Source organism: Apus apus, chromosome 2 (assembly GCF_020740795.1).
Source record: "Apus apus isolate bApuApu2 chromosome 2, bApuApu2.pri.cur, whole genome shotgun sequence".
NCBI classification, from domain to species: Eukaryota; Metazoa; Chordata; class Aves; order Apodiformes; family Apodidae; genus Apus; species Apus apus.
This window is the reverse complement of record NC_067283.1, coordinates 34,225,716-34,290,417: the sequence shown is the minus strand read 5'-3', so window position 1 is coordinate 34,290,417 and position 64,702 is coordinate 34,225,716. Positions and strand designations below refer to the sequence as shown.

Genomic DNA, 64,702 nt, shown 5'->3' with positions numbered 1-64,702 from the left:
ATTGTTAATTTGACCCCAATCCTTAGTTTTCCAGTAGGCTGTAAATTGCATCCTATGGGGCAATCAAAGGGTGTATCATTGGAGCATACCACCCTGGCTATGAATTATTTGCAGTTATGTGTGAGAAACCAAACATCACCTCCCAGGCATCTGCAGCTCTTTGAAAGGTGAGGAACAGACTGTGGCAATCTGCTGTTAAAATACAACAGCCTGGGGGCCCTTTACCATTAAAACTCTTGGAAGATCCAACAGGAGGATGGCAGACTGACTCCCCCCAAGATCAAGGCACCATTCATAACTTGCACAGCCAGGTGTGCTTAGAATTGTCCTGTGGTTCTCCACAATTTTCTCCTATTAGGTGCCTGCTCAGCCGGGGCTGGTACAGACACTCCACCTGCTGGGGCTGACAGGGCCTTCGTGCAGGCCACGACATGGGTCTCAGGTTGGAGTGCCATCTACTGAATCACCACCACTGTTGCCTATGGCAATTTGGTTAGGCTTTGTAGGTTTAGCCACAGCATTTGAAATCAAAGGTGTACACATCAGGTGTTTTAATTATGTGTTATATCTAATGACAGGTTTACATGCTTACACCTAGCAACTGTGTCTTCAACTGCTCCTGAAGGAGTAAAACCAGCTGTAGGTCAACAACTGATTAAAAAGAGAGATCTTTAACTTTTTTTTTTTTTTCTAAATTGTGGGAGCAACATACATTTTCTAAGCAGTGATGTGCAGATACTGACAGGCCTGGCACCTGTGAGTCTGTGGCAATGAAGAACAACAGAGTTTCAAGGGGAAGCCCATGAATTCTGCTTTTTATCTGAGGACTACTATGTATTTACTCTGTAAAAGCAAAAGCTTTAAGTGCCTCCACCTGGATCATTAACACTGTGTTTATTAGCACTGGAATGACATAAGCATTTCTCAAGTGACTGGAATCGTGCTGCCTGCACACTGTTTCACCTGGCTTTTTTTCAACAGAAATGTTGCCTCTTGTCCAGGCTTTTTGTGGTGCCCGGTGATGAAAGGTGCAAATGGGTTTCCAGTTCTTAACTTTCCCAATATTGCAGTTCTTGGAAAACCAAAATCACAATTAATTGCTTGCCTTTTGATTGGTATTTTAAAAGGTTGGGGGAAGAAGCTCAAGTAGCCTTTGAATTTCAGACAGTAGAATAATAAAAAATGAAAATTCAGCAGTCCTGAGTTGTCCAAGTTGTCCAAACCTACCGGTTCCTTTATAGTAGTCCCTGTAACCATATTTACCTTGATTGGTGGAATTCTCTTGGCTTCTTTTGAAATGAATTGTCCACAAAAATGAGATCTATTTTTAGCTTGCTGACCATAGCATTTTCACACTAAGGAGAAATTCTTATTGCCCATAGGATAGCAAAAGACAATACAAATCAATACTGTAGTGTTGCCTGTACTTCAGAACTGCACTTAGGTATTTCTCAGTATTTTTCTGTTCTGTGTGGATTTAACTGTAGTTATCTAGTGTGAATTAGCCTTTGGATGTCATTAGTGGAAGAGAAAAACACTGACTTTCTAGCATCAGTTACAGAATAGTTAGAAATCTGCAGCTTAGTCTATGAGGGCAGACATCACAGAGAATTTTATTGAAAATCAAGCTTTGTAATTCCTAATTTCTTAGGGAAACAAGCCATCATTATTCACCTCTATGTACGTCTCAGGTATATCTTTGTAGTATCTTTTCCTTAATTTTTTCTCATCTGTAGAGCTGCATTGACCCATTTCTTTGTCAGATTTTATATTGCAGTCGGAGCAATGAGTAAATACAAAAAGCCAAATACAAAATCCTGAATTCAGAGAGATGCACTAACCAGAAATCAACCATGCTGTGACTTACCAAAATCAAGAAGTGTTCACCAATAACATCCACAGCTTCAGAGTAATCCCATACAACAGATGGAATCATACACAATAATCAGAAATGTAGCTCAGTAAAAGCCAGTGATGCTCCTGCAACAACTGCAGAATGTCTGTGACACCAAGGTGGGATGCTGTTTCTCCTTTGAATGTCTGATTTTACTGGCTTAACAGAATTTATAGCCTAGTACAACACTTGGAGTATTGAGTTTAAAGGTTCAGCATATAATGTGATTGCTTTCCTTGCCCTGGTGAACAATTTCTTCTTTCTAGTTCTACAGATGTTTGTCTGTTTATTTCTATTAATCAAAGCAACTAAAATTAACTGAAAACCCAGACTGCAACTCTGTTCATACAATCCAAAGCAAATTACTTAAGAAAAGTACTATTTCTTAGTTATGCAAAGAAGCTTCCTTTCTGTAACTATGATTTCACCAGTATATACTTTTCTGAAATATGAAGATTTAATGCTTATCTGCAGAGGTTGTTTGTTTGTTTGTTTCAGGTCAATAGCTTCAAATGATGGTAAACAGTCCACTGAACATGAAGCCCTGAATTACAGTGCAGTGATCCGTGGGGTCTGTTAGAATCATTAGACATCACCTAATTTGTTGTAACCGCTCCTTTACTGTGGAGATGTAGAACTGGTGTGCAAATCTTTGTGCAAAACTGATCCAGTACCTGGAAAAATTATGGAGAAGGTCATGCTGGCTGCTCTTGAAAGGCATTTAAAGAACAATGCAATCACCAGGCACAGTCGACCTGGGTTCACGAAGTCTTGTTTAACTCATTTGTTATCCTTCTATGGTAAGGTCACTCGTGGTGGTTTCAGTAAGACATCTGGCACTGTCCCTCACAACATTCTTCTGGATACATTGTTCAGCTGTGAGATGAGCAGGTAGAGGGTGTGCTGAGTGAGGAACTGGCTAAAGGGCAGAGCTCAAAGGGTTGTGCTGAATGAGGCTCCATCTGGCTGGCACCCAGTCACCAGCAGTGTTCATCAGGGATCAATTCTAGGGCCAGATCTTTTCAACCTTTTTATCAACAATCTGGATGCAGGAGTTGAATGCACCATGAGCAGATTTGCTGATGATACTGAACTGGGAGGTGCTGTTGACTCTCTTGAGAGAGAAGAGGACTTTCAGAGGAATCTAGATAGACTGGAGCATTGGGCAAGCATTGATGGCATGAAATTGAACAAAACCAAATGCAGAATTCTGTACCCAGGATGGAGTAACACTAGCACAAGAATAAACTGGGAGAGGAGTGTCCAGAGAGCAGTCCTGCAGAAAGGGATCTGGAGGTTCTTGTTGACAGCAGGCTCAGCAGGAGCCAGCAGTGTGCCCTGGCAGCCAAGAGGGGAAACCACATCCTGGGGGGCATCAAACACACCATGACTGACCAGTCAGAGAGGTGACTGTCCCGCTGTATTCAGCGTTGGTGCAGCCTCACCTGGAGGGCTCTGTGCAGTTCTGGGCTCCACCATTTAAGAAGGATGTGAAGGTCCTTGAATGCATCCAGAGGAGGGCAACAAAGCTGGTGAAAGGGCTGGAAGAAATGTTCTATGAAGAGCAGCTGAGGACATGGGGTTTGTCCAGTTTGGAGAGGAGGATGCAGAGGGGGCGACCTCATCACCCTCTGGTGCTTCCTGAGGAGGGGAAGTGTGGAGTGAGGTGCTGATCTCTTCTCCCTTGGGATCCAGTGATAGATTGCACACCAGAACTAATGAAGCCCAGATTCTTACAGGTTTGTGTCTTGTACTGATGCTAAGGAGCAGTAAGCTCCAGCCAAAGCATTTATCACAGTCAAGCATTAGGGTCTGTCTTTGACTTCCCTTCTCCTTCCTTTTTTTTCCCTTCCCCTTTCCCTTTCCCTTCTCTCCCCTTCCCTGCCCCTGCCCCTTCCCTTTCCTTTCTCTCTCCCTTTCCCTCCTCTCATACTGCAAGCAAAGAGAGCTGGACAGTGACAGCTCCTGATGGTGCAGCAAGCCTGGAGCCCTTTTGCACAATCCAGAACACCTGGGGAACTGGAGCCAAGAGAAGAGCAAAGCTCAATCCCACTAGAAACCTGCAATGGGAAAGAGCCTGAAAGGACTAGGGCAGTGATTGACTCCCTGTACTCGGCACTGGTGAGGCTGCAACTTGAATACTGTGTTTTAATTTGGGGCCCTCGCTACAGGAAATACACTGAGGTCCTGGCATGTATCCAAAGAGGGTCAACAAAGCAGGTGAACGGTCTAGAGGACAAGTCTTATGAGGGAACTGGGGTTGCTCAGGCTGGAGAAAAGAAGGCTGAGAGAACCTTATTGTTCTCTACAACTGTCTGAAAGGAGGTGTATCAAGTGATATGACAAGAAGAAATGGCCTCAAGTTGTGCCAGGGGAGGTTTAGACTAGATATTAGGAAAAATTTGTTAACTTAAATAGTTGTTAAGCACTGGAACAGGCTGCCCAGAGAAGTGGTGGTCACCATCCCTGGAGGTATTTAACATATGTGTAGATGTGGTGCTTAGGAACATGGTTTAGTGGTGGACTTGGCAGTCTTAGGTTTATGGTTGGACTTGATGATCTTAATGGTCTTTCCAACCTAAATTATTCTTAGATTCTATTATTTCCAATTTCTTACTGTGCTGGTTTGGTTTGGTGGGTTTTTTTGGTAGTGGGGGAGGGGCTCCACGAGTGGCTCCTGTAAGAAGCTGAAGAGCTCCCCCAGCTTCAAAACCAGCCAAGGAGCCATTAGAGAGACACTAGATGCGCTTCTGTGATTAACACACGAAAGAACTAATGCAAGACCTCAGCAGAGCAAGCAGGGGGAGAAGAGCTGTGCTGGAGAAGTGAAAGCAGTGCCAGGGTGAAGATCCCGAGGTTGGTGAGGAAGGAGGGGGAAGAAGGCGCCCAAGCAGAAGTTTTCCTGCAACCTGTGGCAAGATCGCAGGCTGTCCCCCTGCACTCATGGAGGAACATAGTGAAACATTTCCTGAAGGCGCCAGGAGGGATGAACTTGGATTTGCTGCCAGTGGACTCGGATTATGCAGCTGTGGAAGACCCCAACACCAGGGGATTTGGCTGTTCCTGAAGGAGCCCGTGAAATGGATTCAAGCCTACCGGGACCTGTTGTTCTGGTTTGGTTTGGTAGGTTTTTTTGGTAGCAGGGGAAGGGCCACAGGAGTGACTCTGGTAAGAAGCTGAGAAGCTCCACCTGCTCCAAACCCATCCAAGGAGCAATTAGAGGGACAATAGATGCATCTCAGCGATTAACATATGAAAGAACAGCCGTAACAGCTGTAACACCCAAGCAGAGAAGCACTTAAAGGTGCTGGAGGAGAGTAGTGCTGGTTGTTGGTGAGGAAGAAGGGGATGAAGGTGCCCAAGCAGAAGTTTCCCTGCAACCCATGGCGAGATAGCAGCTGTCCCCTGCACTCATGGAGGAAGGTGGTGGAACATTCCCTGAAGGCGCCAGGAGGGGTGAACTTGGCCACTGGACTTGGATGTTGTGGCCAGAGGATTTGCTGCCAGTGGACTCTGCGCAGCTTTGAAAGACCCCGGCACCAGGGGAGGTGGCTGTTCCGAAGCAGCCCATGACTCTGTGGGAAGCCCAGGCTGGAGCAGCTCGGGACCTCGTGGGAAGGACTCATGAAGGAGAGATTCGTGGAGGACTCTCTCCCATTGGAGGGACCCTGTGGGGAAGCAGGGAAGGCCTGTAAGGAATCCTTCTTCCTGAGGAGGAAGGAGCAGCAGGAACCACCAGCCTGTGAACTGACTCTAAACCCCATCCCCTGTCCCCCTGTGCCGCTGGGGGGAAGGAGGGAGAGAAACTGGGAACAAAGTGATTTGGGCCTGGGAAGAAGGGAGGGGTGGGGTAACATATGCAAGCCCTGCTCTGCGTGTTGTCTGTGTCCTGTGTGTGTTTGATTAGCGTGAAATTAATTTATTATTTTTCCCCAAGTCTGTTTGGCCTGTGATCATAATCAGTGAAGAACCCTCCTTGAACTTTGTCTCGATCCATGAGCTTCTAGTTGGCCTTTGTCCTCCCCATCCCACAGTGTGTGTGTGTTTGGGGAGAGGGAGTTGAGAAGCCACATGGCTGTTTTGTTGTCGTATTAGGCCCAAACCAAGACACTTTAATATGCCTTTTCTTCCTGAAGACAGAACTTCCTGATTGTTGACCCTGCTTATAAAGTCAGGCAACAAGGCCTAGTGGTTTTGTCAAAGATTCTGAAGCAAAAATACATACAAATATCAAATGGGAACTCTGCAGAGCGGTGTGTCTAAATAAGAAAACCATTTTGGGAGGAGGAATCAGATCTAGAAGCCAATGATTTCTCTGCTGATCTAGCAAATCTGAGAGATTTGTACATTCAGCCAAGGAAACAAACCAAACCCCGCTATCCAATACCATACTCAGAAGGGCTGTATTTTTACCAGACTAAAGTAATTTTGCAGACACTTGACCATTTACTGAAACCATTATCTAGTGAGAAAACCCATCACAGAATGTTATTGCATTCTCAAACACCATGCCATCAATGCCAGCATCTTTAGACACAGAAATATGAGCTCCCATCTGGCAGGTGCCATCTGGAGCCCTGGGAACCATACCCAGTTCTCTCACCATGTTAATAAATCCCACAGCACTTTTCAAGGAAGAAAAGCGCCACTCCTGCTTGCATGGGGGTGGATCAATTGCAGGCCCTTTCTCTGGGACAAGTGCTTCAATTCTGTTTGGCTTTTTTTTTTTTTCCTTTTTTTTTCCTCTCTATCATTTATTTGGAGTCCCTGAAAGGGATTTTGGGAGATGGAAATTTTCCATTTGAACTTCAAAACAATCTGCTGTTACCCATGCTGATGGCTGGGATTGTCCCAACAGGAAAGGACAGCAGCAAATCTCAAAGCTTCTGCAGCTCCTTCCAGTTCCTGCTGAGATGAAGGTAGTACCAAGCACTTTTACCTCAGCTGCTGCACACCCTCTCAAGTGTTACACAACTAAAGGCAGGGACTGCAGCATAACACTCTCAGGCAGAAACTGCCTATGAACAGTGTACAGGTGAGGCAGATAAACCCCACAATGGCTAGTCAACAGTTGCTCTGCAAAACAAGGCACAACTCCTTGAGCTATTGGAGACACAGCTTTACAAACAGGGTAAAAACGTGGCTCTGCTTGACCCTGCAACCTTTTTTTGTCCAGGAACCATAAAGCCGTATTTCCACAGCACTGCATTTCAGCTTGTAAGGTGCAGAGTCTGTGCAGTAAGACTTAACATTTGGGGGAGGGCACCTGAGAAACACATTTTGGGGCATCTGGCTTGGCTGCTAGTACAGATTGAGAGGCCTGTCAGCAGAGTAGGGGCATCTTAACATAAACAGCTAGGTTGAATAAAAGGTGGCATTTTGAGAAGAAATTCGGAAGAGGACATGAAAAGTAAGGAAAATGCTGAGTACGTTGGAGAAAGTTCTTAGAACAGAAAAGGAGGATAATCTTCTGTAGTGCAAGAGCCTAATTCAGGCAAGTAATAAGATAAATAATAATTTGTAATTAGAGGGGAAAATGTACTTCTAGTTGCATTTGAGATTATGGCAACAAATGTTGAGTCCTAAATGTACTATCATCAAATGTCATTAAAGAGAACTGGACCGTAAATCTAGAATCACCACGAAGCATGTCAATTCCGTTTGTGCTGAACTGATAAAATTCACTTGCCATGCTTATAACTTTTTTTGCAAGTACTAAAGGTATTCCTTCTATTCCACTTAACATCAACTGCTCTTTAAATAATTTGCAATTAATTTAATATTGATTAACAAGTTAGGAGTTTTATTCTTGTGAGAGAATGATGCCACAACTGATGATGACTTGAATTTTGCATAACTCAGCATTACCTGGTTATGTTTAACCCAAGAGTATTTTCTTCAGCCAGAGTGAGGAGTAAAATTGGAGCAAACACAACTGGTTTGTTTTTGTTTGTCTGTTAGTTTGTTTTTCTCAGGACAGCAGCACCAACAGAGTGACCATGAAATGACAGCCTGAAACTTGTTTGGTGTAAGAAAGGACAACAACCAGAAATCTCCGCACAACTCACTAACTACAGAAGATACTTCATTTATTTAATCAGTTAATTTTAAATTAATAACATTTGTTAACTTTTTGCATATGTATGCAGCACATTCAGCATAATTTTACATAACTTGTAACTTTTGAAGTGTTGCGTTTCATTACTATCAAAATGCAGCTTGACACAAAGTGAGAAAAAAAAGGAAACAAATACCAGTCAGAATTTCTACTGTCATAATGTAAAAAACCATGAATCTAAATAACTTCTTAACAACCTGCAAAGTTGTTTAAATGTGAATACAGTGCATTTTTATGGATAGTCAGAAGGAAGAACAAAATAGAATGTAAAAGCTGTAGCTAGTTGCACATCTGTATATGAAGGGTTACAAACTGAGAAGAATCAACCTTTCAACAAATATCTCTATGTCTACTACTTACAATAACCGGTAATTTAAATTAACTGTTTAACCTGTATCGCTTCAAATCAGCAAATTCATATAAACTCGATACCCACACTTGAAACAAAGTATAGAAACTGCAAAACTTCAGACGAAAAAATGCTAACTGTAGAATAAGTTTTAAGACTCTTTAAAAAGCACTCCATACTCAAGAAACAGGCAGAACTAAAGCTGCTTTGGAATTCTTGTTTAGCCCATATATTTCTGAAGCTACTGTGTAAAAAAAGAAAGGATTTCAGAATCCTATATACTAGGAGTATAAATATTCCTATTATAGGCCCCAAAAAATTAAGCCATGAACTCTGTAGAAGACTTACACGTCACAAAGTCAGGGTAATCTAAGGAACAGGTAAGACAAGCCAGCTAAGCTCTGAAATTATCGTTACCTGGTGCAAGGGAACCCCCACCCTAACAGGGTTATCAGATTTTTATATCAGATTTTCCACAAATAGACGGTGACTGAATTTTGCCCAAACCCAGCAGTAAAAAATCTTGACAAGACAAAGCAGTTACACATAAAAAGTTTAGCCACTGTGGTATTTAATTGTTTTACAAAGTCAAGTTTTGATTCAGAATGTAAATGCCTTTTGAAACTATGTGTGGACAATTAGTTATAGTAATGACTTGTGAAACAATATCAAAAGAACATGGCAGCACAGCCTAAATTCCTTCATTCACTCCTCAACACACTGTATGAAGGTTTCCAGGAATATCCATTATTTTAACCTTCTAAGAAAAGCTGGCTGGGCAACCTTGCTTTTCTCACCCACGAGGCTGACAGTAGCCCATTACAGGATTATTTTGTTCAGTCATGACTAAATTAAGGGGAATTCTGAAACCAGCTTGGCCGTTAACATAGGAACGGGCACAGCTCAAGGCAAACTATACTATGGTAGTCAAAACACAAAGTGTCTAGATGACAGTAAGTGAAAAGAGGAATGGCAGCTGGAAAAAGAACAGAAAGAGGCAACTTTATTCCTCAAGTTCCCCATCCTTACTTCTGCCCTTCTAAAGGCATTCTCCACGCAGCTGATTATAGAATTTTAAAATTATCTCTGAAATAAAACCAAAGTATTTTGTATATAGAAGATGACTTAAGTATCTTCATTAAAATATTCCGCTTTAAAGGCAGGGCTATGCACGTATTCTTCAGATGATGGCCTGAAAAATAATTCCATACAAACCACCACTAATTACACTATAGCCTTGTATTAAGACCTGTAATTAAAGCAAAGGCTGATACTGTCAACACGTCAAATATTTCCTAGTACCCTGGCTGAGGCCACTTGGCTTTGTGACTAGCAGCCATACCCAAGCAGTATGGTTGCTATCTGTGACTGAAACAAGTATCCAAAGCACATGCAGTTCACACAGGCCCTTTCTGACTGAAAAAAAACCTCACTATGCCTCAGGCATGTTCACTGAAAAATGCAAAGAATCAAAGCCTGGTATTTGTCTGATACTGTGATTACAGAGTAGCAATGGGGTATATCAATTAATCAATCTACCCTCCAAAAAAAACAACTTACAGTTAAATATATTACGAATTGAGAGCTTAACATATCAAAAGTTCAGAAATATCATACCGCTTCAAAAGAGTCACAGCCTATCAGTATAAAGGAAGAATATAAAACTATTTTATTGACCACTGTTCACCAGTATTTACAATAAACAATATACAGTCTGATAACATTCAAATTACTACAAAGTTAGTTTTCACTTGGTCTTCTCGCGACCAAGTGTTCCCAAATACTAAAAAGAATGATTCTACAGCTTTAAAGGGCTAGGTTTGGGTAAAGAAGATACATGCACATCAACAGTATAGAAGACTACAAAACATCTGTGAGTTTGTTTAGACATTCATTATGATTCTGTAATAACTATGGAAGTTTATGTATGTTTTATAAAAGCTTTTACCTAATATGGAGGAAGTAGTAGTATCAAATGCTCTCTTGTGATAAATGAAACAAGTTGCAGAAAGCTTTTATTTCCTTGCTCTTGATGCAAAACATACTACTTCAAAAAAATACCAAATTTGATTCTTGTTAGAATGTATGCTTCTCACATTGCTAATAAATCAAATGTCAGGTTTTAATATTCATATATATAAAAAAGCAATGCAAACAATTATTGTGCTTCATCTTCTGGGCATGAATGCCAAGTTAGTCGCTCTTCATAAAAAGCAATTACGATCTGAGGACACTTCACATTAGCTTCTTTGGCCAGCACCAGATCTGCCTCATCAGAGTCTTTCCTGATGTAGAAGAAAGTGGGATTTAAGAAAATACATAATCGTTAATTCAGTAAATTTAGCAGCTCTTGATAGGTCCTAAGTTCTGAAAAGAATGTCAGCTAGATACCAGTTTTCAGTATACCTTTCAATATAGCTACCAAGAATTTCCATGCTAATTAATGGCAAAGTTTCACAGCTGCATCTTCCCTCCCTTTCTGTATTTTTTTCTGTTTGAAAGGAAAACGGAACCATTTCTACAGTTAACTACTCCAGTATGTAATAAAAAAAGGAAAAGTTTGCTAATTTTGTCTTTAAAACATAATCAAAACTTCCAGCTGTGAATTTTAAAAATCAATAGCATTAATCTTAACATGTGGTGCTTACACTAAAATTATATATCCTGTTAATGCAAGTAACTTGCTGTATTTCATACCTCTATTCTTCATGCTGTCTTGGGGTAATATGGTGGTTTTGGCTGGGACAGAGCTAATTTTCTTCTTAGTAGCTAGAACAGCACTGTGGTTTGGATTTAGTATGGGATTTGATGTGACAAGATTATTGGTAATATAGTGATGTTTTTAGTTGCTGCTAAGAAATCAAGGACTTCTCAACTTCCCATGCTTTGCTAGTGTGCAGGTGCACAAGAAGCTGGGAGGGAGCACAGCAGGAGCAATGGATCCAAACTGGTCAACAGGATATCCCTGGGGTTAATATTCTCTCCTGGGATTGCAGTTTTGGAGTTTCTCTCCTTTGGGATTGGTAGCCAGGGACAGGCTGGGGACTGGTCAGCAGGTGCTGAGCAGCTGCACTGCACACCACTTGTGTATTCTATTATTTTATTTAAATTATTACATTGCTTTTATCTCAACCCATGAGAGGGCAAGGAGAAAGTGAGTGAGCAGCTGGGTAGTATTTAGCTGCCTGCTGGGTTAAACTATGACTGGTAATAAAACAAACTTTCCCGTCTGACATGCTGCCTTTACAAGCTGGTTTTGTAAAAGCGTACTCATATCTATGTTTGTTGCCTACAATCAGTTATGAAAAAGTAGTCAACTGCAACTGAACTAAAGGAAAAAAAAAGCTCATTTTTCTACATTTCTTTTGTGTTTCATTTTTACAATTATAAGTATGGAAATTCAAACAGTCACCAGCTGTATTCTGCACCTCTTTTAAGTTTCAGGTAAAGTTTATAAAGAGTTTGAAAAGGCATAAAGGAGACAGAATCTTCCAAAGCACTAATCTTCCAGTCCAGGCTAATGTACTTGACTAACGTAACTGACATCACATTTTTCTGAAAATCACTCAGTTGAACTCAATTCAGAAAATGCTGCCCTTTTCAAAGGCTGTGGAAAGCTATCATTCTTCTCTCATCCCATCACTGCAAGAAATCTGCCCCCCAGCAAACATTAATTCAACCTCTTGTACTTGCAACACTGCAAAAAGAAATTTATTTGATCCTACCTGTTCACTGAGAAGAGACAAGAAGTCTTCTGTCAACACTGTAGAGCTAATGAAGCTGGTCTCCCTCTATCTTCCCAACAATGCAAACTCCCATTGCTCTCCCCCCCTTACTAGCCCATAAGGATAAAGCTCCCCTTCATACTGTTTCTTCTTCATCTCAACCTCAGCTTCCCCCCAGCCAGTTCCTTCCAATTCTCTACCCGCTCGGTTGCATGCAGAACAACTGGCACTATGGTTGGTTAAAATGCTGGCTACCCTGCAGCTGGTTCTGCTCATTGAAACATGTGAAGCTGGAGTCCTGCCTGCTGTTGCCTCAGCAAGAACATGACCAACATCCAAGTTTTACATACAAATGACAATTTTTCTGTACTTGATCAAAAATTACCTTTCAAATTTCTACGTCCATAAAACTGAACCAATAAAACTTAAAAATTATCTTGGTTTCAGAAGAAAAAGGCAGTAAGTAGTAATTGATCATACAAGCTTTGTTTTTCTAAGAGTACAAGGTTAGTAAGGAGATCACCAGCTGCCTTATTCCTGAAATGAAGTCTCATTAGCCTAAGTGCAACTGCCTGCTCTCCCGTAACACGGACAAGAAGTGTGGATGTAAGACTTACCATTTCATGAGGAACATAAGCTCTCCACTGCTATCTGTAGCCCCAATTATCCGCTCAGGATCAAGACCCCTTGCAAACCCTCTTGGTTTATCAACCTATCGAGTAAGTTAGAAGATTGTTATCTAGTTTAAGGTAAAATTTTGTTTCAGCATTAGAGATAGATATACATATTCTTTTGTGAGGGTGTATATCTATATGCATCAGAACAAAAACCATACCCTTACATAATTATACAAGCTGTAACTACATATAATTGTCTGAAGATTACACTAATTTTATTTTTTCATGTCAGGCCAAATAATTTAGATGTAGAGGAGTAACAGTGAAGGAATGTTACATCAATGTTTCTAGCATTTATTTCTGAAAACTCAACAGATGAAGCAAGTAACGTAAAAATTCTTATGGTAGGTAAACAAACATGCATGGCCAGTAAAAGCAACAAGAGAGGCAAAGCAAAAATGCACTCCTGGAAGTCAAAAGAATACATCATTTTTAGCGTAACAACAGACTTGGGTTGGTCTAAGCCAGCTGTGAAACTGCACCCTTGGGGAATATCTCAGCCCTTCTCAACTCAATGAGATAGCACTAGTAGTAAGGAATATCACGACTACTTCCTGTATTAGTTCCTGTAATTTCACAATAACCTTTTTGAGACAGTGGCCGCTATTGTACCAGATTCAGACAAACAACTGACTTTATAGAGAAACCAAAATATTCTTTGTATTATTCACCAACTGCTCCTTCTGATGCCTTCCAATTTTTTTTATAGTAAACACACATACAACAACTGTCTTCAGTAAATCACTGACACTGCCAACCAGATTAATTTCAAATTGCTAGTTTGAAAGTTTACTGAGAAAAAGGTGACCTATTGAGCACATAATTATATGTGCATTATTTTGTACTCATCAGCACTTAATTTGTCATGTTGTATTTTTCATTTAAATTGTAGGAGAAGCCCAAACCATTAAGAAAAGGGAGGCTTTCTTCAGTCACACATTCCACTCCCTCTCCATCATCATGCCTGGTCTTCACATTTTGCCATCTTGCCACTCATCTATTTAAAATCTTATACTAACTATGAAAACTGAAACGGAACTTTACCTTTGTTCCATTAATTAATGTTTTGCTCTAATGCAAACTAACCACTTATTATCTTCCAATTACTCAGCATCATGGGACAATGCAAAGAAACTGCAGTCACCATGTCAATCAATCATCTTTTACCTATCACTTGGACAGTCTCATTAACTGCCATGAATGATTAACCTTTTCAAACGACATATCCAGATGCTGTACAATTTTCACAGTTTCAAATGAACACTTGGTGTCTTTCTCGAAGTCAGAACAGAATGTTGCTGGGATGGGAATGGAGAGGTTAGGAAAAGACAGGAAAAACAAAATTTAGCACATGCATTATAATATACTTACAGAATCACGCTTTTTCTTTGATTTACTATCATCAGATTCACTGTCTGACAAAGATTTTCTTTTGGCACCATCTGTTTTTTCTTTACCAGCTTTTTGAGAGTTCAGAAAAGCTTCGATAAGCTCTGGACAATCTAAGTTTTCTTCAGGTTCCCATGTGTTGTCAGCACTGAAACGTACACACATTCATGTAAAACTAAGAAAAAACCTTAAAGCTAGCCACATGGCTCACCTTAAGCAAGTTGATTTTTTTTTCATGATGTAAGGCAAGTTTCTTATACCTAAGGATGCTTATCTTGCTCTCTTTAGTAACCTTCATGTACTGTATTTTCTGAATGAAAGAAGTATGCTCTGCTAGTGTTGGAAAACAATGTTCTTAAACTGAAGATGCAGAATAAGTAACTCTACTAACTCCTATGATCCAGGTGGGATCACAGGAGTTAAAAAAAGCAATCCTCACCCTACCAAAACAGACCTGTCAATTTACACTGACTCCCCTCCCTGGTTCCTGTGAAGACTGCCCATGTTAACAAACCAATATGATATGAGCACTAGGACTTACAGAGAACAAAATGTACACAATGCTCACTACAAACAGCGCAACTATCCATATCTAAGCTTCTGCAAACAAGGAAAGCTCTCAAAAGCTGTCTCCAAGCATCAAGCCAACTGTACCTACAACTATCTCCCTCCTTCAGCTGACTACAGGAGACAACACAGGTTCTGTGTCCAGAACCGGACAGTGGAAATGTTCCAGTGAGTGTGTATTTTGTTAACAAAAAATTTAAGTCCATGAATGTTCCCTACAACCAAGCACGTTATCAGAAGTCCTCATGATTAAATACTGCCAATAGCAATACTGCACAAGCAGGATGCCTACAAATCATTTTCAGTTACTAAACTGTATTTTTACAACTTCAAATCAGACCCTTGAATACTAAACACAGATTTACGTTTTTGCACTTACCACTACACAAACATGCAAACACTTTGGGAGGAATGCAACAATAATGTGACTGCATATATAACTACTTATGCTCAAATGCTAGGTACATCACCTCTTTTCAGCTAGTAGTCTGTCACAATGTATCACAGGAGGGAGGAGGTAGAACTATTTGCCTTTTTCAACAATCAAATTTTTAAGTCCACTGTAAGGTTTTCTTGTCTTTCCGTAAGTCCTGGGAAAGAGACTCAACTGATACCTTTCAGGTATGCCTAATGAAGGCAACCATGCCACAGAATTCTTTATGTAAATTAATATGAGAGTTTAGAAACATGAATAATAAGCAAACAGTCTGCTTCACATTCATTGCTTCAGAGCTGCCTACAGTTTAAATCCCTGCAAAATTTCTTACTCAGAAGTAACATTCATTCCACCACACATAAAAATAGAACAACTATCATTCTAGCTTACCCTGATATAGATACTGATATAAGCTAAAGCAAAGAACAGTAGTAAAAGATTGATCACTAAGGACTTGGTAAAAGTCTTGGAATATTTTATGTAACACAAACAATAAGCTACATACATTCCTTTTTGTTGTAATACTTGACTACCCCACTTGATCAGGCCTTTACAGGATGTCCTTTCCTTAAGGTTCTTTAAAACGTATCCCTGTCATCCAATCCCTTCTGTGCAGTTATTTCAAGTAAAAGGTTAGTATTTAGCATTCTAACAGAAAACAAGTAATAGGTACAGCCTTACTCTGTAAATCCTTTCCACTTCAAGTAGTATTCCACCTTTCCATTTACAACACGTCTGTCCAGGACTTTCTCCACAACAAATTCTTCAGGCTCTGCCTCTTCAACTTTTTTACCTTTGCCGTTCTGTTTCTTTCCCATTTTGTGCTACAAAAGAAATGCAGAATTACATTATTCATTCTTTTGCTTTACATGGTTACTTTACTGGCCAAATCCAGCTTTGCTCAGTAAACAGCAAAGAATCATGTACTTATTCACACTAAAGCCAGAAGCTCAGACTCCTTTTACGTTAGTGCATGTGGTCAGGTAACCTGAGCAAGACATGTTAATGTTTTTTTTTCAGTTGCTTAATAAGATACCCAACACTAGCTTCTAAAAAGCTGATTTTTTTTTTGTCCATACATTCAGTGCCTCCATTCCCCTGACAAATTGAACTCTCAAGAGTGCTACATGCTTAAAAACGTATGAAGCTTCCAAAAGTTAACTTTATGCCTATGAAAAGGCAGAGAGGGTGAGAAACAGCATCAGGCAGAAGAAAAGTAATAAGGGAATTGTGAAAACGCGTAACATAGAAAAGGAATGTTACTCAAAAAAAAGGTGGGTACTACCTTTTCCAAAAAAAGGAGAAGCTGATGGGAGCAAGGTTTATGACGTATTGCTATGATAAGCAAAATACTCAACAATAATGTGTAACTGTGGGACAGGACACATGCCAGCAGCATTCCATTACTGCAGTCCCTCCTCATTCTTAGCCACGCACCGATGTAACTTACATTCAGATGTCACAAAGGTGCAAAAATGTAAGACAGTTACACTTAAGTACAGCACTTAACACATAAATAAAATTTTGCTAACTTAAAAAAACCTTAATTGTGTTGTAAGTTTACATTTGATACTTCAAATAATATTAAGCTCTTAAAATAAATATTACATCCACATCATCCTCAAGGCATTCCCAGTTTAATAAGGCACAATTAAATAGTAATAGAAGGACACATTTCAGAATTTCCTTGTTTTTAATCTTAAAAAGGTTAGAACTAGACTATCATGTTGTCATATCACGTTTCTGGAGCACCAGCAGACCAAAAGCAGTCTGCTTGCCATTTTGGACCACACCTTGTAAGGAAATTGTTAAAGTGGCAGCCATAAATTAATGGGTGCAGCATTATGCTCATAAAACACATAGCCATACAGCACCCTACATCAAAGTGGGCAGAATAATTCCTCACTAATGCACTTCCTGAAAACAGACAAGCAAAAATCATAGATCACCTCTACTTGCTTGATGGCCTTAATGTGGGTTAGTTTGAGAATACTGTGAAGCAATTTTGAAACTGTCAAATTTTTAGATTTTTTAGAATTTTGTCTTGATGTTGTGAATCATAAAAAAAAAAAAAATAATAAAATCTGTGAGACACAAGAAAAATTGTCTTCTTTTTTGTAAACTGAAGATTTGAAGCCAATTCTTTGTTTACAAAGCCCTGCTCCTTTTTTTCATAATTTTTCCCTCCATCCCCAAAATAGCTTTACTCTAGTTAGCAACCCAGAAATTGAAGGTGCAAACAACAAAGATCAGGAAGTTTCAAGTTTCTCCTTCAAACAGCAAATTTCTGTGTATGATTACATCTCAAGAGACATTTGTTTTTATTTATAAGCATAGAAGAGAGATTATCTGAAACAGAACATATATTTCCAATTAGATTTTAACTGCCTGCATATCCCAGGTGTATTTTTGACCACAGCATTCATGTCTGAAAAGCATCATCTTTGGCACACTGGCTTATTTTGCCTCCACAGGAAAAAGTGTAAGACTGAAACTGAAGGAAAATAAAAACACAAAGATGTCCAATGCTTTTATGAAGGCAGCTTCTTTCAAGAAATGGAAGTTTGAAAAAGAGAAACAGGTAGAGATGAGGAAAAGAAACAAACAAAAAGAGAAGCAGAGGGGAAAAAAAAAAAGACACAGACTCACTATACCATAGTAATAACATTATAATTACTGGTGATGAGGCAAGCAGGCTACAAGTGGGGAACATCTCCATCTGTGTTCTCCGTTGGACTAAAATTCTTTGATTCAATGGCAGATTGTTTTCTGGTACTCTTTTCGGCTTCACTAATTCTTGTCACTTAAAGATAAATATTTTGGATTTCTGTATCAAAGCAACATTTTATTCTTTTAACTTTCTAAGACTTAAATTTATCTATATAATTTCTCACAGAAAAAAACGATTGCCATGGGGGTCCATATTTTTTTTCTTGAAGTCCAGTAAGATATAAAAAAAATCAAGAATATGTTGCTTTCCGTTTTAAATATTAGAGATTTAATTAGGTCTTGTGTGCATCAGCACTGCTTCTCAAACTCTTGAGCCTTTCCAACCTATTAAAATAACACTTGATTGCAGAGCCTGCAGAAACACCGAACATTTGTTAAAAACCTGTACATCCTGAGATTACACAAGCCAATGTAAATGTTGGCCCACAAGTGAATGTGGGACCTGACTGAAGTGAAAGGATACTAAATGTCCACTAGACCCCTAGATCCTCCCTTCTCTAGGGCTGCATGTTGTAAGCTGCAACTTAGGCGTTTGACCACCAAATGCTCATCTATGGCTCGTTTCCCTTTCTGCATTCGGAAGTCACGTATGACAGATGCAGATGCTCTCCAGTGGATAATCACTCCTTCTTGGAGGGTCAAGATTAAAACACTGATGCGAGACTGTGGTGAAGGGTTTTAACATACAATAGGTAACAAAATTGGAATCACAATTCCAGAGCTACACTATCCCGTAATACATTTAGGTTTGCATGCACATACATAATGAAACAGAATTAGTTATGGTTCCCATGGGAACCATAACTGATTTTCCTGACCTGTGCAGCACAGTGCTCAACAACATCAAAAGATTAAAAATATTGCGTTCATAGATTCTTTCCTCTCCCTGAGGCACCCCTTTCCCAGGCTGGCTAACTCTTCCTCTTCCTCAAATTAGGGAAAAGTGGGCAATCAACTACTAACACAAAGTTCAGACATTCACCTTGGTGAAATCTTTTAGAATAGTTACCGTACAATACAAAGGAAGCCCTCCATTGCACTTCTAAGCCAGGAGTTAATACAATATTTTAATATACCTCCATCTGGGTCAACCAGTAATAATTTCAGTAAATTTAAGAGTACTTTTGAGTCTGTGATACATCAGCTATCCTGCTATCCAAATTTTGAGCTGTAGATGTGTATTTTTGGTTACTTCCCTGCCTCAACCTCAGATGCATTTTACACTATACTTTTTCAGTTCTGTCTTTCAAAAAAATAGTTGAATGGCAACCAGGAACCAACTGCCCTTAGAAGTCCATATTTTACTGTCAAGCAAAGCTTTACAGGACTTGATTTCCATGAATGCATCATTATAACGGTCCAGGAGGGGTTGGCATCTGATAATCTCTGCTCCTATGAAATTCAAAGAAACTGTTATTTGTTATAAATCATTTCAAAAGACATCCTAACTATGCCACATCATTTTTCCATCTGTAAATATTGCCTTATCTCAGGCAATTAGTCTTCCCCAAATATACTGGGAGAAATTAAATTAACACATTATTTGGATTTTGTTGTTTTTTTTTCACCTAGATCATTAATTGCATGGTGTGCTGAAAGGAGGATAAAAAAAATCTTAAGTGTTTTCTCTTGTACAAGAGATGAAATAGTGCAGAGCTCTTCATTTTTTTTTTCCCAAGTCTCCTTAGATATGGCATGTTGATTAAAGCCAAAGACCATGTCCTTTCTAATAGCCTTACTTTCTGGATCTGAAATTTTGGTCAGAATAATGCTGGGGAGGGGAGATGTGGATGTATCTTTTAAATGGAGATGCCAAGTTATAAGGTTGAAGAAAAATATGTTGATTAAATCCTTATATACTTTAGGTGTGCATGAACTTACCAATGTAGTTTTATTGGAGGCCATTTTTATTGCAGACTTGCAGAGCTTTTACTAGAAAAATGCATGACAATTAAAAGGAAGTTTACATTACTCAAAGAAAGGCATCCCAAGACAAGCATGGTCCTTGTTCCAACCCCCATGTATTCACTTCATATAACATTTCTAATACGGATGAAATCCAGAAGAAAAAGTAGGTTACTACTTTGTCTGGCATAATCAGTAACACACCATTATGCTAACCAGGACAAATGATATTACAAAGTGGTATATGGGTTGAAAAAAGATTTTTCCTAAGGCCTTCTAAGGCATAGCTGTATTTATTTCTAGGGAAAAGGGGGAGGACCATCAGGGATGCTCATTTGCTTAAACCCAATGTAACAGGAGTTCAGATTCTAGCAGTTAATCAAGATACACCTAGGTATATTAACTGCAAATCTGGTGGGGAGCAGCTACGTATCTGCAGTGTAATAATAAGTCACACATTACTCTTACACCATAGTAAATGCTTATAAACAGCAAATATTTATCTTAATGCAACTATAACGTTGCCTTCTGATTCTCAAGTTTGCAAGAGTTAAGGTCCTAGAGATATTAACTCAGCTAAGCTGTACATACTACATCTTTAACCTACGCAAATAACGCTGAACAGTATCCATCCCCTTTTCCATGTCATTTCTCCTACCAGCCACCTCCTTAGACATGTATTGGCCCCGCCCCACCGCAAACTATAGAACTGTTAGAATTCCCCACAGGCCTGGGCAAGGCAAAAGAGAAAGTCCTTCAAAGCCAGAAAAGCCCCGGGACGCGGCGATCCTGCCCAGGTCTCCCCTGACACGGGAGGCGGGTGTTTCGGCAGTGCCCGGGGCGGTGGGGCAGAAGTGGGAGAAGGGCAAGACCAGGGCCTCAGCGCAGACGGGCTGATCGTGTCCCCGTTTGAAAGGCAGGAGAAGGGGGAAAAGAAACAACAACAATAATAAAAAACCCCGTGCCATCCCCACCGGAAAATGCAGGCAGCCCTGCGGAGGCCTGCCGGGGGAGGCTGCGCCTCAGGCCTGCGGTGGGCACACGGGAGGCCGGCCAGGACGCCCCGGGCGGGCTAACGGGACCGCCCCGGGCGGCGCGGGGCCGCCCCGCCGCGGGGTCTGGAGGAGGGAGGGCCCGTCGCTCCCGCCCCGGGCAGCCGCCCCTGCCCGCCGGGCCCGAGCGCCGCGCCCCCGCCGGCGGGGCCCCCGCCACGCCGCCCCCTCCCCCCCACCTCGCCACGTTTCCCCCCCGGGCCCGGCTCGCGCCGCCGCCTCCCCGCGCGGGGCCGGCCGGTGACAGAGCCCGTCCCTCGGCGGCGGCGGGCTGGCTTTGTCTCCAGAGTGTGTCCGCCGCTGCCCCCGCCCCCCGGCGCAGCCCTCCTTCCCCGCGGCAAAGCCCGCTCGCTCCGGGGCCCTTCCTCCCGGGCCGGGAGCGCCGTGCAGGCGCCGGGGCCCCGCTCCCCCGGCAGCCCCGCTCCCCGCCGCCGCCAAGGGAGCGGGGGTGTATTGCCGGGGTGGGGCGGGGGGGGAGAAGCGGGGTGGGCTGCGCCCGGCATCTTCCCGCGGCGGCCCGCAGGCGATGCCCGCTCCGCGGGGCACTGACGGAAGGGCAGTCGCGGGGGGAGGAAGGAGGCGGCTGAAGCGAGAGAAAGAGGTAGAGAGAGAAGGATACAGACTTCAATGGTGCCCAGCCGCTCGGGTCTCCCGTCTCCTCCTCGCTCTCGCCCTGCGCGCACTGAGCAACGGCGGCAACAGCGACATCTGAGGGGGGTTGAGGCGGGGGGTGGGGGAAGGGAGGGCAGGAGGCGGGGGGTGGGGAGCGGTTGGGCGGCAGCGCGGCGCAGCGCGGGGCGGGCGCGGCGGGGCTGGGCTGGGCTGGCCGAGCTCTGCGCGCCGCGCCTGACGGAGCAGAGCGCACGACGCCGCCTACGCGCGAGCCGCAGCCTCCTACCGTCGTCGCCGCCAGCACAGGGAGGGGGGCCAAGACGTCTCTCCAACGGGGGGCTAGCGCAGGACCGCGCCAGGCGTCCAAAAGAAGGAAGATGCCTCGCGGCGACAGGGAGAGCGACTGGGTGAGCCGGGGGGCGGCGGGGCGGGGGGAGCGGGCCCGCGGCGCCCGGTACCTGCAGCCGCCATGATGGCCGCCACCGTGGAGGCGCGGCGAGTCGGGGCGGGCGCGGCCCGCCGCGGAGCCAGGCCCTCAGTCGGGGCGGGAGGGCGGCCCCGGCGAGCCCCGGGAGCGGGGAGGGCGGGCAAGGAGCGCCAGGCTGGGCTGGAAGCTGGTTGCGGCGCGGCCGAGGGGGCCCTTTGGAGCGCGGCCATTTCCCACGTTGCGGCGGCGAGGCCTAGTCGTTAGCGTGGGCGCGGGGGGAGGGAAGGAGGCTCGGCAGGCACCAGCGGGGAGATGGAGAGCTCCTGAGCTAGCGGGGAAAGAGGACGGAGTCGGCTGCGGAGGCTCGACTGCGGGTGAGGAGCCGCGGGTGGATCCGTGCAGGCTTTTCCTCGGGAATTGGGGGAGGGGAGGAGGATGAAGAGGGGGCGGGAAGAAAGCAGCAGCCTCAGCGCCATTTCCCTGGTGCGCGGGGCGGCAGCACTCACCCTTTGTCGCGGTGTGTGCGGGGCCGCTGAAGAGGGAAAAAGAGAGGGGAGAGAGGGAGGAAGGATGAAGTTGCCGAAGCGGGCGGCGCGCCCGGTGCCGGCGGTGAGGGGCAGAGCGGAGCAGGCTGCGGCGAAGTCAGCCTCCCTCTGCCTCCCGGGCCCCCGCGGTGTATCGGCGCTGGCGCCAAAATCTGGATAGTTTTATCACTTCCTCCTGCCCGGGCGGAGAGGGAAGGGGCCGGCCCGCCAGCGGCAAGGGGACACGTCGGAGGTGCGCTTTGCTCTGCTGCTTCCCGCTGCCCGCCAGTGCCACAGGTGGTGCCTGGGGACGGCACCTGGTGCGGGAGGGGGGGGGGGCGGCTGCGAGGCCTCCCTTGGCTAAGAAGAACCCCTCGGTGATGTTGGAGTCTCCGGGGCCGTTCGGCAATTTCCGGAAAAAGGAAAAAAAAAAAAAAAAAAAAGGGACCCAGCGCCAGTCCTGATCGGGCCGTTTCGGCTCCGCTCGGGAGCGTATCGCAAGCCTTTTCCGTTGTCGGAAATTGCCGAAGGGGCTGGATAGTCGATGAACTGCTGCGTCTATTTCTCCGGAAATTGCCGAGGAGGCTCCGAGCGCCCTTCTCGTCTGCTTCGGCAATTTCCGGAAATTGCCGAAGCAGACGAGAATGAGCTTTCATTCGCCTTTCGGCTGTTTCCGGAGACTGTCGAAGCGGATAAGCTCGACGACGACAGCTCCTTCGGCTCATTTCGGAGACAGCCATTGCTAACGGAGTTGATGACTTTTTATTGCGTGATAAAAACACGCAGGGGCGTTATGCAGAACTGCTGCCCCTTTGGAGAGATTTAAGCTCCTGATTCAATCTTTTTTTTTTTTTTTTTTTTTTTTTTTTAAAACCAAACCCTCGGAAGCCAGCTTGGGCAGGAGAAGGAGGGCGCTAGCACTACGTTGAGCTGAATTTCAAATTACGTAACAGTTTAGGCAGCCATTACTGACCAGTTGTACGGTACTTTCAAGCAGGAATAATTAACCATGAAGAATATGGTACGTGAAAAGGGGGAATTCCAGAGTTTGCTTTTAAAGAGGGTGGCACCTTGGGTTATGCGTACGGAGCGAGTTTTTTCGGGTCTGGGCGTTACGGGTGAGCTTGAGCCCTTGTCATCAGCGCCTTGCCGCGGCGGGTTCCCGGTCGGTGCGCCGCGGGAAGGCTGAGGGTTTTCCCGCAGGAGAAGCGCTAGAGGGGAGGAAGGTTCTGGAAGCGGCAGTTGGGGCTGGTGCGCAGACGAGAGAGGAGGCGGAAGCTGCGGTAGCCGTGCATGGCGGGTGGCGAATTCTGGAGTCGCTCGATGTGGCCGTTAGCCGAGCTGCCGTTAATGTGACGCTGGAGGAGGGGGACGCAGGGCTCATGGAGGTCGCTCAGCGCACCGGCCGGCAGTCTCCCTTGCCCTGCGAGGTGCTGAGCGGCCCGGGCGGCGCTGCCAGTAATGGCGGTGCCGAGGGGGAGGGGTAAAATGGCGGCGCCGAGACTCGCTGGTGCATGAGGCTGTGAGGGTCGTTCCGAGGGCGAGAAAACCGCTACGGCTGGGGGGCCGGAGGGGCAGGAGGACAGCTGTAGTGGTCTAGTATCTGCAGGGATAACAAAAACGGCGCTTATAAGCTTTTACTGGTGCCGTGTGTGTAGCTGCAGGCTAGCAGCGGTTTGCTGCACTTGGTTTCTGTTTACCTGGAGGAGTCGGTTGTCATCTTTTTTTTTTTTTATCCTTTTTTTTTTTTCCCTTCCTGTCTGGCCTCAGTGTTCCCAGAAATTTTTCCTTCCCGCCGCATCGCCGTCCCTGGAGGCGACGGCTGCTTCTGGGCGCCATTTTCCCTTTCTAGCTGCGGGGCCCCCTGTGTTCCTGATATCTGCCACATGGCGGAGCCGGCTCAGTAACCGCTTCGCTCCCGGTAACATCAGGCTGCAGGAGCGGGGAAAGGGGGGGAACCAGGCCGTTGGATTGCAGAGTCAGAGCTCTGTAGAATATATAGGGGCTAACGGAGCCCTTGGCGCGGTGTGTGTGGGAGAGAGAGTAGTGTCTTTGTAGTTTTGGACCAGTAAACTCAGGTTTCCTTTTAGCAGGCCTAGCCTAGTTCAGAGATCCCACTCCCTTGTCTCTGTTAGCCGTTTTTGTTACTCAGGCTCTCGACTCCGCAGAAGTGTGTGGTCAGCCTGGAGTATTTGTGCACACATTATTGTTACATGAAGAAGTTTTCCTTGTGCCTATGATGAATTTTCCAGCAAAGGCTATGCATTTTTCAGTTCTTTGAAGTATTGCTTTAGGCTTATGAAGGAGAGCTTAAAATAAGCATTAAAGAAGATTCTATCATGTTCATAAAGATTTCCTCTTGCACTCTGTTCCTGCCACAGAGTGTAGTGTGAAAATCCTGAAAAAGGTTTCTCTTCCAACCTGATCAGTGTGAGTCTAGATGGGGATGAATTCTATGTGTGGGAGGGATGTTTTTACCAAATGAAGATTGAATCAAGATTCGGAGCGGGTCTGGTGCGGTGATAATTTTTATACATTTTACAGCTTCAACATAAAACCTGAGACAAAACTCTTTGGACCCTGGTGGGAGGTTAATGCTAGGCTAACCAGAGGTTCTGAAAACACACATTTAAGACAAATAGTCTTGCTCCATCCATAGGCTGTGAATCTGCTACTGGAACAACATGATTATGATATTTTCACACAGTGAAATGGAAGAACTAGTAGTGAATTTTATATATTGCTGTGTCCTCGTGTGTGTGGTGCCTAGATGTTGTTCTGGGTAGGGCATGTAGTGCGTGACACATAATACGTGGTAGATTACATCTGCAAAGTGTGTTATTATTCTGTTTAATGTTTACTAGTATTGTGTAGTATGTTTGTCCTTTAAAAAAGGCAGTTGGTCAAGCTGATAGATTCTGTTCTTTCCTTGGGTTTTGTAACTGTTTTCAAAGGTAAGCCTAACATTGGAAAAATCCTACCTCCCTACTGAATTTGCTTGTTTCTCTTACTGTTATAAGAATTGGAAATGTGTGTTATTAAATGCGAGACATAGATTATATAGAAAAAAGTGTCTTTTGTGGAGTTATGGAACTGTAGCAAATAGCCCCTAATTTTCAAGCAGCAGAACTGAAGTAATTCGAATGGAGGATTCTTTTGGCAGTATGGTTGCTTAAAACTATTTCTGTGTTAGACTATTAAAATTGTATATGGTATTGTGTAACTTGCAGCATCCTTCCCTTTATTTCTTTTAAGAGATGAAGTGAAAGGAAACTTTGACGTAGCAGGGGTTTGCTGCTTTTAAATTCTTGTGTTTAATTTTGCCTGTCTGTACAAGGAGGAGGAAGTACTAGCTTCCTCCATGTTCCTTAGAAAACAAACTGCTAAATCCAACAAGATGACAAGTGTTTTTAACAGACATTTAAAGTTATTGTTCTAAAATACAGTATTTTTGAGGGGAAAAATATTTTTAATGGCTGACTTCCTGGTGAGACAGCAGTATCTCAAGTTGGTAATAGGATGATGCATTTTTAACAAAAACTAATTCAATACTACGTACAGTAATTGTTTTCCTGTTACATGCATCTAGGTCCAGGACTGCCTTGGGCCAACCTCAGGAAACTCATTGGTCTACCTACAGATTGGCTTAATACTTGTAAAAGCATTTGTGCACTGAACTGCTTTGCTTATTTTCCAAATCTCACAGTTTCATCCAAACACCCAAGCAGATTTCCTTGGTTTTTAAAATTAGTTAACAATATAAAGCTGAAGAGATTGTTGCATTTGAATTCTCTCGTCCCTAGCAGGATAAATCTCTTTGAAACAACATTCTAAAATCTTAAATTTTGTAGAAGGGAATTACTTTTTGGTGCATTTTTTTAGCTGTTTCTGTTTGACATATGAAATTAGTAAGTGTCTAATCTAGCGATGACATTGTGTATAGAAAATTATTATGCCTGCTTAGTATAAAAAGTTGGTATGGAAGCATTTCACAAAGTAGTTAATGTATTTGCCCTGTTTTGTATGGTTTTTTTAAACAATTTACTTGTCATCACAGCAGAAATTTCTGCTGAATAAGCACAGTAAGAGTTTCTCTGAAAGGCAACAGAACAAATTCTTACTGAAAGAGTAGTTTGTGTTAGTGAATATGCAAATATTCATTATTCACATTTTCATTTTAAAGGGAATCGACTTTATTTTGATACTGCTGCTGTTGAGGGTGTAGGTTTACTGCTGATTCCAGTGTTCCAGGATCCCAGATTTCTGTTACAAATATTCTGGGTTTCATTCATTTTAATAATTAATGAGAAAATACAAATCAGCAACCCTATTTAGAACATCTGTAGCTATGTCTTCTTTCATAAGTAGTGCCACCGTATTTGTGTACAACAATTGGAGCAAGAATGATGTTTACAAATAAATGTCACTGGGAACAGAATTGACATGAATGTAATCTAAGAGGTTTTGTTTTTTTTTCATGTTTCTTTGAAGAGCCTCGTCTATAGGCTTGAGAAGACTATTCAGGAAGCATTTGAATGTGGTCCCTCCCTTGTTCTTAGTATTTGGAGAGAGTGATGGGAAGAAGCACATTATAAACGTCTGTATTGTAAAAGTGGACCTATAGAATTACATAAGTTGCTTAATGTCTTGAATAGTGGTAAAACATTAAGAAGAACCCAGCCTAACTTTGCAAAGCGTGTCTTGCTCAAAGTTTTTGACAGTTTAAAAAAATCGTACTTGTGTCTAATAAGGCTGATGCAGAGGGAATATTGTTCATTATATTAATGTAATCCCCTTTTCTTTGGTAGAGGGAAAAGGAGCAGTTCCGCAAACTGTTTATTGGTGGCTTAAGTTTTGAAACAACAGAGGAAAGCTTGAGGAGTTACTACGAGCAATGGGGAAAGCTCACAGACTGTGTGGTAAGTCTGGCACTCAGATGCGCTCAGTGGTAAAAGTGGGAAGCTTCTTCTGGATAGCTTAATGAAAAGATGGCATATTAAAATTTAAGTGTACAGTTGGTTGTACATAATTCAGTCGATTGAAGCTATTCATAAACTTTACCTTGCAAAATGTTGATAGAGTTCGGGAGCGTTCAGTCTGTTTCCTGTAAAATCTCCTGGATTATCTCTATAAACACTCATGTCAGCAGTTTAAAATTAACTTGGGAGTCTTTTGCTGAAGTGCATTAGGAAGTGCTCCCATAGAGTACTGTTAACATTTTTGTGCTTGGCAGCCTTTGGCAGATAGCTGGTATCATGGTAAGCAGCCTCAGTAAAGCTGGAAAAGGAGGTCTTTCTGTGTGATGTTTTCATAGAATGATTTAGGATGGAGAAGACACCCCTTAAGATCATTGAGTCCAACTGTAAACCTAACACCATCAAGTCTGCCATTAAACCATGTCCCCAAGCACCACATCTACTAAGTGCCTCCAGGGACAGTGACTGTTGCAGAAGTTCTTGCACTGAATTTGTTCATGGGAGCAGTAAATAAATATTTCATAACACAAATGTAAAGTCTGGTCTTCGGAAAGTTTAATATATATTGTTTGATTTTTAGAGAAAACGGACATAAGTATAAATGCACATCACTGATACAGCAGCATTTCTGAGTTACGAAATGATCTCTTGTCTTGGAGGATAACAATAGTTTGAATTTCTGTGATGCCAAGCAGTGCCATTCGTAATTTTAATCAGCATACACTGATACTTTATCATAATGGGGTTTGGAAATCAAATCAAGGAAAACATAAGTTTACATGTTTACTCCAAATGTTAGTATTAAGTTTAACATGAGATAGGTAGAAAGAGTTTTAAATGTATATTGTTTTTAGGTAATGAGGGATCCTGCAAGCAAGAGATCAAGGGGGTTTGGTTTTGTAACATTCTCCTCCATGGCTGAAGTTGATGCAGCTATGGCTGCAAGACCTCACACAATTGATGGAAGGGTGGTTGAGCCTAAGAGAGCTGTGGCTAGGGAGGTAAGTATGGCTTTGAAAACAGATACTTTTCATGCTTTGAAAAAGGAATCTCTTGTTTTGGTCAGAGTTGTTTGAAGTGGCTGGGGTTTAAATTCTTTAGGTAAAGGCTGTAGTTGGGACATGATTTCCCATACTTTTGGTCTGTTAAATGATGTTCTTGCATAACATGTATTATTCCAGTGAATTACTAAGTTATTCTGGTTATAGAACCATGTCTGCAAGGGACACAACTGAGGTCTGAAAGTACTGTTAGCAAAAACATGTTGAATGTCTGCAATTAGGCAAATTCCAAACTAACTTCTCTGGAATGGTTATTGTTACTAAACATTGAATTAATATTAACTCCTCTCGATCTCCCCTGACTCCAAGATCTTTTCTGGTACTTCTAAAAGGTATGTAGCTTGAAGTGCCTAAAAATATAGAATGTAGATGGGAAATCTGATTTTTTCCAGTGATCATGTACAAAATAATCTTAGGACTACTGTGGATTTAGCTCCAAGCATATTTGGTTTAACTTCAGGGTTCAAATAAGGTGAGTGCACAGGAATGCAGTGCACTTGTAAGCTTTTCAGCCAGGTTACTGTGGCACAGGGGTGCTTGAGGAGCATTTCTACTTAGTACAGCAGCTTGGATATCATGCTCAAAGTGTAAAAATAACCCATGAATGTGAGGAGTTGTCTTCATATTTTGAATAGGGATTAAATGCATAGCTGTGCATCCTTCAACCTCAGTCCTTCACTGAAGGTTGAAGGACCTTTGCTGTTGATAGGAGTGGAATGTGGGTTTCACTGCTATTGAGGACATAGCCAGAGGAAGGTGTCACATATTTGTTGCAGTTATAAAAATTGTGCTCTAGCTTAAGTTATTTGCAGTTCTTTTGAATAGTTGTTCTTACTTTTCCTCTAAATATTTTAAAGGCTTTTAATACACTTTTATGCATTTCATAATACATCTGTCTGTATCTTTTTCAATACTTCTAAGGCTTTGACGTAAAAGGAGGAGGAAGATCCTCCAAATTAGCCATGTTACTTCCCTCCTAGAAGGTCCCCCAAGTAAGGTTGCAGGGACATGCATTGTAAGAGGGCTATCTCAGTGCTTGAAAAGTCTTAGTTTGTCAGGATTCTATTCCTGAAATCCTGGCAAAATAGTAGTTTGTGAGTTAGTTTTTCTTTGAAGTAATTTAAAGGATTCTTTTAACAGGAATCTGGAAAACCTGGTGCTCATGTTACGGTGAAAAAATTATTTGTTGGTGGTATTAAAGAGGACACTGAAGAGCACCACCTTCGTGATTACTTTGAGGAATATGGGAAAATTGACACTATTGAAATAATTACTGACAGACAGTCTGGTAAAAAGAGAGGGTTTGGATTTGTTACATTTGATGACCATGATCCTGTGGATAAAATAGTATGTAAGTAAGCTTCATTTCACTCTCTCATTTGATAGTGTTAGTCCTTGCAGTCATGGCAATTGAGTAAACTAATGCCATTTATTTATGTGCATTCATATTTGCTACGTTATTTTGGCAAATTGTGTGGGAACACATTTTAAATAGTTGCTGGCTTTGCTTAAAAATTGTAGGATATTTTGGGTTTAATTATATTAATTATAAGTTTGGAAATAAATTTTTTTTTGTAAGCCTGGTATGTTGCCAGATCAGTACTTAAATGCTGATGCTATCTTACTTGATGTGGTTACAGTGCAGAAGTATCACACCATCAATGGCCATAATGCAGAAGTAAGGAAAGCCCTCTCTAGACAGGAAATGCAGGAAGTTCAAAATTCTAGGAGTGGAAGAGGAGGTATGTACTAATGTATGTATTAATGGTTAATGATTTGTGTTCACTTTCTGTGATCTCACCACTTAAAAATGTTAAAACGGTTACAGGCAATTTTGGTTTCGGTGATGCACGTGGTGGAGGTGGCAACTTTGGTCCAGGACCTGGCAGCAATTTCAGAGGTGGAGCTGGTAAGACAGGCATGTTTGTAGTATTTATTTGGGGTTTTTTTTCCTTATTTATACTGCTTTTCTGATTCTGGGTGACTTGGTAAGCTGCTACTGTTTTAATTTATAAACCCCTTCTGTAGTACACAAATTGATGATGTGGTTATTCAGTAAAATGAACTGGTTTGGGTTTTTTTAGGTATTTTATTAGAAGTCAAAATGAACGTAAACTATAATTTTGCTAACCAGTTTAGACATTTCTCCTCTGTAATTCTGTGCAACACTTGATTGACCTTTGCAGCAGAGGGCTATTTCCAAAGTTAAAACTGGACATCTTAAAATGTAGAGCAGTGACTGCATGTGTTACTTCACATGTATTTTTCTAAATTCACATGTATGTGTCCTTGATGACTGAGTAATTTCTGAGATTTGGTTCTTAAGATAATAGGAATTTGAGAATTGACTTCATTACAGGTACATTGAAATACTTTGGGTTTTTTGTCTCCCAACAGATGGATATGGAAGTGGCCGTGGATTTGGTGATGGGTATAATGGATATGGTGGAGGACCTGGAGGTTGGTTTACTTTTTTGTGGTGGTGATTTTTTCTCTCATTCAGAAATGGTTTTATATTTACTTACCATTTGTATAAACTATGTATTAATTGCTAAAGCCATTTTGTTGGCTCAGTTAAACCTTTATATGGTAAATTGTATGGTTATTTATTGGGACAACTATTCCCTTTTATTTGGAGTAGCAGTGTTACTTAAATTTCTTGAAAACTCATAATTTTAATTGAGCCTTTTAAGGCAGTCTGGCTGGTGGATTTTAGTCACAGTATGGTTCGTATGCATATTTAAAAGTAATGGCCATAGAAATTTATATACAAACTCCTACCCTTTTCTTCCCCTGTAGACTTATAAATAGAAAAATATCCTCTGATTCTGTAGAATTTGATTGCCATCATTTGCCACTGAAAAGTTGATTTTAAAGGATTTTATTGTCACAGGTGGCAACTTTGGTGGCAGTCCTGGTTACGGAGGAGGAAGAGGAGGGTATGGTGGAGGAGGACCTGGATATGGCAACCAGGGAGGGGGCTATGGAGGTGGTTATGACAACTATGGAGGAGGTAATTTACTGGCTTGAAATTACTTTAATTAGTGCAAGTAATTTGAGATTTGGTGGGGGTGGTGTAAGGGTTGTTTAAGGAATCTCTTCTTTTTCCAAATAGTATAAAAAAGGACTTTGTTGCATACATTGCTGGAATACCTGTGTGATTTTGTACTTTATTTAAAATTCTAATGCTGGCATAGCATTGTGAGTGTTATACATGTATTAGTTTATCTAGGTATTTCCCTATTTTTGTATTGACAATGCAGGCAATTATGGAAGTGGAAACTATAATGATTTTGGAAATTACAACCAACAACCTTCAAATTACGGTCCAATGAAGAGTGGAAATTTTGGTGGCAGCAGGAACATGGGGGGACCATATGGTGGAGGTATTGTATATGTCTTGACCTGCCTTGGAGCCAGACAGAGTGGGTGGGCTTTAGTTTTTGGGGGAGGTGGAAGGGAAGATATGACAAGGGGCAATTATTTTTATCTAAAAGAGAGATTAAATTAAGATAAGGTATGAGGAAGAAATTCTTTGCTCTGGGGGTGGTGAGGTGCTGAAACGGGTTTCCCAGAGAAGTTGTGGATGTCCCATCCCTGGAAGAAGTGTTCAAGGCCGAGTTGGATTTGAGCAACCCGATGTAGTGAAAGATGTTCCTGCTCATAGTAGGGAGGTTGGAACTAGATGGGCTTGCAACCTAAACCATTCTGTGATTCTAAGATTGGCATGTAAAGCTTGTGAAATGGAAACTGAAACATGAAGCTCTTTCTTGTAACATTTAACATGGAAATAAAGTCGGCTCTCACAGGCTCAAGACAGTAAAGAGCATCAAATGACATTTGACACTGTTTAATCTCCTAAGATGTCATCATGTAGTTCTTAGTGCTGTTCTTGGAAGTTATTTAGAGAGAGGCTGCAAAATGATAAAATCTGGTGTGTATGCTGTCTCTGAAAGTAAGGTGGATGTTAATTTTCGTAGATGAACAAAAGCATTCATAGATTAAAAAACTATACTGATGTAATTGTTCTGTATCTTCTTTGTCTGCCATTACAGGAAACTATGGTCCTGGGGGCAGTGGAGGAAGTGGTGGATATGGAGGGAGGAGCCGTTACTGAGTTTCTGCAAGCATGCCATGGGTAAGTATGTTTTTAAGTATTAAAATTGCAGTGATTCTTGAGAGTAGCTGCAGGAGTTAAAAGCTTTTTAGGCTCATATTATCTTTCCTTTAAAAAATGGTTAGATGAATAATTTCATAACCTATTTTTTTACTCTTTACTTCTGTTGAAACAGGCTTCACTGTATAAATAGGAGAGGATGAGAGCCCAGAGGTAACAGAACAGCTTCAGGTTATCGAAATAACAATGTTAAGGAAACACTTATCTCAGTCATGCATAAATATGCAGTGATATGGCAGAAGACACCAGAGCAGATGCAGAGAGCCATTTTGTGAATGGATTTGGATTATTTAATAACATTACCTTACTGTGGAGGAAGGATTGTAAAAATGCCTTTGAGACAGTTTCTTAGCTTTTTAATTGTTGTTTCTTTCTAGTGGTCTTTGTAAGTGTAGAAGCATTCCTTTGATAATGTTAAATTTGTAAGTTTCAGGTGACATGTGAACCTTTTTTAAGATTTTTCTCAAAGTTTTGAAAAGCTATTAGCCAGGATCATGGTGTAATAAGACATAACGTTTTCCTTTTAAAGATTTAAGTGCGTGTGTAGAGTTAAGAAGCTGTTGTACATTTATGATTTAATAAAATAATTCTAAAGGAAATATTGTGTAATTTTAGATTTTTTTTTAATATTGTAAAATAAGGCAAGGAGTGGGTAGTATAAGGTCCCACAAATAATATAAAGCTATTGTTGTACATGTAAAATTAAATGCTGGTCAGAAAAAGTATGTTGTCTGTAAATGATCAGGTTTAAAATATCTAGATAACTTAAGGGTTATCTCTGCAAGGAGAAACACGTTTTTAGATCTTTTAGATGCTGCTTCTTCAATGGCAAGGAAAGGAAGTATCCCCAGCGAGGTACTCTTCCAGGGACACAGGTCTAGTACAAGAGAACTCTTGAAAACGTCACTAAGTTCAGCCAGTCTTAAAAAGCTGTGCTGTATTTCTGCAAAGCTTTAACTACGGTAGTTGATAAGGATGCCAACGAAGGCTGAGGGTGTAGAGCAAAATAGTTCTAAGCTTCAGTTAAACTTCTTTAGGTAAGATCTTATTTACTTTTCCTTTCTTAATGTTCCAAAACCAAGAAACTAATACTGCTTTACAGTATTCTTTCAGTATAGTGATAATCGTTATGTAGTTTAACATAGCAATGAATTGAGTTAAAAATTACCAATTGAAATTTGTGAATCCTGTTTTCTTGTATTATTAAATTTTTTACAAAGACATTTTTGTTAATTTCAGCTACTTAACGTATTTTTTTCCTACTGGAATCTAGCTATGATATGAACCCTGGACAAGCATAGACTGCTGCCACTGTACACTGCTACAGTTGAACAAATGAGACCTGCAAGTGTCCATTAGTAAAGCTTTGCAAGGGTTCCATCCCTGGTGTTGGTAGTTAAAATGGTAGGTCACAAGTTAATTAAATAATACAACTTTATTTTTGCATCCTGCAACATTTTATTTTTTCTTGGGAGTCTATGCATTATGGTGGTTGCAAGGTAATGCAATGAAGGTAGTTTTGTGCTGTTGAAAATGAACTATGTTGTTACGTGTCTTGTCTACTGTAATCGATTTTTATATAACACGTTTCATCCTCAAGGTTCCCAAGTAACTGTAGACTGTTTACGTGTAAGGAAAAAAATTGCACCACAGAATACATCTGCCTCTGTGAAGGAATGTGTCGTCCATTCTTTTTACAACTGCATAAGCAGTTCTTTAGGAGGGGAAGTGAAAACTTCAAATGAAACTGCAGGTGGTATTTCACAAGTGTATAATGTAATTACATAAATTGGCATTTGGCTAGAATGTTGAGGTTTCCACCATTTTTTATAGTTCTTGCAGCTAATAAACCTTAGTGCCAAATTCAGTCAGCCTTACTCTCACTGTGTTGAATGTTTGCACCTCAAATTAATGAAAATTCACCAAGTGATGAGTTACTCAGAGTAAGGGTGACATACTCCACTAGATTTGGTTTTAAAATCAAATTCAACAAAACCCACCTCCAAAAAAAGGCAACAAAAAAATGCCCCAATTTCAAAGTTTCACTGCCTTTAAAAGGCACTGAAGAATGTGGACTCAGCTAACAAAAGTCCTGTTCCTTTTTGTGTTAGACACATCAGTGAACTGCTTATACTTTTTTTAAATGGCTGAAGTTCCCCTATTGGTAATTTGGTTTAGACATATGTTACAAACATCTTCAGATACACTTTTTTTTTCTTTGGCAGGAAGGTGCCATGCTGCAGGTAACTAATGAAGAAGTGGTCAACCACAGAAACGCTTCAAGAAATAAGAAATTCTGTTTCATCAGAAAATAGTTGTTTTTGCTGCCTTCATTAAAAATCTAGAGGTTAAATGAATACTGATAAAACATCACAATTAGTACAGCTCCCTGTAATGCTGGGTTTTTTAAATTATAGTAATAATGTCTTGTAAACCTTTCAAATAAAATTCAGATTCATTAGGAGAAACAAATCACTAATGTTAAAATAGCAAACATTCTGTGAGTAGAAAGTTTAACTACATATTTTTATAACTTTCATAGCTTTAAAATAAAGTATTTTTTTATACAAAAGTAGTTCTAGTGTAATGCTTGATAAAACTTAGTGTGTGTCTAACATTAAATAATGTTTATGTGCAGCTTTTAGACCCTTTAATGATTTGAAACATTCCATTTTGAGGTGGATTTAAAACAAAGTCAACTTGGCAAGTGTATTCTCTGAACTTGTGTTTCTGGCCATAGGCACCTGTTCTCTGTTGGGAGAAACAGTGCTACAAATCAAAAATGCTCATCTTTTTGCTATTGGACACAATTGCTTTAAAGTAGCTTTTTTGGCTGTGTTTCATATCACTTGATAAAAATATCTCCTCCATTTCTGTTAAAGAAATTAACCACTTAAGTGACAGTTTGTCAAGATGTGATAGGTCATAGCTTTATCCTTTTCACCCATACACAGCTCTTAGCATCAAGAGAGAAAAACTGAATGGAATATAGAGTTCCTGTGGTACCAGAACTGCATTACTGATAGCTGCATCTTCTGAGGGAAAAATCCAACAAAAAACTGACAAAACTATAAACCAGACTAATGAAACTCCTAAGTGTGAGCTTGGGAGAGGTTCACTTTGGGAATGTATTTGACGGAAAGTATCTTCAGTCTGTACGGTTTTAACCTCTTACCTATATACACAGTTTATTCTAAACTCAAAATTCATATCCTTTAGCAGAATCATGTCTTATAACGTTCTTTTATATAATTAAAAATACTATTTAAGGATTCACATTTTTTTGTGTTTCTTAAGTTGAACTTTGAAATACTTGCATAGGTAACGGCTGGGCTACAATGGAAGCAGAAAAAGAAGATGCCCAAAATCTGCTTTACTTTGTTCTTTCCAACAGCATGAGTTGACCAGTTGATACGGAATTTGCCTTCCTTCCTGGAACTTAAATTTAGTTAATGGAAGTTTTTTTTCTTTACAGTTGTGAAGTCCACATTCATTTGACACACAAAAAAAACACTTCAGAGGGGTGTATTTCTCTCTTTCTGTTTGAAATTTTTACAGTATTTCTGTAGTTTTGCAGCAAGGTTTAAAATTTACTTGAAATAAGTATGTTACATTTGCCATAAAGAGGATGTTTTAACTTTATAATCTACTGGTGATGGCGGAAGGGAATGTATTTGGGACAGCAGTATGCAAAAAGTAAGTTATTGGATATCTAAAGTCTTGAAAGCTTGGGGTATTTGAGTGTGAGTTTCTTCTTGCCCTACTGTTGAACTTTCTTTCCTTTCTCAGTATATTCTTAAGAATTAAAGCAAGTGACAATCGCAGTGGTTACTGGTGAATTCAGTGACAGAAGTCATCGTTTTGAGTCAACCCGATACTGAAAGCTAGCAGCAAAAACAGTGTGTGGTTAATTACTGGTCCTCAATTTTAGACTGTGTATACCTTTCTGGTTTCTAAGAAGTTGGTTTTATGTCACACTACAGACTTTATGATTTCAAAGTAAGAGTAACATTGCCAGTCAGTGTGTTTCAGTATACTAAGAACTGAGGATGAGGTTGTCAATCTTAGGCCCAGCTTGTCCCCAACAAACACTTCTGGAAGCAAACTAAGGGAAGAATGTGAAAGACAACATAACTTGTTAGCTGGTATGGGAGAAGTTAAAAAAAAAAAAAACACATCTGAAAAACTATAATGCATGATTTGTGTTTATAAAGTGGTGGTGAGCAGAGGGCAATACTATGGTTTTGGCCACTCGGACTTTGTGTTCTCTGTATTATTTAAAATGAAAGTTGAATTTTACTCCCTTGTGCTTCAGTTGCTGGAAAGTGTTTTAAGAAAATGTGAGAAATTGCTCTTAACATTGTAAAGTAAGCAAGACTTGGACGTCCTATGTGGGGAAGAAGATTACGTTATTTCAGTTTTACAATAATTGTGCAGATCTTGGGGATGAAATCCTATGACTTTTGGGGAAGAAAAACCCTCAGAAATACAGACAGGAATTTTGAAGGACCTGTCAGCTGAGGGTTTTTTTTGTTTCTCAGCCACATTTGTGAAAGGTTGATTTGCTGAGAACATACTGGAACAGAACAGTACATTCCCTGTACCTTTATTGTTTCAGTTTGTTTTCAAATCACAGTGCATTATGCAAGTGGAATCCCATGGTAGTGCTATTTATTTTCTCTTACGGGAGACACCAAGTTCTCGTTTATACATCAATACTGGTAGGAATGCATAGGACTAACATGGAGGGGTGTTTCTGGGTGGTGGTGACGCCTGAAGTCAATACTGTCCCTTTTAACAGTTGGGTTCTTGCTTTGCAGCTAGGCTTGATTTGCATTGCAGCAGAAGTAATTCCATTTAATGTGAGCAAGAACTGATTTATTTATCAATAGTAAAAGGAAACTGCTTAATAAATGGCTGTGTGACAGATTGCTATGGATGTACTAGATCAGCCACATTTGGGGGACCATGAAGTTTACAAACTAGCTTCTGTGACCTGCTGTGCTACTTCATTGTATGAAAAAGGTGACTATGGGCAAATCCCAGAAAATTGCTGTTCCACCTAAGTTCTTGCCAACACATTTCACACACAAACACCCACACACCCCCTTTTGCTGCGTCTTGCTTGGTCTGCTCTGTTCATTTTTCAGGCATTGTTTGGAAGTGGCTGACACATTTAATGGAGTTCTAGTAGCTGTGTAGGGAGGTATCAAGTTACTGTGTTTTTATGAGGTACACTACAGTAATAAGACTTCTGTGGTTAAATGTGTCATCTGGTTTATTTAATAAACAGTTTTTCACTACAACCTGGCACTGAGTGTCTTGTTGTCTCATTTATAGGCCTCTACCTACTCTGTCCTCCAAATTCTCATTGGAACCATATTTCTCACTCCTGTAAGATAGAAATGTAGTGTGTAGTTGGAACATACTGAGCTGTTAAAACTGACAAAATTATCTTGATGAAGTTACTTTGTCCTTTGTTTCCTCTTGGAAGTTCATTGTTTACCCCATCTAAACTAGATTGTAAGCTCTTGAGCAGGAATGGTCTTAGTTTGTAAAATCTAGCTTCTGTAAAAGGCAAAGTTGGTTGAATAAAACCAGAACATGGAAGTGAAAGCTGCACTTCAGTGCAGTGCTGTGGGTGGTCATTCAGAGTGTGTGCACTGTTCCACCAGTATGCCATGTCTCTTCTTGAGGGCTTATTTGCACTGTGCTTGGATGTGAATGTTCAGCCTTAGAGGGTATTGCATTCTAAGTAAGTGCTAAATGTGTGGTTTTTAACGGTGCTACTTCAGGAAAGGTATGGATCTGCGAGTGGCAGCAGCTAATGTGGGTCTGTAGTGCCCATGTGTCCCCATGTGCAGCAATGGGGAAGGTCATCTGTTTTGTGATATCCCCACCACCCAGTGTTTTTCTGTCTCATCAGTTTGACCTTTTCTAACCTCTTGCAGATAACCTCTTTTCATTATTTAAGTAACAAAAATGCAGTTTGCCACTCAAATGTTACAGACTAAATAACTTCACGGGAAGAGTATTTTAATGAGGACACCCATGTTCGTATTGGTGTATTTTTTTTATTTTTTTTTTTGCTTGTATCAACACCTACATCTGTGGTCCTCAGCATCGTGATTTTTTGGCAGTGTAACAAGTCTTTAAAAAGTGTTTCTACTTCAGAGAGATGCTTTTCTCTGTTAGTATTAAGGAAGCTGCAATGCAGCCCTAGCAGATTTTTCACTAGACATCTGGCTCCAAAGTTGGTGCTGCATCATGTCTTTTTACACAGCATAGTTTCTGGTTTACACACTTAAGACTGTGGTCTCTGAGTTACTATTTACCACTATGAAAGCCAAGATTCACTTCAGTTGGGGGTTTCCCACCATTTACAACCATTTCAGCGACATGTTTTTCATAACAATGCCTGAGTAGCTCCTTAAATCCTGTATTGTGTCTCCTTTTTGTGTGTAGGTTGACAAATACACTCCAAGGCCATTATATGAAGCATATTTCAAGTAGCTTCAGGAACCCTTTGCTTTGGGAGGAGAGGTTATAAAACCTGCTCCTTCCTTATTGGTCTAGTCTAACACAAACTAAGATGCAGCCAAGACAAAACTGTTTAGGTGGCTGGGGTTTTGTTTGTATTAAAGAGTTTTACCTAAAAACTTAATGCCAGTCTACTAAAATGGAAAAAAATTATTAATATTCTGAATTCTGCCTACAGAATTATTCTCTTTGGCTAGGTAGCTGAAGGCTTGAGAAAATTATGTACTACAATCCAGACCTAATGCTCTGTGTCATCGGCACTTAAAACTCAGAGTCTGCCCAAAATTAGTCGTTCCCCTGAGAGATTTTGTAGGTATAGTTCCTAGTTGACTTTCATACATTAATCTGCCTAAATTTATTTAAGAAAAGAAATACGGTTGTTGAATAATAAGCTGACAACAGTTAATGCTACTTTCCACTTGCAAATTGAGAGGTAACAGAACTAGGTGGGGTCAGGGCTTACATAGGAAGCAGCCGGAGGATGCTGCTTTCCCCCTGTGACCTCCCAGCCTTTGTCCTCTTACAGACCATAGAAACTTCTATTACGAGTCCCTAAACCAGAAATACCTGGGTTTCAGGTTTTGCCAGCCACGGGTCTAATTTATTAGCTATCACAACTTGTGCACATGGGCTATGAAGTAGACTTAAAGCCCTGGTCCTGCAAAGGCTGTGTGCATAAATATGCCATTTATTTAAGACTACAATGAAACATGGACTAATTTTTCTTTTTTCCTGGCACTAGAAATCGAATTCACAATTCATTGTATGTAATTATACCTGATGCATGTTCTGGTTGAAGTTTATGAACTACCAAGTAAATTGATTCTTTGTGAACATATTTCACATATCCAGTTAGCATAAATAACACTTCACACTGATGTTTAACAAGAAATTTCAGGCCTCAACCAAGAAACTTCCTGCAATTAATTTACCCTATCAATTTGAGGCTGTGGTGAAACTGATAAATAAATGAGCAGATGCACGTATTTCTTGAAAGAAATCTTTTAATATAAAACGCAGAGAAAATTGTTCAAACTAGCCAATCTCATTGATAATTCAATGCATTTTTGCAGTGTTCCCTTTCTAGAAAATACCATTTGATGCTACCAGTTACTGTAAACATACCTCGAAACAATGTGATTTACATGCTAATGGCGTAATTTGTTTCTTCAAAAGGTACAATGGGGCATTAAAACTCAAGTCTGTATGTAGTTACCTGTTTGGTGCAAGTGCTTTTTTAAACAAACCTGGCCATTAAGTCATCATGCCATGACCAATGAGGTATTTTTTTTAAATACCAATTTTATGGAGTTTGTTTATAAAGGATACAAAGAGTATTTGTTGTCTGGTTGTTAATATTGGTAATTATTTTAATATCTTAGGAACTAGTATGTCTCAACATTTTTTCCTTACCATTAATTATATGCCTTTTGGGCCATCTTTTTTTCAGACCCTTTTCAGGTTGTGAAATAGAACAGGATAAGCTGTTGTGAATAAAGCATGTGAGTGAATAAAATGTCATCTTTTTCGTATCAAATAAATACCAAAACCAAAAGCTCTTCTCTCATTCAAAACCACTATTGAAGTGTAGCCTCATTTCAGTGCTAAAAAAGGAAATGTCATTTTGTGTATGAAGAATCAAATAGTCAAGACTAAAACATGTTGTTCCATGTGTAACTTGGATCTAAAACTTTTTTTTTTTTCCCCCATGGATGTTCTACCCAGCGCCAGAAACTAAATTTCTAGTTTTACGTAGGACTATACAACTGTGCTTATACGGATGGCCTAGCTCCTTTAATTCCAATTAAAGCTAAACAGATTGCCTTATTCATAAGCATAACCTGATAGAATTCCTAACAGATCACAGTCATCTGGGTTTGCCAGATCCTTGAACATGCAGCCTTCCTCCTCAAATACAGTCTTTTCTGTATTTATTGACTAGTCTTCACACAAATTGCCTTATCGTTCTTCCAGGAAAATAAAACCTGGGTGATCTCCAGTGAACTTAATTTTTTTTCTGCTCTTTTTTGTTACCTTGTTTCTGTTCTGATTTGGCCAAGCGTTTGGGAATTATGAATACACCACCATCACTATTGCAATGAATGACATATTTGTATGGGTTAACAGGTCTTCCTTGGTCATCCCTCAATCTACTGAAAATGTCACGGTGCAAGTTGTTTAACTTTTGCTTCATCCGGCTGATTGATCTGCTACACTGAGAGTATTCCTTTTTAAGGCTCTCCTTTTGTCTTTGAAGATTACATACATCTTCTTCCAAGTTAAGAATCACATTCAGCTTACGTTTACGACAATTTTGGGCAGCAACTTTGTTTTTCCCTCTTCGTCTGATGTCACGTAGGAGTGATACCTCAGGACCTGTCAGACAATTCTTTGCTAGCATGGTGTTGAAAGAGTCAACAGGCATGCTCACAATTTCATCTACTGAAAATGGTATTCTCAGAGCTTTTGCACAGTGTTCATTGCTGCTAAGGTTTATATCAGTAGAATTACAGCACCTACCCTTTACTTCATTTGGTTTCTCCATCCACATCTGGTGTTGATGCTCTGTAGTGGATGCTGCTTGACTTGCCAGCTGATAGGAAGTGTGGTTATGAAGAAACTGCTGAAATGTGGCTTCTCTAGAACACTCTGAATCACTTGGATATGCCACATGGCTGTATTCACTGGGTTCTTGGCTATGGCTACCAACAGCTCCTAAATCATGCAAAGAAACAGGTTTAAAGTCCCTGTTGTACCCAACGGCACCTTCACTCCAGACTGAGTAAGAGGCAGTGCTGTGACTTGAATTCAAAGATGGCTCCAAATCTGAGCCAGGTTCTTCAAACAGCTGAGAAACTTCTGTAGGATCAAATCCTTCATCCAAGGCCAAAGACATGAGTTTAATTTCATCAAAATTATCATCATGGGCCATTAGGTTTCTAATGTCACCAGTTGAAAACAGCCCTGTCAAATTTGACCCATGAAATAGCGATTCTGGTTTTGTAATACTAGAGCTTGGCTGAGGAAGAGACTCTTGTCTTTGCAAATGTCTTGTTTCTGAATTTGATTGAGTGTGGTATTCTGTTCTTGGTAGCATGGCATCATGAGGGCTGAAAGAGTGGCGAAGGGTCTGTGTCAAACTTATATGGTGGTGTGAGGATGACAGCTCTTCTCCATTATCAGTAGCAACTTGTGTATCTTCCAGTAAACTTGCCTAAAAGATGGGGGGGGAAATGGGATATTTTATAAAATTAATGCCTCTACGTTCCTCATCTATGCAGTCTTCATCAATATATTTTTTTAATATTCCACTGTATGAATCTATTAAAATCAAAATGTTATATGTTAAAGTTGTCTTATGTCTGTTCTGAATACTGTTTCCCGTTGGTACACAGCATAACCTACATATAGCAAGAGGAAGTGGGAAGGGTGCAGAAGTGACCGAGGGGATGGGAGGAGGAGGACTTGTGAAGGACAGTGTGGGACTGATGAGTGTTCAGAGGTGGAAACAGGACTGTTGCTAAGCATACATCAAACTACAGCATATGTGCTCATCTGGTCTAAGAAAAGGTCCCTCTAGGAGGGGTGGTCTCACCCCCTCCCCTGCTAGTGGTTTGGTCATTATTTGATTCCAGGGTGAGCTGGTTCAAGATGCTAAGCTGTTAGAAAATTAAGGCCCACTTTTTATGGGCCTGGGTTATACTTGTCCAAGAAGTACAAATCCACTGTTCAAAATTATGTCAGGACACTTGCTGACAAATAGTCATAAAATACATGGACACAAAAAACCTGAAAATTTAAATACATTAAGTAGGAAGCCTATGATATGATTCTTCCATACCTGAGCACCTCCAGTGTGATGCAGGAAAGGACTTTTCTGATTGCAGTCCACTGAACAAACAATGTAAAAAGCAATTTTCACAGAGAAGGAACAATGTACCATAAAGACCAGAATGTTTTCAATTCTCTACTATGCTATGGGAGCTCAGGAAACAGAACAAAGTCTTGCCTTATTTCTCCTAAGGAATTACCTTGTACTAGACCATCTGTAGTCTGAGAGATAGAGGTGGTATTTTCAATTAAGGCCTTGAAAAGAAACATTCTTAGCAAGTTAACTATTACAAAATCCCCCACACTGTAAAGACTTGGTACCTAGAAAAAACAAGCAATCCATTTTCAACAGATGTATTGTCACAAGATGGCAGTGCGTTAATGGTCTTAAGTCACAGAATAAAATATGCAACTGTGTGTTGTTATAGACACACAAAGGCTACAGACAAATTCCTTTCTAACTATGGAGAGAACAGAGAAAATTAAACTGATGAAATTCTGAACCTTCTTAGTGTGGAATCTATTACCAAAGTTGAACAGAGGAGGTGACTAATTTATGGGCTGGGAGGCACTATCCAACCTAGATGTTCCCAAAACTAGGTGTTGCAGAGATAAACATGAAGTGATATGGAAAATCCTAATGACCTTCTAAGGCTCCTACAATGGGAAGTGTATGTCAGATGTCCTTGGAGTACTGTGAAAACGGAATGTAGGGAATAGCTTCATGGTTAATGATTGCAGCTATGAACTGTGGGAAAGGAGGGAAACTCCAATTAAGACAACTCTTTTTTTGTTGTTTTTTTTTTTTCTTTGTGAAATCAGGCACCCAGAAAGTAAACGAGTATCAGAGCTCAGAGGAAAACAAAATGGCTTTACTGTTAATGCTGACTGACCTGATCTGTAGCAAAGATGGGTCTGTTCTTGAAGGTAGTATCTTTGTAAGCACCTGACCCAGTATTTATGGCAATTCCAATAGTTTGGCTGCAAATGCTTTTAACAGCTGCTAATGCTTAATAACTCAGTGTTGCTCTAGAAAAACACACCAAGAGCTGATGTATAAATACAAGTTTGCATTAGGTTTCAGAAAGGGAATTACTAGTTGAACTAATTAGGTTGTCCAGTGGCTCCATCCAACTTTGAACACCAGGTAACAGAGAAGACAGGACTCTGCAGTTGTCAAATCCCAGACAAATTACTGGGCAAATTTTTTTAAGCGAAGCCAATTACAGCTGCTGTAAAAGGTGGATACTAGCATCTTCAGGTAAGTTACTGCGTTGATTTGCTGACATATTCACTGCTTGGTTGTTTTTTTAATTGGACCAAACAAAGTAAGTCACTATCAAATAATCACTGACTGTATCCCGATCAATTAGCAATACATGCGCTTTCCCATTTACCTCTAACATGTTCTCCATTTGCGATGACAGAAGCTGTAAATAGCCCTCTAAGGAGAGAAGGGAATCTACATGGTGGTGCTTGCTCTGTGACAGAAGAAACAGAAACACTCTGTATGGCACAACTGTTTTACACAACAGGAGGTTAAAAAGTCCTGGAGAAAACAGAGCAGAGCTCTGTGAACTACTGCTGCTGATCTGCCATTGAGTCTTCATCCTGATTAAGAGATATTGTGTTGCTAGAATTAGCAGAATGACTGCATAGCAAGAAAATCCTACTCTCACCCTCAATAGCAGAACTGGGCTTTCGTCCTCTCTGAGGCTGCACCTACTCACCATTGTGGGAAAATCAAGTATTTTTTCAAAGCCTGGCTGCCCGGGCAGCAGTGAACAGGAGGGCTGGCAAGAAAACTGGATCTGATGTTCTCGTCTCAAGTTCTCAAAAAGAGTGAATGCTCTTTCCATTGTAGCTCTCAGAGAGTACAAAACAGAGTTTGCTCCCATTTTGGTTTAACATCATTAAGATTATTTCTCTGCCTTCTAGTAACACTAAACATGTTTAGATCTGAACAATCCAGTTTCTCAAATGTAATTCTGCATGTGAGCATCAAACTTTGCAATAAACGGTGAAAGCAGTATTTAACATCCATGTCTCAAGTGTTTGTACGCCAAAAAAAAAAAATCCTTGCCCACAAACACAACACCTTCATGATGGAGAAAATAAAAGCAAATTGAAAAATGTTTACTTGCAAGAGATTTCAGTAAACTTTAGAACACCTCAACTACATAAACTATACTGAAGGGGAGGGAATGCAATTTTTGAGATGGTGTACAAGGGCATAATTCACAAAGTATCATCTGAAGTCCCTTTCCTGCCCTTGCAAGGGACAGTCCAAATGAAAAGAGGAAATTAAATATTCCTTTCAAAACCATTCACTCAATTTCTTTCACTATTTTTTATCTCAGTGATAAGACCTATATCCTCCCTCACTTCTTCACAGTTTTCCATTCTTTCATTTTTTTCATTGTTTACTTGATTCATGTCTTCCTTCTCCTCCTCCACGTGCAGTTCCAGCTGACAATCCTCCTGGTGGGGACAGCAGTCATCCAAAGCTTCCTGACATGTTTTCAGGTCAACATCCTGAAGACACAAACAAAACAGTCCTGTTGAGCAACAAGCTGTCAAAATTAATCTCTAAAATGCAGTTCTCTCTTGTTTTCTTTCTTTCTTTCTTTCTTTCTTTCTTTCTTTCTTTCTTTCTTTCTTTCTTTCTTTCTTTCTTTCTTTCTTTCTTTCTTTCTTTCTTTCTTTCTTTCTTTCTTTCTTTCTTTCTTTCTTTCTTTCTTTCTTTCTTTCTTTCTTTCTTTCTTTCTTTCTTTCTTTCTTTCTTTCTTTCTTTCTTTCTTTCTTTCTCCCCCTCCCCCCCTTTTTTTTCCTCTTTTTTTTTTTTTCTTTTCCTTCCAGCTATAACATTTCAAATAAATATACCTTGAACAGTTCATTCATGTGGATGAACCAATGCTGTAGGGACTTTGGGGACAGAATGACACCGACGTCAGTTCAGGAGCACGGACACCACCTCCTCCTTCTGTTCCCAGGCACTGAACTTACCTGCAGTAGAAATGGACATTTGTAGGCACTGGAAACAAATTCTTATAAAACAGACGCATGATGATGTGATTTCATGGAAAGTCTGGGCTATCGGTGTCTTTTGGATGTCATTTCACAACCACATATCCAAGCCAGATATACACTAGTGAAGGAATCTTAAAATAGGCAATTTTCCATGGCCAGTTAGCAAAATCCCTTGCTTTTTCTTTCAGAAAAACAATCACATTAACATGTATTGTAATAATAGCTCTGCTTCCCCATCACTTCCCTGTAGTCATTACCCAGTTCCCATTTATCCAAATGATGGTTTGTTTCCTTCATCTCCAGCAATTGAACTGTTCTGATCTAGTGGTCTCAGAAGCATTTTTCAGGTTATATTTTATTTATAGTCATATTAGCAGACTTCTAAAATTTTTATTAAAGGGCTGGTGTATTGCTAGGGTAAGAAGGAATCACTGCTAATGACTTTGCATATTTATATTTTTAAAAATGTGGATATTTAAGCTTTTATAGGGCAAGTCTGAGTTATTAAAATCTGAAACTCGGTAGAATAGCAGCCAAAAAACCAAGTGGCCCTACTGCATTAGTTCCATATATCCCTAGTAAAATGCTATGGCAGGAGCAGAAAAGGCAAGCTCTCAACAGCAGCAAATGTGAAGAGTTAGTGTTCTGTTCTAAAAATCACAACAAATTTATTTTTCAGGTTTTATATGAAAGCATAAACTATATAAAAACTGCAGTTGGAATAGTCATAAAAATGTGTAAGAGATTTTTTTTAAATTATTGCTTCATGCAAAATACATTAAAAATTAAATGCAAGAAGGTTTAAAAATAGGACTCTGGAGTAAAATTAAATATAATTAAAAATAAAACAATAATTTCCTATTTATTAATGGTATTAAATTTTATTTTAAAAATTATTAACACAAATTTTATTTTAAACTTATTTTATTAGTTGGCTTTCCATTCTTCAGTACTTTCTTTTCAAGAACTGGAAGGGAATTTTAATTTTATAATCAGTAATTTCTAACAACAAATAGATATACAGGGCACTCATCTGTCACTGTGATCTAAGAGGACTGTCCTTCAATGATGTGCAATACAATTTCTAGCTATCAAAAAGTATATTCCAGTATAGCATGTTTTCTTTGTCAGCTGCAGTTGGAAATGACCAGATGACTTATTATTGCCCAATATGAGGAAACAAATTTACTTTTCTAAACACACACACAAAAATACAGTTTTCCTCTATGTCGTAAAACTGCAAACGCTTAAAAGAGTTCAATGGAGCTACTCACAGGAGTGAAGTTAGTCCCATAATTATATGTTTGCAAGAATTAGGGCTAGTCTTTAATTTCACAACTTGTCCAATGAATATGACCAATTATCGTTCTAATTAATAAAATTAATGATCATCAAAAGCAGATAAGAAGTCAAGGACAACTGCTATTAAAGACCTTAAGCAGCTCCTCTTGAGCTGAGTGCCCTGGGAAGATGCTGCTGCTAAGGCAGAGTATTTGGCTCCTAAATAACACAGCAAATTCCTTCCTTAACAAAAATCCCCCAGACTATGCTGTTAAAGATTTACTCTCTGACATTACACATCCCCCTTTAGCCTGCTTGTCTTTCCCAGTGATGAAGGACAGCTGGAAAATACTGCTCCACAGCTGAACACTTCTTTCCATGCCCATGCATTGCTTGGGATTGATTACTGGGCTAGTGCTAGGGGAAGGAGAGGTGCCTCCCCCAAAACAGCCATATCATGTTTTTGCATAAGGCATTTCTTTATAGACAGCTCAGTTTTGCAGTCTGAATGTACATCTAATGACAGAAGGGATCAGGTGTAAATACTACTTAGTAGTAGCACTGTCACACTTAGTGTTTCTGTCCTGTTTCTTATTTTGCATTAATGGTAACAGCAGCAACAGCAGCTAAGTTACAGTAGTACAACTATAAGCACAAGAGCTAGATCAGGACCATATGTGGGTGGTCTCTGTACAGACAGAAAGACTGATTCCTGCCGATAATAGAAGACTTGCTATTACCACTAAACCCATTTATTACAGCAGCCTTTCCACTGCTACCACTGGAGGGTGTGGAAGTTCACACCTCCCACAGCAGGTTGGTTACAAACCTAAACTGCAACCCTACCTGATGAAAACCTTCACATTGCATTTGGAAGGATTTCTGTGCAAGCACAAAAGAGATTTACAATGAAAAACATTGGATGGGTGAAGAAAACAGGAATTCATCTCTTAGGAAGGGACTCAAAATTTGTCATAGAGAATGCAGTACATCCAGATCTAACAAATCTACTTGGTTTGGGGGGGAGGCAGAGCCTTGCTTCTCTGTCTCACACCGAGCTGGAGTATGTCCCATGTATTGTGTGATGACTCAGCACAGCAAATGCTGCACTTGTTTAGGTACTGCCTCTCCAGTGCTTGGGGGTTCACACCATTTGGAAAATGAGAACATTTTTATTACAAGATTCAGATAAAAACATTAAGAGTTACACAGTCCATTCCTGCTAATCTAAATAATACCCCATGTATATTTCACGAAAGAAAGAAGCCATCCAATTTCATATTCCTCCTTCAAATGTATACACATATATATATACACACACTCACATACATACACAGAAATAACAATACACAGACAGAAAGGGAAAAACACTGTGTCAAGTGGGGCAGCTCTTAACTCCTCCAAGATCTTCACCTAAGACACTGTTGTCTTATGAGCTTCTTGAGATTTTCTATGTATTTGTAAATACTATTACCATATACACAGGACCAATGCCACATCTTGCAGCAGCGAGGCCCCACACTTCCCCACACACAGTTTGTAAGGTACCTTGAGAAGTAGGGCATTGTTCGTTTTGCTTATGGACTTGTGGTTCAACATCACAGCTTTTAGAAGTGCTGTTGGGGCAGGTTTACAGTGAGAAGCCCAAGGAATATGCAGCCCTCAGCTGGCACAGCGGGGCATGGGCTGCATCCCAGGTTAGTGCCTGTGAGACAGCTTCTCTCTTTTCTCCAGTAGACCTGAACCCAGTGCCAGCTGCACATCATTTTTTCTGTATTTTTTTTTCTTTTGCTATTTCTATGCTTAAACCTTCAAAATTTATACAGACACACAGTGTCTCAATTCTTTCCTTATTGTTTGAACAATCCAACAATAATTTACAAGCACAGTGGGAAAAAATAAGCAGACATGTTTAACTTTACCTGTTTAAAGTCAGTGTGACCTACTCACATATGGCCTACTCAGTGTGACCAAACTGTCTGAGTAGGTAAGTAGACACCCGTGTTTTCAACAGTGGATGTTGAGATGCAAATAGCTGCTGTCATATATGTGTATACATATACTGTTAACATGTAAGGTGTAAGTGGTGCTCCCATTATAAATTCTTCCTCAAAAGACTAAGACTGTAATCTGATTTTTTTCAGCAGGCTGTGAAGAGGAAGACTAGGTAGTACACAAAGACTGTTGGATCTGGAAAAAAAGCATCATGAGAAACAATCACCCCAAAGAAAACACAAGGTTCACTCTTAAGCATTTCATCTATTTCCTTAGCAAACATGCCCAGAGTATTGGTCCAGAGTATTCTGCAAATGGTAGGACCTTTCACTACTTTAGAAATTATTCCATTTACTTGCATGAACTGATGCATGTTTTCCTGGCTATTCAAAGCAAAAGCTTATTGCTGCTTGCTTTTTTTTTTTTATTATTATTATTATTTTTATTCCCCTCTGAAGATGTATCCCATGATTCCTAGGCAGGAGCCCTGGCACCTTAGTCTCAATCTTAAACATCAACGAGAACCAAACCTACAAGCTTTAACTCTGTAGTTGACCCAGATTAGAACAGCACAGAAGCATTGAACTAATATCCTAAGCCATGGGAGCACATCTTCTACCACCTACTTGCTATGACCCACTGTAGGTAATGTAGGACAGTTAATTATGTCTAGGACTCAGAACAAAAAACTTTTTAAAATGTAGACTCTGCTGTGGTACAAACACTTTATCCTTGGGCCCGTTACACACATCTAAGAAAATGGATAGCAAGACTCTGAGATCACATGATTATTTTCTCCCTTAAAAGGTGTATTTCAAAATAAATATAATTTGTTATTACTAAGTCAACAAAATATTGTGGGGCTTGCATTTCACCAGCAAAATTACTTTTGATTACAGAAAGGGGCTGAAGTAAATAGTTGCTGGGAACATAGTGAATACAAAGGTTAGGGCTGATCCCAGCCCGCTGGGCAGCAAGCTAAGTGTAGGAACCCACCTGTTTGCTTTACTCATTGCCAAAGTGCTCAGGCTGTCCTAACTCTGCACTACCTCTCCTCTTAGCACAGCACAGCAAAACAGGCCAGGCAACCCCACACAGTTTAGCACACTCCAACAGCATGCTTCAGCCACTGAATTAATTTTCTTTTTCAGCTGCAGTTGTCTTCCAGAGTGGTTTAAAATACCGGTTCCCTAAGGACAAGAATCAACAGCTCTCACTGTGGTGCAGAAATGTTCTCAGCTGGGACTAGAGCCCAATGAATAAAATTAATCCAGGGGTAGTTGAATCCAGCTACTAACTTTTCAGAACATCACACAGCCCCACAGTATCGAGCAAGAACAATCACTTTCATCTGTATACACAAGACTCCTCATCCTGATCTAGCATGGATAAGAGGAATGTTAAAAATAGCTCAGGTCTATTTTTACAAAAAGCCAAAATGAAGGTTATAAATCAGCTAAACCACTTTGAAATCCATTATACTGTTATAATAACATTTTGACAGCACAAGTGGCCTTATTCAAACCTAGAGAGGTCACTTCTAGAGTGAAGATCAACATCTTCCTCTGTGTTTCCTGTTTAGGAACTGTCATGCTCTTTAAAAGAAGTCTGGTGGAAGAGACACAGAGGTTTTCACTGAGAAGTTCATTTACATTTTAGGTGAAGAACGTAATACTGCCTTATCTTGCTTCAAACGTACTTTCACTTAAGTAAGATGTACTTGGCAGAGAAGCCCAGACCTACATTTAGCAGAGAAACAAATCATCTCTCCACAGAAATGAGTGATTCCTTACAGTTCGGGTGTTTAAACTAGTTTTGCAACTACTTTACAAAAATAACCAAGCTACACGGGGAAATAGGACAAGAAATACAGCCCATTCCCTGCCTCAAAGAAAAAAAAAGAAAAGAAAGAAAAGGAAGCAGGAAAAAATAAACCCTACTGTGCAAGACAAATTTCACAGCTATTAGATGCTGTTAATTCATACTAAGAACCCGCTGTTCATAATGGTTCAAAAACCAACCTGAAAAATGTTGGTAGTTCAACGTGCACTTCAAAAGGCGCTGAACTTTGGAGTCACAAAATCATAATTTTGGCATTACTGTATCCTTTGTATCCGCACAGGGTATCACAAAAGCCTCAGACGATAAACTACTCAGGAAAAATGAAACTCTGTGCCCACTAGCGACTTAGCTGAGAAAAGCAGCCCCAGCAGCTGAAGGGCTCGGCTCATCTCCCAGTGACAAACGCGCAAGACGAGGGGCTGAGCGGGTGCGCTTCCCCGGGCCACCCAACAGGGGAACCAGCCAGCACTGCCGGGCTCCGACTGCCCGAGGGTGCAGTTCTAGGTGCCACCCTGGAAACAAGAGGGAGATGCAATCAGGCTGGACTTTCGCCCTGGCACAGTAAGACTCCCAGGGAGCAAGAAATATTCCTGACAAGTCAGACTGGGACATATAGGCGCTCTTCCCCGAGGTGAGGGATGCAGTTCTACTCCTCATCTGCGCAGAAGCTGCATTTCTGCAGCCGCCTGACATCCTTTGAGCTAAACTGGCGGAGGAAATGCCGCGCAGGAGTGACAGTGCTGGGCTGGAGGTGCCGGGTGGCGCTGGGACCACGCGTGTGCCACGGCCGGGACAGCTCGGAAGGGCTGGCTCCCTCGGCGCGGACGCCCGGGCAGCCGCCGCGTCAGCCAGCGGCCGCGCGGTGTCACTTCACAGCACCGACGTGCTGCCTGTGACCGCCGGGGGGCTGCACGGGAGGTCACCCGGGGATGGGGGAACGCACAGGCCGAACCCGCCACCACCCGCAGGCGCCTGCCGGTCTCCTCGCTCCATTTCTGAGCTCAGAAAAGCGTCCCCCTTTCGCGTCCCCATAACGGGCCCCCCACCTACACCTCCAGACCGTCCCCCCGACTCGCTCGGCCGGATCCCGCCGCGCCGGGCCAGGCTCCCCCCGCCGCCCCCGGGGCCGCCCCGCTGCCGCCGCCCTCACCTCCGCCGTGGGACCGGCCGCCTTCGTGCCCAGCCCCGGCCTCCTGCCTCGGGCCGGGCGGGCGGCGCCGGCGGCCGCCGCTGTCCCCGGGGCCGCGGAGCCCGAGGAGGCGCGGGGTGCGGTGCCCCATGTCCCCGCAGCCGGAGCCCCTCGAGGCGTGCGTGTGGGCAGCCCGACCGCCGCTCCCACCCCGCAGCCAGACTGGAACCCGTCTCTCCGCCCCGGCCCTCCCCCCCGGCGGAAGGCGGCGCGGGGAGGGAAGGGGACGCGGGCACCCCCGCACCCAGCATCCCGCACCTCCGCACCTCCGCACCTGGAGACCAGCCAGCCAAGCACCCTCGGCGGGGCCGGCACCCACCTGTGTCCTGAGGGATTCCTGGAGTAACAGCCGTGGGTTGCTGGGGCGAGCTGGAAATCAAGGAGACGAGTTAGAAAGCAACAGAAAGTATAGTGTGAAAAATCCAAAGCGATTCTCCACTTGCCTCTGGTAGTAAACATTCTTCTCTCTCCCCCCTCCCGATTTATAGAATGTCCAAATAAAATAAAAAAAATTACAGTGAACCTGGTGTCTTAAATATCTACCCAAAGCCTCTGCTTTCCCACCTATTGATCTGCATTTTCCACACCACATCTCCTGAGCGCTAGCAGAACTTACTCTTGCACATGCTAGAGATGTGTTTTCCAGCTGCTCTGTTCTCCCTGTCCTCCAGAAAGGCCTTTTATCATTTCTCATCACTTCTCCTTATCTGAGTGTGTCAGACTTGTTTTGGCATTTCCAAGGCGTAAGGCTGCTTGGGCAGACCTTGAAAGTGTCACTTCTTCAGTGATAACTCTGCATGGAATGGGTGCAGTTTCTCATTTCTCCGTTATCATGGATGACATTTTCCTTTTTTCGTTGTGTCCAGTGTAATGAGTGTGCTACAATACTCCTAGCATTTTCTTGTACCTTGTTTCTCAAATTCCAATAAAATGACAGTTTTCTTTCAAAAATTCAAATTAACTAGCATCTGATACAGTCTTCCATTGCCAGCTTTTTTTTCCTTTTTTTCTTTTTTTTTTCCCCCATGTAGGAGGAAGATCTCTGATATTGCTGCTGCAAAAATAAATGTGTCTGGAGCTAAACACAGTTACACCGTATGATTCATGGCACAAACACCAAGGCAAACATCCACCACAAGAAGTCCTTACTTTCCACATTATTCTTTCTTCTTAACCCTTTTTCTAGTTGTTGCAGGACAATCAAAATCTTTGCACATTATTTTTAAGCTTGTAGATCAAATCTTCTAATGGTAAGGAAATATATAACAATTGAATATAGCCTATAGGCTTTCCTGTCAGATAAAGAGTAGACAAAATGTGTGTGTTTTGAAGGTGCTGGTGGATATGCCATGGGAGAAGATGTTGGGGGATGTCAGGGCACATCTCAAGGGTTAGGAACCAGTGCTGTGTTTCCTTCAACTTTCCCGTGATGATGCCCAGTGCATCTCCAGTGCTACCCAAAGACCAGCTCTGGAGTTCCAGCACAGGGCACCCTCCTGCCTCACCCGACGCTGGACCTGGCACATTTCCTTCCTCAACAGAGACAAGAGCCTGTCTGTGGCCACTGCAGGCCACTACAGCAACCTGCATTAGACAGACCCATTTAATCACTGAAGTCCTTTGCTTGAACAAGATGGTGGCTTTTAAACAGTGAAGAGGGTGCGGAAGCTCTGCACTGTTGCAGTTGATTTGGCTGTTAGATCTTCATCTGGACTGAGGTTTGAGTGGTTGTCTTTAAGACCCTCAGCAGTACACATGGGCCATCAGAGAGAGACTGAAACCTCTGTCAGGCTGGTGCAGCTACCTCAAAGTGGAGGTAACCTTCACTCAGAAGGGCCTTTATGGTGGCAGATTTAGGGATGCTGTTCAAGGTCTCAGGACTTGAAAATCCTGCCCTCAAACAGAGATGAGTAAGGGTGTGAGCAGTTAGTAGTGTCCCACAGAGAAGACATCGGAGTCAGAGCGCTTTGGGTGTCCTCTCAGCCAAGGTTGGGGACATTTTGCCTGGCAGACACTGTGTCAGCCTGCAGAGGCAGGCAGCACCTCATCCTGGTCTGCAAAGTTGGTATGATTTCTCTGTGTGCTTACTAATAGATCTCAACATAAGTCATGTTGTAGCACGAACACTTCTTTTAGCATCAACCGCTTAAACAAGAGATCTCTCCAGACCTCACAATCAAATAGAGCAAAACACTTTGTATCAGTTTGCTCTGCTCTGGTGGCTCACTGATCAGGGAAAAGAGACAACCGACTTCCCCAGCTCTGACTAAAAGCTTGATCGGAGCCTGTTAAAAAGGTGATGAAATAAAAATGAAGGCTTTCTTCTCCTTTCTTACCTCAATTTGCAATTGAGTAACTGCTTCGCAGAGTTTCTGCTGAGTTACTCCAACAGAAAGGAGAGTTGGCATATAGTTCCCCAGATTCAGTGCTGCAGAAGGGAAGGCTGGTCAAGCAGCCTGAGTAAGTGCCACTGTGTTTTTCACCAAACTCCTGGTCTGAATTCCTAGGGAACAAAGAGTGCATGTGTGTCTGTGTGTGGAGCTGCAGGTGAGGTTAGGTTACATCTCTGCTGTTTACAGCTCCTAAATGCGTCTGTAGTCATTTATTCCAGAGGAGTCTCTCAATAGTTCCAAGTAGTCTGCTAGTCTTACATCCAGTGAATCTACAAGTAGCTTGTTGGTTTGTCCTTATTGCTAAATTCTGATTATAATTTGTGTTTAATGGCACATCAGCAACATTTCTTCCATGTGACATTTAATGCATAATTTCTGACTATTTCAATTTATAAACCTACTTCTTGTGAAATAGAGTTTTAACTAAGATAAGCTTTTAATAGATAATCATAGCTCAGAGAAGCATTAACATTAGCTTTAATAAATAAGTTACTCAATTACTTGGTATTGACTCTGCTGTTTTAGATGAGTGCATTACTTCCCAGTATGTCTTTGTGCTTCATACCAGAACTGAAAAGAAGGGACACTTTCACATCAGAGCATTTATGGTGGAATCCAAGTGATTGAGAAGAAATCCTTGCAGCAGCTGATGCAAATGTTAAGTTTGGATCTTTGTTCAGGGCAGGCAGGTACTGTCAGTCACAAACATACAAACGTCAATAATTTGTCACCTAGTTTTAGGCTGTAATAATTTTCCTACTTTATTATCTGATTGCTTTCTCACCATCCCATTAATTTGTCACCTTGTCTGTGACCATACAGCAACATTTGTATTACTTCCCTGATGTGTACCCCAGTTCTAATTTTACTTTCATCCTTCATGAGGCATAGGAGATCCTACAACTGATACTGCTTTTAACCACTCTCTTGCAAATCCTTCTATGTATAAGAGGCTTCAGTTAGTCCTAGCAGTGTTAGGTATAAAACATAGAAAAAAATTTTCTTTGTTAATTTTAGTCAAATTTTTGCTCTGTGCTTTGAAAAATATTACTTGATTAAATGTGTTTGTGCTGGCAGGAAGGAGAAAAATAGAATGACCCTGCAGTGGACAGATCTGGCATATTCTGAATCAAATGGTACAAGCTGAGCATACATCTGGAACCCACTTTTCTACTTGTCACACTTTTATCACACAGGTTGAGCCAGCTCTCCTGTATGTCAAATGCACAGATACTGTAACAGTTAATTATTTTTATAAATACCTGGATGGATCATGTATCTTATTAACCTCTTACTACAAATCCTTTTGCAGGGCTCTGGAATACCTGCATTAGTGCTGCTGAGGCTGCAGTTTACAGAGCTGAGCACAGATCACAAGAGAGCAGCTCAGCCAGTCCTTCTCTAATGCTTACATGCCTTCATGCCTCATCTCCCAGTACATCCCCTTGCAAGGGACATGTACAGATACATATATACAGATATATAAATATACATACACACATGCAAGGATAGGAAATCAGTTATGTCTCAACACAGAAAGACTTTATGTTCAAGATACTGAGAAAGTAAAAAGCTTTGTGCCCTGGACATTGATTGAATTAGCTAAGCAAGCCACAAGAAGTGATGTGAAGTTGCAACTCACTTGCTATTTGCAACCTATTCCCTGGATTCATCCTGACAAGTTAAGCTGCTGAGTCTTCTTCACCAAACACTTACTGCCCCCCTCTTGTTGGCACTCTGTATGCACAGCAGGCCCCCAGGGTTTCTCTTTTTACCCGTACCTTTGCCCATCTACCTAGTGTATCATATTCCCTCCTTGACATGCAGTTCAAAAAATAGCATTGCCTTCCTTGACTTGTGCCTGGACTGGATCCAGCTGCATGACCATCCTCCACAAGGGAGGCCATTTGCCCAGGCTTGGTAGCCTTAGCTCAGGAAAATCCACCCTTTGCTCTTCTGCAGTCATCTTTGCTTTACGTAGATGGATCTTGGTGCAAAGACAGTTGGTTGCAGCCCTGTACAGATGAGTGTCGGGCACCTATGTGCTTATTTTGAACCTGTGCCTTAATGCCTTCTTCCCCCTTCAGATGGTAGCGAGGACCAGCTGAGGCTGTGGCTCAGCAGGAATTCCTCCTTCCAACACATTCACAGTGGCATGTGCCAGAGCAGAAGACTGCACACACATACAGAAACACACTTGGAGCACAAGGCTAGGGGAAATAATAGCTGTGATCTGAGGAACACTTGCCTTCTTCCTGGAGAGAGTGATAAATGAGAAGCCATAGATCCTTCCGTATAAAAAAAAGATCCCAACACCCAGAGCCAAAAGACTACAGTGAAACACTCAGCAGGGACACTAGCTGAAAGCTAAGGAAGAGAAGATGGAAAAAAAATAAAAATCAAAGGAGAAGACCTTCTAAACAATAATAAGCAGAAAAAAAATATACTGAAATGCAGAAAATAAAATAATTTGATACAGGTAGCAGGAAGGAGTTGGGGAACTGTTTGTTTGGGAACTGGGAAGGGAAGAGGACAAAAGCCATTGCCTACTATACATGGCTAGTGCTAATCAGTAGAAAGGACTACATTTCCATTCCTTTTTCAGTGAAAATAGTCACTTCCATGGTAGTGGCATCTGTGGGATGCAAGGACATATGATGTGATAAGAGGTCTTGACTTTCTGGAGGCAGCCAATGTCTTGATAAACTTGATAGTCTAAGTGTTGTGCCACTGTTGGTCACTAACTACTGAAGCAGAGGAAAACCGGAAAGAGAGAGAGCACTTGGTGCTTTCAAGATTGTTTGCTTTACATCCAAAGCTCTTGGAAGAAACACATCTTTTCTATATTTGGTTTCTTTTTACTTATTGATGGCAGCAGTATGCCAGGAACAATTTGTCACTGAGACTGCAGCAACCTAGGATAGAAAGGCAAGACAGTGAGAAGCGAAAGGGGAGATTGCATCATGTTTTGCAGCCCCAGCATTTAGGAAGGTAGTACTTAACTGGCAGCGGAGTTCATGGCTAAATGACAAATGCATTTTGACTCAGGTGAATTTGCTGGAACCAAAAGAGTTACATAGCTCTGAAACTTACTTCTGTCTTAAATGATTTAGCAATTTTTGGATTTTAGTTTAGGCTGGAGATTTCAACTGGAATGTGGGAGTTTCTCTTAGGCAGAGGCCTATGCCAGGTCAAAAGATTGATTCTTAGTCATTTAGGAATCTATGCCTGTCAGAAAAGATTTTGTTATGCCTGGAAAAAAATATTTCAGCTCTGAGATTTTTTAGTCAAACTGCATTTATATTATTGCTAGTTGCCTGAACAATTTTTGGAACTTACTTCAGTGCCTGTTGATACTTAAAACTGTATCTTTAAAACATGGTAAAAGTTCCTAAATCTCTTTCTGTCCCTTTTTCCTTTTTGTTATCTTAAATCTATGTGATTCGTGGATCTCTCATGCTAAGTTGCTGTGTGACAATAACATGCACTACCCGATCTGTTTGGCTTTGGAATGCTTCCAGAGAAAGGGTGGAAAAGGTAGAAAATGTCATATTGATCTATTTTAGTACATCAGCTGCCACCTTTGCAATGACTGGACCTTCACTGTGATTAGACAGCATGTTGAAGCTGAACATATTTCTTACTGTCTTTTCTCTGGGTAGCTGACTGCAAACAGGCTAGTGGTGGACACTGGATAGCATTTTTATTTTTTTCTCTGTTTTGTTGGTGTTTTCAGCATCAGTTTCTTTCAAGCATCTGCTTGTCTTCTCCCATGGCATCCTTTATGCTCTGGATCACCTACACAAAACAGTTCACCATTGCTAACTTGAAAATCTTTTGCAAACATCTTCTGCACCAATTCCTCCACGTGCTGAGCGTGTTGGAAGGCACCAGCTATGCATGTCTAAATAAAAAGCTAAAACCCCTTTGTACCTACTGGGATTCTGCACCTCGTATTTCTTTTAAAAGCCTTAATATGTTGCTGTTGCTAAAATACCAACAAGGATTATAACAATAGCAGTAACAATAATATTTGAAGAGCCAACAAAGCACACTGGATCTGCAAAGTGACAGAGGCTGCTAACTGCGTTTATGTGCCGGTGCTATGTTGGCTGAATCACTCTCTTTTGTCTCAGTGAGTATTGAACCCACAGAATTAATAGGGTAAAAGTAATTCCTGAGTATAAAATTGATTTTGAATCCTGTCATTAAATTAGAACCACCAGTTTCTTAACCACTTCTCAAAATCCTTCTCCTTCTTTAAAGACTTAAAGCAAAAACTTGACGCTGTTTCGAAGCCAGAGCTTTTTTGGTCACCTGGTAGGGGATGTTTTTACATGTCCAAACAGCACAGCTCTTCACAGGAGGCCATGAAAAAAGAAACCATCCCTCGTGGGTCTGTGGGTCAGTGCAGGGAGTAGAGACACTTGCTGCCAGCTCCCCAGCCCACAAGGCAGCATCCCAGTGTTTGTGGCTGAAAGGAGCCAGCTGAGCAGGAGACATGGATTGCTGCCAACTTATACCACTTTGTTTGGGACCAAATGAGATCTGTCAGTCTTTTTCTGGAGTAGGGTCTCATGGCCAAGATAAAGACCTTGATTGTGACCTCGCTTCCCTACTCCCACGGTGTCAGATGCTAACCCACCTGATGGAACAGTTAATTTAATAATGGTTCTTTTTTTTTTCTGCCATATCTGCTCCTCAAGTCATTCAGATGATACTAGTATGTTCTTGACTCCATTTTAAATAACATGTGGTATTTTTTTTTAAGCTACTCTTAGATCAGGAGAAAGGAATGAGATGCTGTCTCCTTAAATCACAGTCCTGAGTAATTACAGCTAGGTTAAGCATTGAAGGCCAGAAATCAAACACAGACTATTCAATTGTTGTAGCTAAAAAATAATATTATCTAAGATTCACGGTATTTTAGTGTCAAATTCATAATGAAAAGTATTATTTTTCTGGCAGGGCAACCTCCCTGGTTGGTTAATGACACTTTTGATTCTCTCCTTGCCACTGCAGTGCCTGGATTTCTGCACAAGAGCTCGGTTACTCCCTACATTTTGGCATGTGTGCTTTGGCTCCCTGCCCCTGAACTTTAATGGGAAAACATCACAAAACTAACAAGTAAAAACATTGCTGTCTTACTGAAGGGGAGAGTGCAGAGGGGTTTGATCTAGACAATCTTTAAGGTCCCTTCCAAACCAAACTATTCTGTGATTCTATGATTCTATGTCTGTGTCAAAAACAAGAGAATTGTTGTCACTGTCTGTCTGCAACTTACTGTAAGTTTCTGCAGCCTGCAATACATAAGGATTCCTGGATGGGATGAGAACAATCAGTAATTCCACAATCTTTTGTCTGCATTGTGCCCCAGTGCAGGTCCAAAGGCACTCTCTACTTCTTCAGCTTTTTGCTGTTCCAGCTACACAAAGCAGATGGCAAAGTAGAGGGAATAATTTGGAAAATATGTGTTGTAGTGGCTCTCTTCTGGTTAGGCACAAGTGTGACTTCTCATTGCCCTGCACACTTCCCACCATCAGCATCACCTTCAGGTGCTTTAAATAAAACAACTAATTTACATTGGAGATCAGACTGGTGGTTGAAGACCACTGAAGGGAAACCATGCATCTGGGATCAATTTTTTCTCCTATTTCCTAACCTGCTTAGTGTGGCTTTGATGCAGTTCAGCATCTGCATTTGCTGTCCTGCACTCCAGCAGACTGTTTTCACAACAGTCAGCAAACAGCTACCTGTCCAAAGAAGTTCCTCAGACACTCTTTGCATGTGTACGAACCTTTTGATTCCCTTATTCTTTATTTTTCAATGTACATAAAGGCTGCAGGAATGTTGAGGATTTCAAAGAGGAAAAGGAGGCAATGTGGATGTGGAATGGATAAGGGTAAGTGTGACAGAGTCATCAAGAGTAAGAGTCCTGAGCCATCAAGAAGTTAAGGAGGCGTGTTGGGTTTGTATTTGGCACTGACATAGCTAGTTGTTATTTATCTTTCATATTTATAATGAAATATTTTTCATTACATCATTCACTAGAGTGATACAGAGCTGTTGGCTAAAGCAGACACTCAGAGTCACACTTACCAAAAATACTGAAGTTATGCATGTAGCCAAGTATTTCTGAAAAAGTTCAAGTGGCTCTTCAATGCTTCAGCAAGTTATTTTCTTTACAAAAGGTCTTTGACTTTCACATGCCAGCTCTGTTTACTGTTTCATGCCATTTATTGCTCTTTACACACATCTCAAAATATTTTAAGACTAGAGTTTGAGCATTGCAGTGACATGAACCAAAATTGCAGACTTCCTATGTCGACAGTGAAAAGAAAAATCTTAGGTTAGTTGTAATAGGAGACAATATCAACCACCAGATAAGTGGTTCTCTGCAACCAACACCACAGGGCTCAGTTTTATTAATGGTGGACAACTGTGTCTTCTCTTATTCATGCTGGGTGCCTAATATTTCTCAAAAAAACCTTAGCTCTAGAAGAATATTTTAGGAGACCTTGCGCTGTGGTCCATATTCTCTGAAGCCCTAATGGGAGAGGGGGCTGAGTGCTGCTGTGACCTGTCTAGCTGCAGGAACGAAATGGGGACCAAAACACTCCAATGAGGGTTGAGTTCAGTATTTGCATTCACTTTTTTTTTTCAGACTTCTGAATTTGTTTCACAGCAATCCCCTTATTTAACAAGTATGTGCTTCTGTTTTTTTCCTTGACTACAAAGATCTGTAGCTTCTTGATTCCTCTTCTAGTATTATGCTCCATTTCTCAGCAAAGTTGTAGAAGAAAATTAGGAAAAGGTTACAAAGAAATCAGAAATTGCACTGTGACTCACTCATTGGAAGCAAGATGTCTGATTCTAGTAATATCTTCTGACAAATTAAAACTTATTTTAATAACAAAATTGTTCAAGACGGATAATAAGGTTATTTCAGGAAGATTTGCCACTTGCCTAGAATGCAGGCAATAGAGAAAATCCAATGTACTGAGAAACATAGGTTGCCAAGTTCAAAACCAACCTTTAATTTTATGCCTCAGTTTTTGTATTTAAAATTGACTGGATGTGCATTATTGCAAGAATGGTTATATTTAGATAATAGCTGTCAGCATGGAGATGTCTAACTGAGGTCCAGCTCTGAGGTCAGAAATCAAACATGTTTTCAAAGTAGGCTGGCTAAGCATCTAAATTGATTGCATCTGCCATTACCTATAGCTTTGTGTCTGCAGTTCAAAATAAGGAGCTTTCCATTCTCATTTCAAAATTTGGTTCACACCACTCATTTATTAGAACCTTCTTTTTTGGTTATTCAACTGCACATAATGACACGAAAAACTAAGGTTAGACATGCATGACCAGTTGATGATACCAGAATAGTACATCAAAGAACGTGTCTTGTAGATGACTGGTCAATAAATCTGCTTGACAATTTAATTGGTATAATTGATAAAATCCATATAACTACTAGGGGGAAAATTAAATTACTTTATACAAATCAGATTGGGATTTAGATTAAAATTTTCTGGGTCAATTCTTTTTCATGCAAATTATGTTATGGAAGACCCCCTGGTTTGGAACACATTTATTAAGCTTTCTCATAAAAAGTGTATTAATTCACATAGGATGGCATAGCCTAGTATCCCTACACACAGTGTGTATGTATTTCCCATCTGGTCTTCAAATGTCCACATCTGCATGCACAAAAATGCCACAATATCCACAAATAGTATTGCTGGATTGTTCTTACATGATCAGATGGTGCCTTAGGAGACACAATAGGTTGTAGTAATGCTGGAGGGATGTTAAAGCACTGCTCTGTGTTACTCACAATGGCCTTTTACCGGTGAGCTTCAGGACTTCATCCAGTCCTGAACTACAGAAGATGGCTGGAACTGCTGACTGGAGGTTTGCAGCTTGCCTTGTACATGTAGAGAGACTAAATAATTACAACAGCTTCTTCCAGCCTTAAAGCCCATGAAAGGAAATATTATTTTTTTCTCTTCAGGCTTCGTGGAGAGCAAAGGGAGAGCTTTTTCTTTCTGGTGTGTAGTAAAAGAGTGGAAGGATTTTTGCTGATCTCGTTGATTCTGTGATGATGCTTCTGGACTTTCTCAGGTCCTGAAGGAGAGGCACGATTGTTTCTGCCAAGCGTCAGTAATCTCTACATATTTCTGATACAGGAGAGTTTAATGGAAGGAGATCAGTAATCCTAGCATGTAGCCTTGGGAGTGAATGAGCACACATTCAGAAACACACAGGAGAACTGGCCTAGTGAATGGGAGGGGTAGACAAAGCCTGGAGAGCACTCCAGTCTCACAGCCTCCTCACAGGAGGTGGTACTGCAGCCACTGAGGGGGGAGGATTCTCTTCATGGGAACATAACACCAACTACCAATTGTCAAGGAAAAGAAATGGTCAGAGGCCTGCTGCTTGTGTTTACATGACTGCATAGCAGCTGTACAGTAATACTGTAATAAAAGCTGTTTGGGCAATCATTGTAATGCTGGTGCTGTTTAGCAGCTTGCTTCCAGTATTGCATTACAAAAATTACATATTTCATATAATCAGGTCTGTCTCTTACTTAATCATCCTGCTCTATGTATAAATCTTTTAAATGGACAGGTCTATAAATCACATGCATTTTTCATTTACTGTTTATTCTAAGCCAGGCAGTTTCTTATTTAAATTGCCATATGAATAAATCTAATAATCCTTATTCACTTACATCATCTCAAACTTTAAATCTAGTTCTGACTGAGGTCATAAGTGAAATCAGTATTAAGGGCAAAACTAGCAGCTGTAACAACTATAATAGCTCACCAAATTATGTTAACGGGCTCAAATAACATTAAAAAGGAGGAAGAATTGAATTACATTATTAAAGCATGCTATGCTGAATCAGGCAAACATTTAGCCTAACCAGAGATCCTGAATGTGCATGTACTGAGTTTATCATCACACTAGTCCATATGCCCTGGATAAACAAGGAGTAAAGACACTTCTCCAAACATGTCTATTTATAAAATTCATTCGTACAGGGTTTTATACAGATTTATTTTTTTTTAATGCAAGACCTAAATTCCAAACAACTGTACTCACAGCTAGAGCCAGAAATACACTTCTTGGTCTAGAACGGGCAGTTTTGCTGATCTTTTATCAGATGTGATCCTTGATCCTTTTAATGAGCAATACAGGAGATCTCATGGAAAAGCTATCAAAAATAATTTGTCCCTCTTCCTGAAAAACCCAACAAACCCCGTGTTGCTATTAAAGAAAAGGATAGAAGGACTGACTCAAGGACTCCATCTGTCTAAGAAACAACTTACGATTTCAGTAGAAAATTCATACACAAAAGGAAGTGAAAGATTTCTTTGGTGGTGCAGGAAAAAGTTATATGTTGTCAAGGAGGGTCTGAAAACCTTCAGCATCACTCCCGAGTGGCGATGGATTTCAGAGGCTTTGCTTATAGTGATCAACTGGGTGTCACAGTGCTTTACATGAAGCTCCCTGCAGCAGTTTTCTGCAAGGAAGTGTCCCTCAAGAGCTCAGACAGAAGAAAGATGTACTTCACATTCTCACTGCTATTTTTAATGGGAAGTGGGCTTTCAGTTATTGTTATTTAGTTGCTTGGGTTGTTTCAGCCTATAAACAGGAACTACATCATTCATTACATCTACTTACTGCCAGTGCTGATGGAAAAAGTGTAAGGAGCAGGGCAGGATCCTTCCTCTGCTGAGCCCTTCCAGCTTCTGGTAATGCTGGTCTTCCCTTGCCAGAGGTTGCATCTGGGCCATCATGTTTATCAGCTGTTCATGGGTCTACTTCCTATGAATTCATCAAATTGCTGTTTGAACCCATTTGCACTTTGTATCTCCACAATGTCCTCATGCTGCTAGGGGCAATCTGCTATCTGATAATTTTATTAATTGTCCCTTTTATCATGTGATCTGGATTATGAGAAACACTAAAA

The 64,702-nt window shown here is 41.1% G+C and overlaps 3 protein-coding genes across 23 annotated transcripts; 1 reads left to right on the top strand and 2 right to left on the bottom strand.

Annotated features, from left to right (window-relative positions):
- Positions 1-7,966: 7,966 nt before the first annotated feature.
- On the bottom strand, positions 7,967-22,589 carry CBX3 (chromobox 3). 6 transcript variants are annotated; one of them, XM_051611085.1, is made up of 6 exons: positions 21,462-21,582; positions 17,833-17,945; positions 15,837-15,979; positions 14,135-14,300; positions 12,704-12,798; positions 7,967-10,646 (listed from the first exon to the last, which is right to left on the bottom strand). In XM_051611085.1, exons 2-6 carry the CDS (start codon positions 17,872-17,874, stop codon positions 10,520-10,522), a joined length of 573 nt encoding a protein of 190 aa, XP_051467045.1. In that variant the 5' UTR covers positions 17,875-17,945; positions 21,462-21,582; the 3' UTR covers positions 7,967-10,519. The 6 variants fall into 6 exon arrangements, with proteins under 6 accessions (XP_051467045.1, XP_051467048.1, XP_051467047.1 ...); XM_051611088.1 differs by lacking the exon at positions 17,833-17,945 and adding an exon at positions 19,767-19,817 and having other exon boundaries at positions 21,466-21,563; XM_051611087.1 differs by lacking the exon at positions 21,462-21,582 and adding an exon at positions 19,767-20,832 and having other exon boundaries at positions 17,833-19,277.
- HNRNPA2B1 (heterogeneous nuclear ribonucleoprotein A2/B1) lies at positions 21,629-37,929 on the top strand. Of its 12 annotated transcripts, none has more exons than XR_007888661.1 (12): positions 23,740-23,835; positions 27,214-27,324; positions 28,236-28,382; positions 29,583-29,793; positions 30,083-30,184; positions 30,271-30,360; positions 30,840-30,902; positions 31,336-31,455; positions 31,706-31,828; positions 32,498-32,580; positions 33,893-34,023; positions 34,845-35,897. XR_007888661.1 is itself a non-coding variant. In XM_051611081.1 (11 exons), the coding sequence occupies exons 1-10, from the start codon at positions 21,832-21,834 to the stop codon at positions 32,557-32,559; spliced, it is 1,059 nt and encodes a 352-aa protein (XP_051467041.1). In that variant the 5' UTR covers positions 21,629-21,831; the 3' UTR covers positions 32,560-32,580; positions 32,735-33,218. The 12 variants fall into 12 exon arrangements, 10 of the variants coding, with proteins under 10 accessions (XP_051467041.1, XP_051467042.1, XP_051467043.1 ...); XR_007888662.1 differs by having other exon boundaries at positions 23,751-23,835; positions 30,271-30,351; XM_051611081.1 differs by lacking the exons at positions 23,740-23,835; positions 33,893-34,023; positions 34,845-35,897 and adding exons at positions 21,629-21,861; positions 32,735-33,218.
- A 2,216-nt stretch (positions 37,930-40,145) lies between these two features.
- Positions 40,146-52,984, bottom strand: NFE2L3 (NFE2 like bZIP transcription factor 3). 5 transcript variants are annotated; one of them, XM_051611070.1, is made up of 6 exons: positions 52,944-52,984; positions 52,647-52,696; positions 45,874-45,915; positions 45,418-45,525; positions 44,388-44,471; positions 40,146-42,373 (listed from the first exon to the last, which is right to left on the bottom strand). In XM_051611070.1, exons 1-6 carry the CDS (start codon positions 52,951-52,953, stop codon positions 41,165-41,167), a joined length of 1,503 nt encoding a protein of 500 aa, XP_051467030.1. In that variant the 5' UTR covers positions 52,954-52,984; the 3' UTR covers positions 40,146-41,164. The 5 variants fall into 5 exon arrangements, with proteins under 5 accessions (XP_051467030.1, XP_051467031.1, XP_051467032.1 ...); XM_051611071.1 differs by having other exon boundaries at positions 45,874-45,996; positions 52,944-52,981; XM_051611072.1 differs by lacking the exon at positions 52,944-52,984 and adding an exon at positions 52,892-52,910 and having other exon boundaries at positions 45,874-45,996.
- Between the last annotated feature and the right edge of the window lie 11,718 nt (positions 52,985-64,702).

What these genes read in the sequence shown, in the direction of transcription:
- CBX3 (XM_051611085.1), bottom strand. Translation starts at nt 17,874, where the DNA reads ATGGAGATGTTCCCCACTTGTAGCCTGCTTGCCTCATCACCA. An exon ending in GCCTGCTTGCCTCATCACCA is followed by an intron (nt 15,980 to 17,832) that starts GTAATTATAATG and finishes TTTCTTTTGTAG; the next exon opens with CACAAAATGGGAAAGAAACA. An exon ending in AAGTGGAAAGGATTTACAGA is followed by an intron (nt 14,301 to 15,836) that starts GTAAGGCTGTAC and finishes TGTACGTTTCAG; the next exon opens with TGCTGACAACACATGGGAAC.
- HNRNPA2B1 (XM_051611076.1), top strand. Translation starts at nt 23,788, where the DNA reads ATGGAGGTCGCTCAGCGCACCGGCCGGCAGTCTCCCTTGCCCTGCGAG. An exon ending in AGAGAGCTGTGGCTAGGGAG is followed by an intron (nt 28,383 to 29,582) that starts GTAAGTATGGCT and finishes TTCTTTTAACAG; the next exon opens with GAATCTGGAAAACCTGGTGC. An exon ending in ATATGGTGGAGGACCTGGAG is followed by an intron (nt 30,903 to 31,335) that starts GTTGGTTTACTT and finishes TTATTGTCACAG; the next exon opens with GTGGCAACTTTGGTGGCAGT.
- NFE2L3 (XM_051611068.1), bottom strand. Translation starts at nt 44,888, where the DNA reads ATGGGAGCAAACTCTGTTTTGTACTCTCTGAGAGCTACAATGGAAAGA. An exon ending in AAATGGAGAACATGTTAGAG is followed by an intron (nt 42,374 to 44,387) that starts GTAAATGGGAAA and finishes CCCATCTTTTAG; the next exon opens with GCAAGTTTACTGGAAGATAC.